The sequence below is a fragment of the Pinus tabuliformis genome, chromosome 2_2, assembly GCF_031772625.1.
Source record: "Pinus tabuliformis cultivar Carrire ecotype Pingquan chromosome 2_2, CPIR1, whole genome shotgun sequence".
Lineage (NCBI taxonomy): Eukaryota > Viridiplantae > Streptophyta > Pinopsida > Pinales > Pinaceae > Pinus > Pinus tabuliformis.
Genome location: NC_142300.1, coordinates 682,465,027 through 682,537,115, shown reverse-complemented (window position 1 = coordinate 682,537,115; position 72,089 = coordinate 682,465,027). Strand labels below are relative to the sequence as shown.

At 37.5% G+C, this 72,089-nt stretch overlaps 1 protein-coding gene across 1 annotated transcript; it reads left to right on the top strand.

Moving 5' to 3' along the window:
* The first annotated feature begins 17,775 nt into the window (after positions 1–17,775).
* LOC149194501 (protein TIFY 10b-like) lies at positions 17,776–51,375 on the top strand. The gene is made up of 6 exons (XM_089407651.1): positions 17,776–17,897; positions 50,015–50,241; positions 50,355–50,451; positions 50,590–50,746; positions 50,892–50,949; positions 51,106–51,375. The coding sequence occupies exons 2-6, from the start codon at positions 50,015–50,017 to the stop codon at positions 51,215–51,217; spliced, it is 651 nt and encodes a 216-aa protein (XP_089263777.1). The 5' UTR covers positions 17,776–17,897; the 3' UTR covers positions 51,218–51,375.
* The last annotated feature ends 20,714 nt before the right edge of the window (positions 51,376–72,089 follow it).

The following is a 72,089-nucleotide window of genomic DNA, read 5'->3' as shown; positions in this document are numbered from 1 at the left end:
TATATATATATATATATATATATATATATATATATATATATAGGGTTATAATGTTTTAGTTCTATAACCTACAGGCTTGTATGTGTTAGAGTTAGTATTTGTATTTCTAATAGGCAACAGGGGGCATAAAAGACTACAACTACATATTAGTAACAATAATATCATCAGAAGTAGTCAATAGACATGCAAGGTAAACCCTAAATAGGGAAAATCCTCAGAATACATCTTGGGTTGTAAAGAAAAGAAAAGTTTGAACGCATGAAAATGCTATGTTAAATTTGATTCTTGCCTCAGAAGGAAGGAAAGGAAATATCAAAAGAATACTTGTGTATTAATGTTAGTTATATATATATATATAAATGAGTGAGGTTAGTTGCCTCAAGATCCCTTTAGACAATGGTTTGTCTACTTGTCCTCATAGTAATAGTCCTAAACTCAAAAGGTAATTAGGACACATAAAGAGTTGGTAGATACCGTGATAAGTTCCACCAAGAATTATCGTCTAAATAATTTGTAAACAAACAAAACATAGCATGCTTATGTATTGGCTTATATACATATTTGTAAATATATAACCAGAAATAACACAGAGGTGGAGAATATTTAGTGTAGCAAAAGAGACGAAAATTGATTAAACTATCTATTATGGAATATATAAGTATCACTTTGTCTTCTCCTTTGATAGGAAGATTTATTTTGAATAATCCAATTTTTTTTATTAAATAAAGGAAATTGTACAAAATATATCAAATAAATCATTCACCTAGACTTCATAGAGTATAAAAAACCACTATAATAACTACGAAATATGTATCTATATTCAAGAAGCAAGGAAACTAAAAAACAAATTAAGGGTTTCATAAATTGTAAACAATGGTATATTTTTAAAAGAAAATATTATGTTTATAATTTTCCAAAAAACATTAATAATTATTAATGTGGCCAGGTATTTAAGTTCGAGGCCATTTCATTGAAAATTACAAGAAATTTCCATACTAACTTTGCAAAGGATGCAAAAATAAAACCTTGGGTATTGTAAAAGAACTACACGTTTTTTCCTTTGAATAAGGCTAAGGCTACTTCTATATTAATAGAAAAATATTTTACGCCGAGACCATGACCTCGTAAATCTAGCCCAAAATTCTGACATGATTAAAAGAAAAGCAAATCTGTGTGCCAAAATCCAGTAGAGGATTGCCCTCAAGAATTGTAGAGAGCCTGTTCATGAGTAAAGAAAAAATACAGAAAGCTCCATAGTTGTACATGGAATTGAGAATTGAACCTGAGGTACGATAACCAAAACTTGGAATTGGGAATTAAACAGGAGCTATATGACAACCCAGAAAGTGAAAGTAGACTTGGTAGCTGTGACCAGCTACATGAAAACCCATAGTTGAAAACAGAGGTAACTGTGACTGCGACCGAAATTGGAAATTGAAGGTTGGTAGAATGCCCCTTGCGTATGAAAAACTAGCAGTATGATCTAATGCATTTTTCAACATAATTAGGACAGTGATGAGTGAACCTTCTCGAGCTGGCAAAGATCCAATAGAACCAAAAGGAACCAACCTACTTAAGCATCATGAGAGGAATCAGGCAGCTCCTCAGTGATGCGGCATCCATATTTGTAACCATCGTCGTCATCAGAGGAACCCACTGGATTCTTCATGCTTTGAGAAGCCTTGCCTTTACCAGAGCCCAAAGCTTTGCTTTGATCAAGGTTTGATTGGATGAGGCCTGGTTTGTCCTCCGCCGGCGTGTCCGAAGTCGCACTGAGGGAGCCAGCCCCTTGACTTGAATTGAACTCGATAAGCTCAATGGTGATGTGGCCATGAAGGTAGAAGAGCCATGACTGCAGGGGGAATGTAACCAAGTAGCATTGGTCATGGAATGGAAGGAGCTCGGAGCTGGTATCTGTAAACCTCTTCCCCTACCCTGTCCACTCTGAGTAGCAAGGTATCTATCTGAGCGAAGGTCTGGGTAGGAGGTTGAAGAGTCTGTCATAGAGGAGGCGGCCTAGCGCCCAATTTTCCCGCGAGAGCTGCCCCTTCTGCAACTCATTCGTTGTCACAGTTTTGGCATAGTTGGAGGGGTGGGATGATCTTGGCTTCTTGGAAGACGAAGGAAGCAATGAAGGGAAAAAACTAACTTGGCTTTAGTGCTCAGGGCAGCAAGCCGGTGGCAAGCATAAGAGTAGGGGAAAAAGAGGATGGCTTGAGGGCAAATCCAGAAGCTCCTCCAGAGAGGCAGAGCCTAGTTTTATCCTGAGAGAGGCCGAAAACAAGCTGTTGCAATTGCAATGGAGGAGGAGCCAGAGCAAAGAGGATAAACACTATTATGGCAGGTTGATAGCACCACGATCAAGAAATTAACCAGCGTAAATGGATGTATTGGCATCATTAAAGTCGCATTAGGCTAGAGCAGAGGAGGAGTTTTGACCAGAGCCGCGAGAGGATGTGTGGTGGTGCGGATCAACCACGTGCCCATCCAAACCATTGGCCACGTGCCTATGTTGTTGTCAGACACCCAGAACTGGGAGTAAAAGAACTACACTTATTATTGATAGAAATTTTAGATATCAAGAATGAACTACCAGAAAATAATAGGCATGCAAAATAGGAAAAAAATATACATCCATAAACAGACTAAAAATCTCAAGAAGAATAGAGAGTTTCAGTGAAGAGTGTCTTTATTTCTAGTTAAATACCCTAAGCATCAAAGAACCTTGAAAGGGTTTTGGGTAGCATGGTCAAGTAACTTGGAAGAGAATAGAAAATATGTGACAACCTAGAAAAGTTGCAAACAGTGAAGAAAATCCATATAAATCTTACATAGGAGACAACCAAACCAAGGATACCTGGACATGAGAGCATATAACTAGGAAAGAGGAGGAGGAAAATTATAATTCTCTAAAGAAAGATCTAGAGCATAGCCTCTAAAAAAAGAAAAAAGAAAGATTTAAATGAAGATATTTCCTTTCATTGAGAAGGACAGGGCGTCGCAACCCTACTCCTGAAGTCATGAATTTATTATGGTTAGAAAATAAAATTATTTAAGAATTAATCGTAGTGTTAGAACAAACTATTGGAAATGTAACTAGTTTCGTTCTTCATAATTGTTATTGTACTCATTTGAACATGTATATCTTATTTAACAAATAAAAGAAGAAAGAAAATTGATTATATTAAAGCATGGATTTCATACTTCGTATTGATGGTACTCTGGGCAAAATCATGTTCTTCATGCTTCTAGGGTCTGTTAAGTCATAGTATTTATTGTCATGAGTCAAGAGAGTCAACATTGTGATTATAAGACCCTTCCGGTAAAAATGTGACTTGTAAAAGAATTTATTTTGAGTCTAGAATGTCCTCAAAACCTCCAAAGTTCAAGTGGACCTTGGTAGCAACAAGTCATCCTAAAGGATGTAATTCGACCCCTTGGAAAGAATATAAATAGAAGTAGATTCAACCTTATTTTGCACTCTCACATAGAAGTTTGATCTCTCAAGAAAAGTTTGACCTAGCGTTGAAAAGACTAATAAGGCTAGCAAAAAGATCAAGGAAGGAATAAAAAGTCTTGGACAGTTTCTTTTGGGTTCTATCTCTCTCACACATGCAAAGAGTTATGGTTTTTACAACTTCAAGGAAGCCCAAAATTGTAGGTTCAAATTGCAGGAGATCCTATTACAAATCAAGTTGCTAGAAGGTCACATATGCTAATTTGAACTTGTTAACATTGGAGGACATTATCTTTCTCAAAGGAGGATCTCTTGAAGAACGATCTTGTGTCACAATTTAGGTTTCTACAATAGCTACAAGGTCAAAGTTGTAGGACGAAATTGTAGTGTTGAAGTTGAAGCTAGAAGTTAGTTGAAATAGGATTATTCCTTGTGTAAACTGATCTAGAAGGAAGGTCTGACTTTCTTCCTAGAGGAGGACTTGGTCTAGGATTTGGGTCCTGATTGTCTCATTTGAATCAAATTATTTAAGAAGAGAAGAGATTTTTGGGTTTCCCCTTGAATGGGTTTTGCCTTGGCTTGGAGCATAATTTTTGTGTCCATTGTATTTATTGTTTTTCTCTTGATAATTGTTTGATGAACAATATATAATAAGGAAAACATAAGAAGATAAGAAGATAAATGAATTTCACAAGAAATTATTAAGGTTAAAGAAAATCTAAATTAATAGTTGCCATATTACATTTTCCAACATGGTATTAGAGATAAAGTGGACAAGAGAAGGCAATTGAGAAGATCATATTTTGGACATAAGGAATAGTCTGCCAAGGTAAATCACTTGCAAAAGGATCAATCCTACATCAAGATTTCATCAAATAATATTACAAGAATATTTTTTATCTCTCTTGAAAGGAGATCTATTTAAATGCTCATTGGAAGACATCCTAGAAGGAAACATCAAGGAATCTTGAAGTTATTGTTTAAGGTATCCTAGAAGACATATTTCTAGGACCTCATTAAAGTCTCTTTGAAGATATTTAAAGCCTCAAGATAGTTGGAGACATCATCAAGGAAGGGAAGACTCTTAGTTGACAAATAAGTATCATGTTGTTATTTTATATCTAGATCTATAGGTCATATCGTTTCTTTATGCATGGAGATCAATAATATTATTGGATCAACAAATTTCCTAGCATATAAGAAAATGATTGATCTCACACTTACAGAACATGATTTAATCAAATATGTCTTTAGTGATATTGTTGAACCTAAAAAATAAAAGACTGAAGAGCTAGAAAAATATAAGAATTGAGAAGTGAGGGAACAAATGATCATTCTTGAATCCATTAAGGATCATCTTGTTCCATTTTTTATTAATTTGAAGACTTCTAAGGCGATGTATGATAATATTGTAAATTTTTCCTTATCTATAGGTCATATCGTTTCTTTATGCATGGAGATCAATAATATTATTGGATCAACAAATTTCCTAGCATATAAGAAAATGATTGATCTCACACTTACAGAACATGATTTAATCAAATATGTCTTTAGTGATATTGTTGAACCTAGAAAATAAAAGACTGAAGAGCTAGAAAAATATAAGAATTGAGAAGTGAGGGAACAAATGATCATTCTTGAATCCATTAAGGATCATCTTGTTCCATTTTTTACTAATTTGAAGACTTCTAAGGTGATGTATGATAATATTGTAAATTTTTCCTCTATAAGTACATTCAGTCAAAATATTTCCTTGAGAAACCAGCTATGCAGAATAAGAAAATCGAAGGATGAATACATCGCTTCCCACCTGATGAAGATTTTAAAAATAAGATATTAGTTGCATGGGCTTGGGGAGACAATTTCAGACTCTTAAATGGCCATATGTGTACTAAATGATTCGCCACTAGAATGGAGCAGTTTTGCAACTAGCATGCACTCTAAGAAATATACTACTCCTTCTGATGAGTTGTGGTCTCAATGCATCTTGGAAGAGACTAGGATCAAGGAAAAGGATGGCACTAAATCGAATGAACAATATCAATCCTTCATTGTAAGAATCAAGAAGTTGAATAAGAGAATGTTTGGAAAGTCCGAGAAGAGGTATGATATGTGCAAGGTTCAATGCTTTAGACGAAATGAATATGGACACTTTAAAATGGATTGTACAAGCACGTAGAACAATAAAAGAAAGGAAATAAGTGAAGCTCACAAAGTTGAAGAGAAGGGAGAACCTGAGAAGAAGTCATAGAGAGAAGATATCAGATATATTTACTATTGAATAAGGCATCCTTGTTTTCCAGTTCTTTATGAAGTTTTCTTTTCTTTAATTTAGAATAACATGGATTGTTGTTTACTATAGAATATTTTTTTTGTAATAACATGTAATCATAGATAGTAGCATGTGATAGCAGAAGAGTTAGTATCAACTTGATTGAGTTTCTCTCTATGAATCATCTAGTCCTTAAAATTGAGAATATTGGAAAAATTTTCATATTATTCATCTATACATTATCTAACATTATGTTAGAAGTAGTCAGTTTTATAAGATGGATTATCAAAATCCTATGAGAACCATCCATTTTAAAAGGTTTGTTGAAAAATAATTATGACAAGGTTATTATATATTCCATATAGTATGGAAAGAATACTTGTGTATTAATGTTAGTTATGTATATATATATATATATATATATATATATATATATATATATATATATATTAAAAAATGAGTGAGGTTAGTTGCCTCAAGATCCCTTTAGACAATGGTTTGTCTACTTGTCCTCATAGTAATAGTCCTAAACTCAAAAGGTAATTAGGACACATAAAGAGTTGGTAGATCCCGTGATAAGTTCCACCAAGAATTATCGTCTAAATAATTTGTAAACAAACAAAACATAGCATGCTTATGTATTGGCTTATATACATATTTGTAAATATATAACCATAAATAACACAGAGGTGGAGAATATTTAGTGTAGCAAAAGAGACGAAAATTGATTAAACTATCTATTATGGAATATATAAGTATCACTTTGTCAAAGGGATTAAACTATCTATTATGGAATATATAAGTATCACTTTGTCTTCTCCTTTGATAGGAACATTTATTTTGAATAATCCAAATTTTTTTATTAAATAAAGGAAATTGTACAAAGTATATCAAATAAATCATTCACCTAGACTTCATAGAGTATAAAAAACCACTATAATAACTACGAAATATGTATCTATATTCAAGAAGCAAGGAAACTAAAAAACAAATTAAGGGTTTCATAAATTGTAAACAATGGTATATTTTTAAAAGAAAATATTATGTTTATAATTTTCCAAAAAACATTAATAATTATTAATGTGGCCAGGTATTTAAGGTCGAGGCCATTTCATTGAAAATTACAAGAAATTTCCATACTAACTTTGCAAAGGATGCAAAAATAAAACCTTGGGTATTGTAAAAGAACTACACGTTTTTTCTTCTGAATAAGGCTAAGGCTACTTCTATATTAATAGAAAAATATTTTACACCGAGACCATGACCTCGTAGATCTAGCCCAAAATTCTAACATGATTAAAAGAAAAGCAAATCTGTGTGCCAAAATCCAGTAGAGTATTGCCCTCAAGAATTGTAGAGAGCCTATTCATGAGTAAAGCAAAAATACAGAAAGCTCCATAGTTGTACATGGAATTGAGAATTGAACCTGAGTTGTACGATAACCAAAACTTGGAATTGGGAATTAAACCAGAGCTATATGACAACCCAGACAGTGAAAGTAGACTTGGTAGCTGTGACCAGCTACATGACAACCCATAGTTGAAAACAGAGGTAACTGTGACTGCGACCGAAATTGGAAATTGAGGGTTGGTAGAATGCCCCTTGCGTATGAAAAACTAGCAGTATGATTAAATGCATTTTTCAACATAATTAGGACAATGATGAGTGAACCTTCTCAAGCTAGAAAAGATCCAATAGAACCAAAAGGAACCAACCTGCTTAAGCATCAGGAGAGGAATCAGGCAGCTCCTCAGTGATGTGGCATCCATATTTGTAACCATCGTCATCATCAGAGGAGCCCACTGGATTCTTCATGCTTTGAGAAGCCTTGCCTTTTGTACAATAAAATAAATCATTCACCTAGACTTCATAGAGTATAAAAAACCACTATAATAACTACGAAATATGTATCTATATTCAAGAAGCAAGGAAACTAAAAAACAAATTAAGGGTTTCATAAATTGTAAACAATGGTATATTTTTAAAAGAAAATATTATGTTTATAATTTTCCAAAAAAAATTAATAATTATTAATGTGGCCAAGTATTTAAGGTCGAGGCCATTTCATTGAAAATTACAAGAAATTTCCATACTAACTTTGCAAAGGATGCAAAAATAAAACCTTGGGTATTGTAAAAGAACTACACGTTTTTTCTTCTAAATAAGGCTAAGGCTACTTCTATATTAAGAGAAAAATATTTTACACCGAGACCATGACCTCGTAGATCTAGCCCAAAATTCTGACATGATTAAAAGAAAAGCAAATCTGTGTGCCAAAATCCAGTAGAGTATTGCCCTCAAGAATTGTAGAGAGCCTGTTCATGAGTAAAGCAAAAATACAGAAAGCTCCATAGTTGTACATGGAATTGAGAATTGAACCTGAGTTGTACGATAACCAAAACTTGGAATTGGGAATTAAACCAGAGCTATATGACAACCCAGACAGTGAAAGTAGACTTGGTAGCTGTGACCAGCTACATGACAACCCATAGTTGAAAACAGAGGTAACTATGACTGCGACCGAAATTGGAAATTGAAGGTTGGTAGAATGCCCCTTGCGTATGAAAAACTAGCAGTATGATCTAATGCATTTTTCAACATAATTAGGACAGTGATGAGTGAACCTTCTCGAGCTGGCAAAGATCCAATAGAACCAAAAGGAACCAACCTGCTTAAGCATCAGGAGAGGAATCAGGCAGCTCCTCAGTGATGCGGCATCCATATTTGTAACCATCGTCGTCATCAGAGGAGCCCACTGGATTCTTCATGCTTTGAGAAGCCTTGCCTTTACCAGAGCCCAAAGCTTTGCTCTGATCAAGGTTTGCTTGGATGGGGCCTGGTTTGTCCTCCGCCGGCGTGTCCGAAGTCGCACTGAGGGAGCCAGCCCCTTGACTTGAATTGAACTCGATAAGCTCAATGGTGACGTGGCCATGAAGGTAGAAGAGCCATGACTGCAGGGGGAATGTAACCAAGCGGCATTGGTCATGGAATGGAAGGAGCTCGGAGCTGGTATCTGTAAACCTCTGCCCCTACCCCGTCCACTCTGAGTAGCAAGGTATCTATCTGAGCGAAGGTCTGGGTAGGAGGTTGAAGAGTCTGTCATAGAGGAGGCGGCCTAGCGCCCAATTTTCCCGCGAGAGCTGCCCCTTCTGCAACTCATTCGTTGTCACAGTTTTGGCATAGTTGGAGGGGTGGGATGATCTTGGCTTCTTGGAAGACGAAGGAAGCAATGAAGGGAAAAAACTAACTTGGCTTCAGTGCTCAGGGCAGCAAGCCGGTGGCAAGCATAAGAGTAGGGGAAATAGAGGATGGCTTGAGGGCAAAGCCAGAAGCTCCTCCAGAGAGGCAGAGCCTAGTTTTCTCCTGAGAGAGGCCGAAAACAAGTCGTTGCAATTGCAATGGAGGAGGAGCCAGAGCAAAGAGGATAAACACTATTATGGCAAGTTGATAGCACCACGATCAAGAAATTAACCAGCGTAAATGGATGTATTGGCATCATTAAAGTCGCATTAGGCTAGAGCAGAGGAGGAGTTTTGACCAGAGCCGCGAGAGGATGTGTGGTGGTGCGGATCAACCACGTGCCCATCCAAACCACTGGCCACGTGCCTATTTTGTTGTCAGACACCCAGAACCGGGAGTAAAAGAACTACACTTATTATTGATAGAAATTTTAGATATCAAGGATGAACTACCAGAAAATAATAGGCATGCAAAATAGAAAAAAAATATACATCCATAAACAGACTAAAAATCTCAAGAAGAATAGAGAGTTTCAGTGAAGAGTGTCTTTATTTCTAGTTAAATACCCTAAGCATCAAAGAACCTTGCAAGGGTTTTGGGTAGCATGGTCAAGTAACTTGGAAGAGAATAGAAAATATGTGACAACCTAGAAAAGTTGCAAACAGTGAAGAAAATCCATATAAATCTTACATAGGAGACAACCAAACCAAGGATACCTGGACATGAGAGCATATAACTAGGAAAGAGGAGGAAAAAAAGAAAAAAGAAAAATTTAAATGAAGATATTTCCTTTCATTGAGAAGGACAGGGCGTCGCAACCCTACTCCTGAAGTCATGAATTTATTATGGTTAGAAAATAAAAATTATTTAAGAATTAATCGTAGTGTTAGAACAAACTATTGGAAATGTAACTAGTTTCATTCTTCATAATTGTTATTGTACTCATTTGAACATGTATATCTTATTTAACAAATAAAAGAAGAAAGAAAATTGATTATATTAAAGCATGGATTTCATACTTCGTATTGATGGTACTCTGGGCAAAATCATGTTCTTCATGCTTCTAGGGTTTGTTAGGTCATAGTATTTATTGTCATGAGTCAAGAGAGTCAACATTGTGATTATAAGACCCTTCCGGGAAAAATGTGACTTGTAAAAGAATTTATTTTGAGTCTAGAATGTCCTCAAAACCTCCAAAGTTCAAGTGGACCTTGGTAGCAACAAGTCATCCTAAAGGATGGAATTCGACCCCTTGGAAAGAATATAAATAGAAGTAGATTCAACCTTATTTTGCACTCTCACATAGAAGTTTGATCTCTCAAGAAAAGTTTGACCTAGCGTTGAAAAGACTAATAAGGCTAGCAAAAAGATCAAGGAAGGAATAAAAAGTCTTGGACAGTTTCTTTTGGGCTCTATCTCTCTCACACATGCAAAGAGTTATGGTTTTTACAACTTCAAGGAAGCCCAAAATTGTAGGTTCAAATTGCAGGAGATCCTATTACAAATCAAGTTGCTAGAAGGTCACATATGCTAATTTGAACTTGTTAACGTTGGAAGACATTATCTTTCTCAAAGGAGGATCTCTTGAAGAACGATCTTGTGTCACAATTTAGGTTTCTGCAATAGCTACAAGGTCAAAGTTGTAGGACGAAATTGTAGTGTTGAAGTTGAAGCTAGAAGTTAGTTGAAATAGGATTATTCCTTGTGTAAACTGATCTAGAAGGAAGGTCTGACTTTCTTCCTAGAGGAGGACTTGGTCTAGGATTTGGGTCCTGATTGTCTCATTTGAATCAAATTCTTTAAGAAGAGAAGAGATTTTTGGGTTTCCCCTTGAATGGGTTTTGCCTTGGCTTGGAGCATAATTTTTGTGTCCATTGTATTTATTGTTTTTCTCTTGATAATTGTTTGATGAAGAATATATAATAAGGAAAACATAAGAAGATAAATGAATTTCACAATAAATTATTAAGGTTAAAGAAAATCTAAATTAATAGTTGCCATATTACATTTTCCAACATGGTATTAGAGATAAAGTGGACAAGAGAAGGCAGTTGAGAAGATCATATTTTGGACATAAGGAATAGTCTGCCAAGGTAAATCACTTGCAAAAGGATCAATCCTACATCAATATTTCATCAAATAATATTACAAGAATATTTTTTATCTCTCTTGAAAGGAGATCTATTTAAATGCTCATTGGAAGACATCCTAGAAGGAAACATCAAGGAATCTTGAAGTTATTGTTTAAGGTATCCTAGAAGACATATTTCTAGGACCTCATTAAAGTCTCTTTGAAGATATTTAAAGCCTCAAGATAGTTGGAGACATCATCAAGGAAGGGAAGACTCTTAGTTGACAAATAAGTATCATGTTGTTATTTTATATCTAGATCTATAGGTCATATCATTTCTTTATGCATGGAGATCAATAATATTATTGGATCAACAAATTTCCTAGCATATAAGAAAATGATTGATCTCACACTTACAGAACATGATTTAATCAAATATGTCTTTAGTGATATTGTTGAACCTAGAAAATAAAAGACTGAAGAGCTAGAAAAATATAAGAATTGAGAAGTGAGGGAACAAATGATCATTCTTGAATCCATTAAGGATCATCTTGTTCCATTTTTTACTAATTTGAAGACTTCTAAGGTGATGTATGATAATATTGTAAATTTTTCCTCTATAAGTACATTCAGTCAAAATATTTCCTTGAGAAACCAGCTATGCAGAATAAGAAAATCGAAGGATGAATACATCGCTTCCCACCTGATGAAGATTTTAAAAATAAGATAATAGTTGCATGGGCTTGGGGAGACAATTTCAGACTCTTAAATGGCCATATGTGTACTAAATGATTTGCCACTAGAATGGAGCAATTTTGCAACTAGCATGCACTCTAAGAAATATACTACTCCTTCTGATGAGTTGTGGTCTCAATGCATCTTGGAAGAGACTAGGATCAAGGAAAAGGATGGCACTAAATCGAATGAACAATATCAATCCTTCATTGTAAGAATCAAGAAGTTGAATAAGAGAATGTTTGGAAAGTCCGAGAAGAAGTATGATATGTCCAAGGTTCAATGCTTTAGACAAAATGAATATGGACACTTTAAAATGGATTGTACAAGCATGTAGAACAATAAAAGAAAGGAAATAAGTGAAGCTCACAAAGTTGAAGAGAAGGGAGAACCTGAGAAGAAGTCATAGAGAGAAGATATCAAATATATTTACTATTGAAGAAGGCATCCTTGTTTTCCAGTTCTTTATGAAGTTTTCCTTTCTTTAATTTAGAATAACATGGATTGTTGTTTACTATAGAATATTTTTGTTTTTGTAATAGCATGTAATCATAGATAGTAGCATGTGATAGTAGAAGAGTTAGTATCAACTTGATTGAGTTTCTCTCTATGAATCATCTAGTCCTTAAAATTGAGAATATTGGAACATTTTTCATATTATTCATCTATACATTATCTAACATTATGTCAGAAGTAGTCAGTTTTATAAGATGGATTATCAAGATCCTATGAGAACCATCAATTTTAAAAGGTTTTTTGAAAAATAATTATGACAAGGTTATTATATATTCCATATAGTATGGAAACAATACTCTTAAGTGATGGAGGAATGAAATTGGTCAATTTGAAGGCTCATTTAAGGTAAAGTAGCTAGATGATCGGATGAAAGCATAAATATGCATATTTGAAGTAACTCTCTCCTGGGTAAGACTTATATGTACAAAATCTTGTAATATGCTTGAAATGATTATATGATGGTTAAAAGAAGAATTTGACTTACTCTAAAATGAATAAATAATTAAGACTTTCTCACTAGGTTATATAGAATAGTGATCAACATCTAGTATAGTCTCGAGAAGAAAATTATAACTTGGTAATCAAGCTCAAGCCTTGGGCACTCTAATGCTTGAAGGAAGATTCTTGTGGGATAGATCATGAGGATGTTTTTATGAGAAATCCATCATGATGAGGTAAGTCTAATATTAATAGTTTCTTATTAGTTATCTAGTAAACATCTTGTTTTGCTACATACAAGGATATTGTAGGAATATATTAAGAATATTGAGGCAAGCATAAGATATGCTATTGGGAAATTATGAAGTCAAGATGTTTTCATTTTGGGATTAAAAGGTAGCAATTCAAGAAGATAACTTGAAGTTCAAGCTCAAAGAAAGATCACTTTCATGAGGAAGATATGATTAACTTGAATGTTGGTAAGGCTCAATATAATTCCTTCATCTGTGAGAAGAAGAAAGTGATGTGTAAAATTGACATTGTCGCAATATTTAAGGAAGAAGATGGCTCCATGATACCCAAGAAGGAGGAAAACTTGATATAATGAGAAGAAAAGTCAAGAGGGAGCCATGTAGCTATCTCCATAAAGAACAAGTGGCTTGTACTCTTATGGAAACAAGCTAGAGAGCTTGTGGTCGATTTCTCAAATTGAAAAAGAAGTCAATAATCTCCTCTAGAGTTGAGATGGAGTAAAGCAGTCTCCTTAAACATGACCAAATATCTACTCCTTAATCCAGAGGGAACGAGGATATCCTCTTTGGTTGAGAGGGAGTGACGATGGACATCACATGTGCATTATGTTCATGTGTCATGCACTTGACCATAACTAAGAGTGGTAAGTCTAAGTGAAGGACATGCAAAAATAATGTTGGAGGATTGGATAAGCATATGTGGTTTCCTTGAGGATAGACAATCCAAGAAATGAAAGATATTGACACTCTTTGAGGATAAGATGGATATCCAAGACAAGGGTTGTCGAAGAGTATTGGTATTCATTGAAGAATAAGGGTAAAAAGTCCAAGATAAGAATATTACTAAAAGGACATATCAAGTGAACATATGGATGGGGTATGTGCCTCAGAGGTACTAAAATATCTCACATAAAACCTCCTAGCATAATGCTCTAGAATGGAGTTGAGCTTGACTAGTTGGACCTAAAAAGAAGTGATGGTCATAATGTTGATGCTTAAAGTTGGCTTATCAAGCTGACTCTTCTTATGAGAACTCTTCAGTTTGAGAATGATTTTGTACTAGCTGTACAATTATCAATACCTCCCTAGTTAAGAGGGAGTGTTGGAAATGTAACTACTATTGGAAATATACATTTCAATATGTATATATTATGTAAAAAACAAAATAAGAAAGCAAATTTGTTATTTTAAAGCATGGGTCTCATGCTTCTTATTGATGGTCTTCTAGGTAAAAGCATCTTCTTCATGCTTCTAGGTTTTGTTAGGTCATAGGATTTATTGTCAAGAGTCAAGACTATCAACATCGTGATTATGAAACCCTTCCGGAAAAATATACCTTCTAAAATAATTTATTTAGAGTCTAGAAAGTCCTCGAAACCTCTAAAGGTTATTATTAAGATTCTTTATATATTCTTTCTTTAGTTTATCATGAAATTACCAAAAGCAGCAGCACATAAAACAATGGACACAAGATGTAGGCACATGCCAAGGTAAAACACCCCTCAAGGGGAAAACCCAGTCAATGTAATTCTTCCTTTCCATAGTATTCTTTGAGAATGTTCACCCTAAACCAAGACCAAAACTTCCCTCCACACCAAGTTAGCCTCCAAAAGTTTAAAGTGCCTTGAAGGTCCTTGCTTGGAGGGGAATCATCATTCACCTGACTAGTGCCATGAAAATCCTCACTTTGTATGAATACTTCATCATCCTCATTGGTGCCTTGAAAATCTTCGCTTGGAGTAAATTCTCCATCGTCCTCATTAATGCTTTTAAAATCTTTGCTCAAAGGATCTTCATCATCTTCATCAGTGCTTATAAAATCCTCACTTGGAGGAAATTCTTTCTCATCCCGATCATTTCTTTTGACATCCTTACTTGGAGAAAATTCTTCATCATCGTGATCAAGACCATTAAAATCCTCATTTAAAAGCAATTCTTCATTGCCCTCATCAGTGTCTTTAATATCCTTACTCGAAGAAAAATCTTCACTTGAAAGAAATTCTTTATCATCGCCATCATTATCCTTTCTTGGAAGAAATTCTTCATCATCGTGATCAAGGCCATTAAAATCCTCATTTGAGGACAATTCTTCATTGCCCTTGTCAGTGTCTTTAATATCCTTGGTTGAAGAAAAATTTCGACCATTATATTCAGAATCTTTTAAATTGTCATTAAAATTCCCCATTGGAGTCAAATTTTGAGTAATTTCCATATGATTAATGTTATCATTATATAAATAACCTTCATAATATTCCCGCCCTTCATTAGGAGTGCCTTCAGACTCAGTACGTGGAAAATTAGACTTTGATGCTGCACAAATAAAAAATAAAAAAACTCACTATTAAATAGATACATAGCTTTTGCTAAAAACATAGAATTATACAAAATACTCATACTTGAAATGACAGAGACATAATTGGTCAAAATAATTTTTTCCTTAAAAAAATTTAAAACACTTTCAGGTTAAAGCCAAAATAAACCAAAGAATGTGGCAATATCTTAGTTATGTGGGCTAAATTCGACAGCAAAGCAAGGGGAGAAGTTCCAAGTCTCGAGGAGAGGACAAGTAAAGTCGATTAACCCTAATTCTAAAACGCAAAATTACATAACATTTCAATGGAAGAAATTGCATAGCAGAATAAAATAAAAGCTTGTGAGTTGACAACATCGCCACTCTAATACTAACAATTACTTTGCAGGGGGTTTGATGGCCAAGCAATGCAGTAAGTGAAAAGGCAGACAGGAAGGTCGATAGAAGAGATATCAGGCAGTAAGCAGAGATACGGCAGCAAGTTCGATGAAGACAATCGTCCACAATTTCCGTGGGGAATAACCGACTCTTCTTAACGCGAAACCTGAACTCGTCCCCTTCATATATTCTAAGACCCGTTGCCCTTATTTTATCCATTCTCTCCCTCAGAGGCAACCCTTCGGAGGTAGCGATGTTACGAAGTTCAGACTCTTCCTAATGGCAGCAGCATATGCTTGGTCCTCTGAATAATATACTCCCTTTATGGAATTCGTGGGTGGCTCATAGCTGTCATAGGCTTCGCTCTTCATTAGCACATACACGGCGGTCGGTGCAGGTGGTGGAGTAGCAGGAAGAGGTGGCGGAGCAACTGCTTTCCTTTTCTTTGCTGCAGTACAACACTCGTTCAGTTTACCGGAATTAACCCATTTAGCGGCAGCGGATCGCCGTAGAGGCTTTGACGAGGAAGATGACCATGCGTCTGATTTTTTTGGCTCCATTCCAAGTTACTCTGCAAGTAGAACGCTAAACGGAACACGAGGATCGAAGAAATTGACAGGTAAACCTTAAAGAGGAAGAGAAGAGCGAGGAAATTTCACAGTTTGTAATACAATCTTCCATTACACTAGGTAAATATATAGAAGAAGGGAGAAAATTTCACGGACATGATTGAGCTCTTTGTTGGAAATAGTCTGCATGCAATGTATATGAGTTAGTTCTACTATAGTTTATAACAAGTTAACCAGAATTGAGTCCAGTTTATTATAATTTCATAAAGTTAACTTGAGTCGAGTCAAGTCTAGTTAGAGTCTGTCATAAATTCCATATTTAAAATGATTATAATTTGAGTCAAGTCTAATTAGAGTAAGTCATAATTCGATAATTAAAATGATTATAATGTGTGAAAGCAAGTTAACTCGAGTCAAGTGTAGGTAAAGTCTGTCATAATTCTATAATTATCTCAACTATAGTGTGTGAAAGCCAAGAGTGGTTACTATGTATGTATGTGAGAAAAATTTATAAATAAAATATTTATTTTGCGTGTGAATTAGTGTTTTTTTTACTTCTTCTTTCCAACTGAAGTAAAGCTACCTAGATAATTATGTATAAAAAAAATTATAAAGAATTTTTCATGGTAGCAAGGTAGAATTGATAAATGTTAATTGTCTGCCATTAAGTAATATATATAACCAAATAACTCAAGCAAATATCATAAGTAATGATACGTTCAAACTGGGAAAAGTTTTACCTGGTTAAAGAAATAATCACTATGCCAATTTCTAAGACAATTACGTACTTTTTCTACGAAAAGTAACAGCATTTGGAAATAGATAGAAGAACATAAATCGTCCATATTATTATTTTCAATTGTTACAAAATTGCGCATGAACTTCGTTATTTTGACTGCACACGTCATAATTTTCTAACTGCTTGAGAGAGTTTGTCTATTAAATCAATTTCGTAGCAAGTTTAAATTCTAATAAATATTTTGTGATGACCTATAATTATTTACATCAATTTCAAAATCTGATTGTAATCTTTACAGATTATTAATATCATAATTTATATTAAATAGATTTCGTAGCAAGTTTAAATTCTAATAACTATTTTGTGATGACCTTAAATTGTTTACATCAATTTCAAAATCTGGTTGTAACCTTTACAGATTATTAATATCATACTTTATATATAATATTATAAAAGTATTTATGAAGCGCAGATTAATTGTTTTATGTGGATTTTCAAATTTTACTAGAGGTTAAAAATGCGAGTCACTTTTAACACATATAAATGGTTGCATAAAACATATATTCCATATTTTTTAATTAAAAAAATCGATTTTATTCATATTTTAAATTTTGATTTGATTAATATCCCAACCTATCAACAACCTATCTCCATTGCATGACGAAATTATGTTCCATGCTCCACGTTGAAGCTCTGCTACATGTCCATCCACGAAAGACCATGCATGCATGAGCTTGGATGGGAAGACAAATGGCCAGTGTCGTGTTTCATCCATTACGGCTTTCATCTCTTATTTAACTGACCCTTTCTCAGCCGCGCGCGGGTTTTGGCTCTTTGGCCATCCTTCCTCCCCGCGTCCGGTGTGGGGAGGTTCATGCGGTCTTCGGCGCTTTCGCTCATGGTGGAGGCTCTCTGATAAGGTTAGTACATTGTTTCTAAATCTGTAAGTTTCCATTTCCTGAACATGTATCAAGGCTTTTTATGGTTTTTACATCCATGAATGTTCATATATAGAATCGAATGTTTTTTCTCTAGTCAATTAAGTTTGGAGTTTCAAAAACAAGAATGTTTCTTTAGTCTGTGTTATCCCTCGGGACCACTCTCAGGATGTTTAAGGAAATCTTACAAAAACTCAGGAAGTTTATAGTAGTTTATAAACCATGCACAGACATAAGGTTCAGAATAGGAGAATGGTGGTGCGTTGTCGAGGTATACTGTTGTTGTTTTGCCTGTAATGATTCCCCTTCCTATTAGCTTATCCTCAGAAGTCTCGGCTTCGAAATCTCTCAAGTTCTCCTGGTTTGGAACAGTCTCCTCTCCCATTATCGGAAAAAAAAAAATCGGTTGTCGGATTTTTCCTTTTTTCTAAACGAAATTTCAAAATCTCATAGGGATTGGGGATGTCTGTCATTTAGTGACCTGTCACGTACCTGAGTTTTCTACAAATTTCTAGGATTATCCCTCATTTGGTCAAATTGACGGTGTGCTGTCGTCATCAATAGTAAAGTTTCTGAACCTTTTCGAATTTTTTCCTGCGTTCGTAAATGCCTTGATTTCTGGAGGTGTCCTTCCAGGGTCCTCAACGATCTCTCAATCATCCTTCTGGGGTTGTTACACAAAGAAAATCATCCTTCTGCCATTATTATTGAAGAAAGCGTTGGTTCAAGGTTGGGAGAAGCGTGCAAGGATTTAACCTATTCCTCGGAAGACTTTGATAAGCATATGAATTAATTAAATAATGAATAATGGAAATGTGAATATTATGATTGTCCAATATAGAGTAGAGTAGATGATTACTATAAAATTCAATGCTTTAAAATTATATAATGCTAAATGAAAATTTTATTGTTGTCGATTAATGGACATAAGTGTTAATGAATCATAAAATGGAGTTGTTTTTTATTTATTTGTTGTCGATTAATGGACATAAGTGTTAATGAATCATAAAATGGAGTTGTTTTTTATTTATTTGTCTTCTTGCAAGTAAAGAAGATGTGCATAGGTGCTACGACAAAGGTCCTTTTGGATAGTCAAAGTGGAAAGAGGGTACCTAGAATGTTTTGTTGAATTTTCCTAAGTAAAATTTCTATAATAAAATAAATACAATGTAGAATAATTGACCATATATATTCCCCTAAACAAACATAGATCTAGGTGGTAAGACTCGACATTCATAAATAGACATACACAAACTGTGAGGCTCACTAGTATTGTTGAATTTTCCTAAGTAAAATTTCTATAATAAAATAAATACAATGTAGAATAATTGACCATATATATTCCCCTAAACTAACATAGATCTAGGTGGTAAGACTCGACATTCATAAATAGACATACACAAACTGTGAGGCTCACTAGTATTAGGAGATGTGTGTTAAAAGTTGTAGACTAAAAAGAGTTACAAGTATACATAAATAAACCTATATTTAATATTAAGGTTGAGGGTTGGGGTTTATGTTCAAGTTAGATGTGCATATTATAGACATACACTAACTGTGGGGCTCACTAGCATTAGAAGATGTTTGTTAAAAGTTGTAGACTAAAAAGAGTTACAAGTATACATAAATAAACTTATATTTAATATTAAGGTTGAGGGTTGGGGTTTATGTTCATGTTAGATGTGCATATTGGTAGAAAGAAAATAAGTTGTTCACAAGCCAAGCACATACAATCCTGAACAAAAGAGGGTTAGAGTTCAGAAGGTCAAAGGAAATCCCCCATTACACGGGTCCACTATGTCTATATATATATATATATATATATATATAATTGCATACCTAAAAAAAACTGACTAAATATATTTAAGAATTCTTAAAATGTGCAATAGAGAAGTTCCATAGATTAAGAATATAGGAAAACATATATACATTTATTAAGAAGAGAACAATATTTTGAAAGAAAATTATATTAGAAATTATAATGAAGAGAACAATATTTTGAAAGAAAATTATATTAGAAATTATAATGTAGAAACAGTTAATTTAGCATTATCATAATGAAAGATTCTAAAAGGAAGAAATGAAAAACTGCAAGCTTGAGCCCTATCTTTTTATACAGAAAATGTGTGTTTATATTAAGTGACCCAACCTAATAATAAATAAAACATAACCCTCAAACAAGAATTCACATACCAATATATAATATGTATATATTCTACAGGTGTATGAGAAAATGTATTCACGACTAAAGGAACCAGCATAGTATAAACATTCTTTAGTATAGTATAAATAAACTCTCGAAGAGAAGGCAAACCCTCACACTAAATATCAAATTCAATACTCAACAATCACATAATACAATGCTTTTGAATAAAACAATCCTAACGGGGAGAAGTATGTCTACGACCATTCTAGGCAGAGATTGCAAAAACCCTATCTTGTAAATTTAAACGAGCCAAAAGAAAGCCAGATGGCCATATCGGCATGAAGAACCTGGCAATGTTTAATATGGTAAATTGAGCACCTGGCAATGTTTAATAGGTAAAATGAGCACCTTTAACTCTAGAGCAAAACGAGACTCCAAGAAAGACTCAAACAATTTTTTTGTTGCATCTATTATTCACTGAAATTCATGGCGTCGTGAAAGCATACCTAGAGAAAGGATAAGTAGGGTTAAACCTTGCGCAAACCCTCAGTGGAATTCATTAAAAGGGGAAAAAAATATATGCTAAGGGTTAAAAAAAAATGTTTTGCCTGTAGATGTTCAGATGAAGTCGCCATATTTCAAAGACAGTATTGAACTCTTAAATATATCCCTCACGAAGGAAGTGAAAATAAAAATAGAAAACGAGTGTAAGAGACTAACGCTAGAATTTAGGGTTCTAATGCTAGAATTTATATCTCTCAGTGGAATTCATTAGAAGGCGAAAAATATATAATAAGGGCGAAAAATATATAATAAGGGTTAAAAAAATAGATGTTCAGATGAAGTCGCCATATTTCAAAGACATTATTGAACTCTTAAATATATCCCTCACGAAGGAAGTGAAAATAAAAATGGAAAACCAGTGTAAGAGACTAATGCTAGAATTTAGGGTTCTAGAACTCGTACCACAATGAAAAACTCATTAGTTAAATCTCTCGAAAGGCCAGAAGCACTACCAAATCTCCTTGTGAAAGTCTGGTGCTATGGCTAAGAAACCCTCCATGCAGAGTTGTAACACTTACATAAATGATAGAGTACAGTTAACATACATAAGTTTCCACCGTTAAGAAAAAAATTAATACAGACATCACTAAAGGGGAATACATACAAGCATCACTAAACGGGAATACAAAAATTCTGTAACAACTTACCAAAGGTCGAGCCTGTATAATGTCCTAAACACACGCCCAACCATATTGAAATTTTGATATTTTTATTTGAGTAGAGTTAACACGATTATGGTGCTTACTACTTTGAAAATAAGACAAAACACCTTGTTAGAGTAGGGTTTGAAATGAAGTCACATAACCTCCTTCGCTACAAGAGAATAAACATTATGAATCCATGACAATGGGGCTTGGTAGGGTAGCTACGCTAAAGACAGCATTATACAAAATACTCATACTTGAAATGACAAAGACGTAATTTGTCAAAATAATTTTTTTCTTCACAAAATTTAAAACACTTTCAGGTTAAAACCAAAATAAACTAGAGAATTTGGCTATATCTTAGTTATGTGGGCTAAATTCGACAGCAAAGCAAGGGGAGAAGTCCCAAGTCTGGAGGAGAGGACAAGTAAAGTCGATTAACCCTAAATTCTAAAACGCAAAATTACATAACATTCCAATGGAAGAAATTGCACAGCAGAATAAAATAAAAGGTGAGTTGACAACATCGTCACTCTGATACTAACAATTACTTTGCAGGGGGCCCATCGAGCAATTTACCATCGCCCACAATTTCCGTGGGGAACAACCGACTCTTCTTAACGCGGAACCTGAACTCGTCCCCTTCATAAATTCTAAGACCCGTTGCCCTTATTTTATCCATTCTCTCCATCAGAGGCAACCCTTCGGAGGTAGCGATGTTACGAAGTTCAGACTCATACCCTGAAACGATCTTCCTAATGGCAGCAGCATATGCTTGGTCCTCTGAATAATATACTCCCTCTATGGAATTCGTGGGCCGCTCATAGCTGTCAGATTCATCGAAGGCATAGGCTTCGCTCTTCATTAACACATACACGGTGGTCGGTGCAGGTGGTGGAGTAGCAGGAAGAGGTGGCGGAGCGGGTGCTTTCCTCTTCTTTGCTGCAGTACAACACTCGTTCAGTTTACCGGAATTAACCCTTTTAGCGGCAGCGGATCGCCGTAGAGGCTTTGACGAGGAAAAGGACCATGCGTCTGATTTTTTTGGCTCCATTCCAAGTTACTCTGCAAGTAGAACCCTAAACGGAACACGAGGATTGAAGAAATTGACAGGTAAACCTTAAACCGGAAGAGAAGAGCGAGGAAAATTCACAGTTCTTAGTACAACCTTCCACACTACGTATATATAGAAGAATTGAGAAAATTTCACGGACATGATTAAGCTCTTCGTTGGAAATAGTCTGCATGCAATGTATATGTGAGTTAGTTCTACTTTAGTTTATAACAAGTTAACCAGAATTGAGTCCAGTTTATTATAATTTCATAAAGTTAACTTGAGTCGAGTCAAGTCTAGTTAGAGTCTGTCATAAATTCCATAATTAAAATGATTATAATTAAATTAAAATGATTAATAGTAAGTCATAATTCGATAATTAAAATGATTATAATGTGTGAAAGCTTAAAATGATTATAATGTGTGAAAGCAAGTTAACTCGAGTCAATTCTAGTTAAAGTCTGTCATAAATCTATAATTATCTCAATTATAGTGTGTGAAAGCCCAGAGTGGTTACTATGTATGTATGTGAGAAAAATTTATAAATAAAATATTTATTTTCCGTTTTTTTCTTCTTCTTTCCAACTGAAGTAAAGCTACTTAGATAATTATGTATAAAAAAAAATATAAAGAATTTTTCATTCTAGCAAGGTAGAATTGATAAATGTTAATTGTCTGCCATTAAGTAATATATATAACCAAATAACTCAAGCAAATATCATAAGGAATGATACGTTAAAAAACTGGGAAAAGTTTTACCTGGTTAAAGAAATAATCACTATGCCAATTTCTAAGGCAATTACGTACTTTTACTGCGAAAAGTAACAACATTTGGAAATAGATAGAAGAACATAAATCGTCGAGATTATTATTTTAAATTGTTACGAAATTGCGCATGAACTTCGTTATTTTGACTGCATACGTCATCATTTTCTAACTGCTTGAGAGAGTTTGTCTATTAAATAAATTTCGTAGCAAGTTTAAATTCTAATAAATATTTTGCTATGATCTTGAATTGTTTACATCAATTTCAAATTCTGAATGTAATCTTTATAGATTATTAATATCATAATTTATATATGATATTATAAAAGTATCTATGAAGTGCAGATTAATTGTTTTATGTGGATTTTCAAATTTTATTAGAGGTTAAAAATGTGAGTCACTTTTAATGCATATAAACGGTGGCATAAAACAAAATTTCCATAATTTTTAATTTAAAAAACGATTTTATTTATATCTTTAATTTAGATTTGATTAACGATTTTATTTATATCTTTAATTTAGATTTGATTAATATTCCAATCGGAATAGATATGCAACGAAAATTTGTTTATATTAAAATTTTATTTTATCATTGATATAACATTATTAAACATTTTTTTATTAATTTTAATATATAATATTAAAATGCTAAATTTGATTTAAATATATGCGCCACGTAGTAATGTTCACCTTGACCCTTTTTCAAGGTTACCCTCATAAATTCATTTATTAACACAAATGGCACATTCCTTAAAAGATGCCGTACATATTGTATTTGTACTGTTAAATTGAGCAGTTGCTTAGATATAACTGGCACATTATCTGAAAAAGGCACGCGCAAGAAATTAATTTATAATTATTACTTCACTTACTGATCACTCTATGTTGAATGACCACACGTTTTTTTATCAATCGTGTGACGTTTTTACTTTAAATTTATTTAGAAATAATAATTTTTTTATAAATTAGTTTAGGTTTATTTTAATTTCGGATCTGTTAAGGGTGAGGGTATCAAATTTCTGGATATGTAAATCTCTCGAAGAGTGAAAATCTCTCGAAGAGTGAAAAGAGATCCAAAGTTAAGATGTATCTAGGCACATTTTTTATTGTATTTTAACTAAGTCCAAAAGTTTACAAGACATTACAACATTTCTACATACTTCTCTAGGAACTTACTTTTAATTTTTTTATTAATTTTTAATTGAGCCCACATGTAAATGTTTACAAACATTTACACCACTACAACATCTCCCCAAATATCATGGTTAAAAATCTGGTTATATTTTCTGTTTAATATATTAATTAAGTTTTAATATAAAAAAATTAAATTAAATTATAATATTTATAATTTTTCTAATTTTGAAATCAGTGATGGATTTTGGGCATGTCATTATAACTACTATTTATATTTATATGTTATAGATTTCAATGTGATATATATATGATTTTCTTTTATTTAAAAATTTGTTTGTAATTTTATTAATAAAAATAAAATTACAATATAAAAAAATTGAATTTGAAAAATATTTACATCTAACCTATCATGTAACATCTAATGCCTAAATTATTTGTTTTTAGTAAGATCTCATAGGTAAAAAACAAGCTAAAGGCCTAAGATCTAGAATTATATGGTAGGAATGAAAGTCAACCCCTTATGGATCACCGACGGGTAATTCTAGGTAACTTGGTTTTCCTTGAATAAGAGGGATGATAGAAACCAATAATAACTATCACCATTGTTGATTTGACAATTGAATTATGATTATTTTTCCCACTATTAAAAATAAATAAAATCAAAAAATTCAAAATCCTATATCTTAGATTAAAAATAGAATTTAACAATGATATATTAATTTCTCCACAAATATATTGTTAATAATAATATGAAATTTCAAAATATACATTAATAATAAAATAATATTATCTCATTCACAATCATTACTAATCATGCCACTCAATTTAAAATAAAATTGAACACTAAAATATTATGATGTCACCCAGATCACTTGATAATAATAATATGAAATTTCAAAATATACTTTAATAATAAAATAAAATTATCTCGTTCACAATCCTTACTAATCACGCCACTCAATTTAAAATAAAATTGAACACTAAAATATTATGATGTCACGCAGATCACTTGTTTAAGTCTTTTTGGCTAGAATTCTACACTTTTTTGGCAAAATCATTTTTTTTTTTTGGGTCAAAATGAGTTTTTTCAATATAGATTCAACACCTTGAAAAATCCTTGTAGCACTAAGATTGCAAGAATTTACAACTCAAACATGTGATTCCAAGAAATTCCTAACCAACAAATTAAACCATAATATATGTTGAAAAACTCTCCCATAAATAAAAGGGAACCAACAAATTAAACCATAAAATAAGTTGAAAAACTCTCCCATAAATAAAAGTTTCCGTGTACATAAAACTTTGTTTAGACAATCTTCGGCAAAATCACATAACCAATCTTTTGTCGACGCGTTTCGAACCAACCAGTGTGGTTCATCGTCGTGATGATGAACCACACTGGTTGGTTCGAAACGCGTCGACAAAAGATTGGTTATCGTCGTGACGATGAACCACACTGGTTGGTTCGAAACGCGTCGACAAAAGATTGGTTATGTGATTTTGCCGAAAATTGTCTAAACAATGTTATGGATCACAGAAGTCTATATTCTTTAACATTCAAAAACATTTGAAAAAAATATATATATAATCAAAAGCTCTAATACATAACATGTTTAGCTAACTTTCGAACCTCGTGATGCCAACAACAAGCAATATGGGAGCTTCGGCGACAATGGCGGAACCCTAACCCTAGTTTCAGTGCAGGCACGAGTCTAACCATGGCGATGATCGGCCTGAGCGTTGGGTTCACGGATCTCTGACTCGCTGCAACGCGACAACAGGCTCATGGGTTTTTCTTGGCACCTTGTTTTATGCTGCGGTCCCCCACCGGTCACTTTGGTGAACAGGTCTCCTACCTTTCCGCTGGGGGGCGGCCCCCTGGTCGATCTCCTCTGGGACAACTCTGCATCGACAGGCAGTCATGGGCGACGAAGACCTCGTAGATTACGAGGCGGACCCCACACCTCACCAAGACATCTGGGCGCATACGAAGAGGCCTACTATGAAACCTCGGAGTGTTGAACTGGCCTCTGAGACAGCTGCCTCCTCTCTGCAACCACATCTGCCACTCACAGGGAAGAAGAAAACCTCTGATTTCATCCTGGCCGACTCTCCGGCCCTTGAATGCCTGCCCCTTTCCCCTGCTACTCTACATTTATTGGGCTCCTGCCTTCAGTCCTCGCCTTCTTTCGACTCTCCGCTTCTGAACCCCACTCGCCTTGCCTTACCAAAACCCCCACCGCCTCCGCCTCCATCGACTTCACTTTCACCCTCCGTCTCATTTATGCCACAGAACCTACAGGCTTCACCCCGCCCCCGCCTTTCTCTTCTCCCGGGCACTAGCTGTATTGGACCTCGCTCCCCGATACGCTCGGGCTGTTTTCACACTCCTCTGCTCCCGGTTCGATCTGCGGGATCCGCACAGCAAAGTTCATCAGATACGTGTCGTAAACTATTAAAGGACCTCCCCTTTGGCAAGCGCACAGAGAAATTGAAAAAAGGCAGATGCCTTCGAGCTATTGATTCAGACTTCAACATCACCTTTGGGGAAGAAGCACCGTTACCGGATGTGATGGAAAATGCCCGCAAAGTCCTAGTCGGTAGGGTAAGGGGACGTACCTACTCTGTGGAAAGACTCAAGCTCTGGGTGGAGGAGATATGGGGCACTCTGCTCAAAGAACTTCCTGATATCATGGTCCTCACGCGGGGTTGGTTCGCATTGCACTTCCATAGGCTTGAATATACACAATGTATTATCTCCCAATATTGGCATATCGAGTTAGCACCAGTCATGCTCAAGCGATGGGATCCTTTGTTCGACCCGGAACATGAACAATTGGGGGCTGGACCCATCTGGGTTCGTCTTCCTGGTCTGTCCATGCAATTTTGGAACCCATATGTTTTCAAGCGAATTGGGGACACTCTAGGCACTTACCTGGAGCATGACAGATCCTACGAGAAAACGGGAATCAGGACAATGGCCCGTATACTTGTTCATCTTGACACCAGGTCGGGATTGGAGGAGAAAATCACCCTGCATCACAGGCATGTCTCGCGCAAGCAACTGCTGGATTACGAAGGTGTACCATTCAGATGTCGAAGATGCCATAAAATTGGTCATCTCTATAAGGATTGCCCACTGAATTCGGGGGTGACTTCCGAGGATACCAAAGGCCCTAGACAACAGCCTACTGTGGATCAAAATATAGGAGTTAATATTCCTACGGAAGGGGAGCAGACTCAACATGAGACTCCATCTAAGCTGGCTAGTGAAGGCGCCAAAAAGAACACCAGAAGAAGGGCTTCATCTACACCTGGGCCGCCTCGTACCCGCTCCAAGACTGCGGAGACTGCTTCTGTTCATACGGGTAATGTTTCTATTCCCAATTATTCTCTCAATATTTCTGATGCTATGCAATCTGTTACACACTCTTCTTTGCGGTCCCCTAATTCTGAACAAATACCCCTTCCCTCCATCCCCTGCACCATTGCTCCTCCTCCTCCCACCTTCTCCACGACACCTTCCTCTCACATATTGGATCTGGGTCTCCCTGAATCCTCCACCTCTCCGGTTGGATCCGGATCACACCCTTATCATCTCAGATCCCGGGATCGACCCAGATTACTGGGTCTGGGATCATCCCCCGGTCGTTACCGCAAGCCGAAGAGGGGTAGACCATCTAAAATCAATTCGGCCATACAAAATGTTGTTGTTGATGTCGCCCAGGGGCGACAGTATACCATTGAACGGGCACTTAGAGCTATTGAACCCCTGACCTGCGGTTCCCCATTATCTGGCTCTCATACAATTGCAGGGGACTAGCCAACCCCAAAAAACGTCTGGCTCTGAAAAGACTTATGTATGAATCAAGATGCGACATAATATCCCTTCAGGAAACCTTATGCACATCTGAGGTGGCGGTGCGCAGTTTACAAGCTCTCCTCCCTAGCTGGATTTTACATGGATTGGATGCATGTGGTCGATTTGGTGGTTTAGTCATTGGTATTAATCCCAGAAAATGCAGACCTCTCTCCATATGGGGGGGCAGAGGCTTCCTCGGCATGGAAATTTTCATGGGAAATTTGGGCATCCCTATCAGGATTATTAACATATATGGTCCCAACCAGAATAGGCTTTCTTTTTGGCAAAACTTTCTAAATGTCAATCATATTACACAGAATACAGTGTTGGGGGGAAATTTCAAATTCTCCTTAGGGGTTGGAGAATCCTGGGGACACCATGCACAGAGTGATCCTATTGCGAATCAAATGAATATGTTAATTGATGCACATAGACTAGTGGATATACCTATGAACAAGAATCTCCCAAAGTGGCACAATTAGCGAACTGGTGAGCCAGCTCTGGGGCGGCGATTAGACAGATTTATGATGCATGAGGAGTTGATTCAATTGTTTCCCCTGTATAGGCAATGGGTCAGCATTGGGGGGCTATCAGATCATCATCCGATTCTTCTTCAGGTCAGTGATAAAAAATTAAAGCCACGCTCCCCTTTTAAATTCTTTGCTGGGTTCCTCAAAGAGCCGGATTACATCAAGATGGTCACGGATTTCTGGGCATCACAACCTCCCGTGAGAGAGCTAAGGAAAGCGATGGATTTCTGTGATAGACTAAAGAAGCTCAAGGAATTGACTGAGATCTGGGCAAGGAGAAAGAGGATTAGTGATGAACAGCTGCTAAAGGACACTGAAGAACAGATAGCTCTATTGACAGATGAGAAGGGTATTGGTTACCTCACTGATGACTCGAAATCATTACTGAATCAGTTTCTTGGGCAAAAAACAAGGATACTACAGGAAGAGGAGGAGATGTGGAGGCTAAAAAGCAGAGCCATTTGGCTCAAAGCTGGAGACAATAATACTAAATACTTCCATAATCTCGCTAATGGCAGGAAGGCATCAAAAACTATTTGGAAACTGCCATGTGAACCAGATGGTTGGGCTACCACGCTCAGCAACTTGCTAAATTAGGGGTTCTACACTTTAAGCACCAATTCACTGCACCGAATGTCATCAACCTACCAGACATCATCAATCTTGCAGGTCACTTTCCTCGCTTTGTGGGACAAGAGGACAATGAAGATATCATTCAACCGGTCACAAAACAGGAGCTGGAAAGTACTCTCAAATGGTTTAAAAAAGACAAAAGTCTGGGGCCGGACTGCTGGCCAGTGGAGTTCTATCTTTCTTTCTTTGATATACTGGGCGAGGACTTATTGGAAGTCATTGAGGAAAGCCGAATCACTGGGCACATACACCCACCTATGAACCAGACTTTCATTGCCTTGATACCCAAAACTGATGACCAGTTATCCTTCAATGACTTTCGTCCTATATCATTATGTAATTGCCTCTACAAAATTATTGCCAAAATCATTGCCAACCGCATTAAACCCATTCTGTCCTCACACATATCTGCAGAACAGTTTGCCTTCCTCCAAAATCGCCACATCCAAGAGGCTATTGGTACCGCCCAGGAAGCCTTACATTCCATAAAGCTAAAGAACCTCAAAGGCATATCTCTAAAGATCGACCTTGCAAAGGCTTTTGACAAGGTAAACTGGCTCTATTTGAAAATGATTCTCACCCATTTGGGTTTCCCCCACATGCTCATTAACTAGATAATGGGTTGTATATCTACTGTCTCCTTTGCTATCCTTATTAATGGTTCGGCCTCTGCTCGCTTCAACATCAACAGAGGTATCAGGCAAGGCTGCCCTCTTTCCCCACTACTCTTCCTTATTGTCATGGAAGGGCTCAGTCGGCTTATAGCTACAGCAAAAAGGAATGGAGACTTCAGCGGACTCAAGATTACTGAACAGTACTATCTTACTCATCTACTGTTTGTTGACAACATCTTAATCTTCTTGAATGGAAGTGTTCGGGATTCCATTTCTCTAAATTACATTCTTCAACTCTTCTGTAAAGCCACGGGCATGGAGATTAACAAGGAGAAATCTACCAGGTCCACGATGGGGTGCACATATCAGGAAGCTCAGCTGGCGACCCAGCATTTCCCCTTTTTGGAAAATAACTTGCTGGAGGGCATCAAATATCTTGGCTTCAGACTAAGGCCGGATGGGTACAAAATTGAGCACTGGTCTTGGCTTATCAACAAAATCGAAAAAAGGATAAATTGTTGGCATCATCGTCTTCTGTCTAAAGCAGGTAGACTACTGCTGATCAAATCTGTTCTTGAGGCTACCCCAGTTTACTGGATGTCCCTCACATGGATCCCAAAGAACATTCTTCAAAAAATTCAACAAATTTGCAATAGTTTCCTGTGGAATGGCAATAAAAAGGGGAAGATCTTTGCCTGGACAAGATGGTCATTGGTCACTACACCAAAGAGATGGGGAGGGTGGGGACTGAAATCTCTATCGGAATTTGCACAAGCGTTGACAGCCAAGCAGGGCTCGTCACTTCTCAAACTGAACAGTTTATGGGCAGAAGTTATACACCAAAAGTACATTTGGCCCTCTAACATCATTGAATGGATCCGCAGACCCCATTGGAACAGACAAGGCATATTTGTGATCTGGAAGGCCACTCTAAATGCTATGCCCCTCATTAGAGACAATCTGTTATGGCGAATTGGTAATGGTACACAAGTCCGCATTGGCTTAGATCCTTGGCCTGGCTCGGGGAATGCGCACCTACTGCCGGAAGATTTGGTTCGTTATCTCAACAACAGGGGCATAAAATATCTTGCACAGATTGGAGATCAGCAACATTCTTCCATCTTTTCACAGGCATGGATAACTGACCGTCAGTGGCAACTGATAGATGAATGGAATGCTAATTGGAAAGGCTACATACAGGCACTAACCAAATCGCACATCAAGATACATGAGGAAGAGGATGAGTTAATCTGGGCGCCCGCCAAATCTGGTAATTATGCTCCGAAGATTGGCTACTACAAGTTGATCGAGGCAAAGAAACCCGACATGGATAAAAACTGGTGGTCAGTCATCTGGCATCTACAAGCTCAACCAAGAGCTCGACTTCTCATGTGGAATATTCTTGCAGACAAATTACCAACTGGCTCCATCCTCAGGAAAAGATCTTTTGCTGGACCGACATGGTGCGTCCTATGCAGAAAAGAGGAAGAAACAACTCCAAACCTATTTCTTACCTGTGAGGTCACAAAGGATTTATGGAACCAGGTCACACAGGCCCTCAATATAAATACTGCTTAGCAGGGGGCATATATACCTACGGCCTGGGAACAATGGTGGTCTGCTGTGGCTACAGAAAAGTCTAGGAACTTACCGCTTCTGGTGTCCTGGTACATCTGGAACAGACGTAATGCCATAATCTTTGAGGACTGCATGGTCAATTGGCACCTACTCCCTCCATCCATATGCGTGGCATACACGGAGATCCCATTTGAAAATAAACATAACACTCCCAAGAACATTATGCCTGAAATTATTAACAAGGATCTGTCGTGGGCATACTTTGATGGGGCTGCACCGAGGCAAGGCTGTGGGGGGGGGGCATTCTATTTCATCTATCTGATACACACTATTTTCACCTGAGGATGGGACTTGGTCTGGGCACCAACAACCATGCTGAATTAATTACTCTGAGACATCTCCTCTATTTTGCTTTATCCAAAAACTGTCGGCAACTACAAATTTTTGGGGACTCAAAGATTGTGATTGATTGGGCAAATAACAAATCTATCTGTCATGCATATTCTTTGAAGCATATCTTGGAAGGAATTGTTTTTCTTAAAACACATTTTGACCAGATCACTATTTCTCGTATCTACAGGGAAAGAAATTCAACTGCTGACCGGCTCTCGAAAGAAGCGGCGGATCGACCTCTAGGAGATTGGCTGATCGAGGAATACAATCCAGATGGGATGCACAGATTTTTTCATCGACCATATATTGACGGCCTCCTACAGGGGGGCAATGCCCCCATCTAAATTTTTTGCTATGTTATGATACTCATTGTATATATCAGCTACAGTACAGATCATCCTTTTTGCTATGCTATGATACTCATTGTATATAACAGCCACAATACAGATCTTGCTTCTGTATAGCAGATACACTCTACAGCTCTGTTTATTTTGGTTATTTTTGAGACATTACACATTCTCTATGGGATACAGATCCATCGTATCTCTGTGGGTCTCTATTTGATGTAAATTTTGTTTTTTTTTCTGAGCAGTGGTGAAAACCACACTACAGCATATGCCAATGGCATCAACAGCATTTAATTTCTTATTAATAGAAATTATGAATTCTCTTTCTTCGGGAAAAAAAAAAAAAAAAACATGTTTAGACAACACAAAAAAAATAATGCCACTATAATTTGGAAAAAATAACATAAATCAAATCACTATTATTTATACAATACCGATTCAAACCTTGGAGCGTCACCATCAACCGCTCTCCATAAGTCTACCCAACTATTTCAACCAACATCTCTTTGAAAAATAAGTATATATATTTTTTTTGTAAGCTAACATAGGACCTTTCGTGTTCTATTAATTCAGGTTAAAACACTGTACATGCATACAGTGGCCTCAACCCGCTCCAAAGGGAAACCGGGTCTGTTGGCCACCTTAGGTTTTTACATGCCATCCAAAAACAACAAATACTAAGCTCCATGCTAAGTATATTAAACAGCCAAAGAGACTAATCTTGTTTCCTATTTGCATAATGAACTATAACAAAATGAAAGCATGCTCTCAGCAACCTAACTAAGAGAACCTTATACATAACCGGAGGTATCAGTCTGCCATAGTACCCTGCTGATTGTCTTCTTCCTTTGTTCCAGGAGCTATCTTCTTTAACTACTGCTGAATCTCATCGAGCTTTCCATCCTGCATGAGAAGAGTTATCTAAAGGTTCTTCATCTCTTTTTTCAAATTTGGAATACCCTGGGCCATTTCTGCCATCTCCATAGCTACATGTTCCATTGCTTTTGCTAGCAACCTCTTCATTACCCAGTAAACATGAAGGGCCTACTTATATAGGGACATGCGGTCTCTGGTGTTTCCTGGGTCCGAAACAGATATTCCCAATCTTCCATTTCATATTTCGACTCCTCCTACGTGGCCGCAACCTCCAACTCCTGAATTATCCTCCAAATGTTAGCATTAGTTTCCTCACTATACGCTCTCTCCGCATTCTGGACCTGATGCTTCAGCGTCTTTCTGCCACGACGCTTTCCAACCGGAGATGAGGAGCTCCGCTCCTGGCTACCATCTTGGCACCCTCTCACCCTGCCTCTGCGGCCCCTTCCTCGGCCTGAGCTACCAGCTTTATTGTCTTCCTTTACTTTGCTTCCCTGACCAGCTATGACAGAGGGGCCACCCAGGCATCCTTCATCTCCATGCCCCTTAGCTTTCTTCTCCAGGTTTTTTGCCTCTTCTGGTAGCCTATCCTCAGGAGGCCTCCCCTTCCCCATACCACTTTTCCGCGTCTGCACATGATACCCCTGTTCTGGATTTTTCAGCTCTGCCCCTCCTATCTTCCTCTCCATGCCCGACTGATTCTGTTCCATAACTTCGCGGGGGTCAGCTATGCTTCTTTCCTGCCCCGTCCAGCTTCCTACCCTGCTCATATCAGTTGTTGTCTTTCTCATTCTTCTCTCTGTTGCCTTTCGTTTGGTTTTTCCAAGGATGGGTGGCTGATCCTTCTACTTTCGCCTGCCTGCTTTTTTCCTTGAACTTCCGTTCGAATCCTTACTCCTATCCAAGCTATCTCCGAGGTCTAACAGATTTCCTTCCCACACGCCTTTTCCCGTATCCACTTACCTTATCTTGCCGCCCGCCTCTGTTCTTTTGTACCTTCTCCCTCTGTCGCTTGCATTCTCCATGATCTCCCACTCCTCCTCTGCTTAATTCTGCGCCAGCTAACCTGTGTCCCATCGTTGGAGCACCGCCTCTTTCCCCACCTCTGCCTTTCATTGCTCTTTCCAAGGAGCTGTGGAGACGGAGCAATGAAAGGCAGAAAAATAAGTATATTTATTACTTATACTCCATCACAATTCCAACCATTCATAAAATTAAGGTTTTTATGTTACTTGTGTTGATATAAATTGGGGTTGTTAAGTAAATAGCAATATGGTTTTTAAGTCAATAATGAAAATTGGAGTTTTAAAACTAGGTTTTGTAATAACTGATTCTTAATATTTAAGAAATATCGATTTTTCAAAATTAAATTAATTAAAATAATTTATTATTTCTTAAACTTAATTTAATTGTTAAATATTTATGTTCATTTTCCAAAAAAAATTATCAATTTGAGGATTTTTAAATATTCATTTTTTTTTCTTAACATCTATTCTGATCAAATTTGAGGATGTTTCCTAGTTAATTTGACCCAAAATTTGGAAAATATTTTCTAAAATCATAAATAGGCTAGCAAGTGTTTCGGTGAATGTAATTTTTTCACCTTTCCTTTTTAATGAATATTATGTTTTGCAGTTGCCTATAATGCGACTTTTTGGAAGCTTCTCTCGTCAAAATCCGGCAGCAATTTATTGGAATCACAAGTTTGATAGCTAGTTTCTGCACAATCAAAGCGTCCTACAGCAATTTATTGGAATCACAAGTTTGATAGCTAGTTTCTGCACAATCAAAGTGTCCTAGGGGTTTTTCAAGGATGCTGAATCCAAATACGTAGTTAAAAGACCATTTTAAATAATAAAAATCAAGATTTAACCTCAATTTGTTTTGTCGGATTCCGTCACCGGAATCTCCAAAAATTGCATTATAAACAACTCCTTATATTTTCCTTCATAATTTTAACTACTTTTAATTATCATTAAATAATTTCCAATAATAAAACTACTGATTCTCTATATTTAACATAGATACCACTCGATATTATAAAGCATTGAATAATAATGTAGTTGGCTATCTCTATTTTTCTACTCCCACAACACCTTCATTACTATTGGCAATGTAATCTTAGTGTCTACAAAGGATCGTAGATAACCAGCAAGAAAGTTGAAGTGCTATGGGGATAACAACACCTTCATTACTATTGGCAATGTAATCTTAGTGTTTCTACAAAGGATCGTAGATAACCAGCAAGAAAGTTGAAGTGCTATGGGGATAACAAATGGTCATTATGGGTGGGATGGTACAGGAATCCTCCCACGAAGTTTGAATGCCAATATAAATATCATCTGAACAAATTCATTCAAAATACGATGGATTTTTTTTATGGTTGACCTTAACTTCCTCGTGTGGAATAAGACCATCGTCCACACGACCAATTGCAAGGTTGAGAATTTGATGAGATTTTTTTGAAGTGTGATGGTGGTCATTTTGAATTTTGTCTTAGAACATTTTGTATTGAATTTTTTATATATGATATAAATATATTTTAATAATTTGTGATTTATATTATTTTTTTAATATGAATTGGCATATAAGGTTTTATTTAAAAATAATTAAAAAATTAAGCTTTAACTATAAATAAATTTTAATTTCTATATTATTTTTACGTCAATTAAATTTTAATTTCTATAAATTTTAATTTCTATATTATTTTTACGTCAATTAAATTTTAATTAAATTTTAATTTCTATATTATTTTTACGTCAATTAAATTTTAATTTCTATATTATTGTTACATCAATTTTATAGAAAGAAAAAAATAATTGAAAGTAAAAAACAATAATCAATTTTTCAATATGAAAGAGATTTATAATTCGTTTACTATTTAACATGAAGTTGAGAGATATGCAAATAAAGTATTGATAATATATTGTGTAATTCATTTCATGTCTAAATAAAGTATTGATAATATATTGTGTAATTCATTTCATGTCTAATCTAGATGAAATATTTAAAACAAAAATAGATTAAGAACAAAAAAAATTTGTTAGCCATAAATAAAAAATTTCCATATCTATTTTCAATAACATATTTTTATATCATATATATAGAGATGTTATGCAGTTGACATATAATGTTTTGAAAAATATTAACAACAAAAATAATTCAATGTGTGTGTATAGATAAATAGATAGATAGATAAGCATCTGTGTTTCACATTTGTTATATATATACGTCTTCTTAATGTGGAGAATATAAATCATAAATAGAACATTCAGATTTTAATTATGTATATATTTTATAAAACAATTGAAAATAAAAAAGAAAATCTTATTGTTAAAACATTTTATCAGTGTTTTGCTTAAAATTAACGTAAATTCATAACTAAATATACTAAAAACTTAAAAAAATCAAATCACTCAATATTTAAACTTATTTCTCAAAAATTTCACTAAAAATTTATATTCTAAATTAAAATAAATCTATACTTATTTATAAAATTTTAAATCATTAACCAATTATTAAAAACAATTTAAATGATAATAAAAATTATGATTTCAATGCCTACATAAAATGATGTAAAATAATAACTTTCCCTCTCAAAACTCAGTATTGTTGTTAACACCTTAGCCATAGTTTTAACTATCTAAGCGGCGTTGACGAAGAGTGTTTAAACCAATTGAAATGTTAAAAAAAACCATAAAAGATCTTGAATTGCTTATATTGTTTTCGAGTTACTTTTGGATAGTTTTTATATTGCTTTCATTTACTGGGATGTAAAATAATAACTTTCCCTCTTTAAACTCAGTATTGCTGTTAACACCTTCGCCATAGTTTTAACTATCTAAGCGGCGTTGACGAAGAGTGTTTAAACCAATTGAAATGTTAAAAAAAACCATAAAAGATCTTGAATTGCTTATATTGTTTTCGAGTTACTTTTGGATAGTTTTTATATTGCTTTCATTTACTGGGATGAAGAAATCCATGTCTTTAAATATGTACATAGTCTAGTTCACATAGAATATATTTATATGTGAAAGTTTAGAGATATTATGTTTACAAACTTTAACATATTCGGCAAGGTTGAATACCTGGTTTAAATTGTTAAAAAATATATAAAATTATATTTCAATGAACTATTAAGATACCTTTATGCTAATGTTTAAGAGTATATAATCCAACATCATTTTTTATGTGTTTAAAATATTCACTTGAATGGTCTATACCTTAAGCATAATTATCTTTATTGCTTTGATGATTTACATTAGTATTTCCCGAAAAAAAATTAAAGAAAAATCTTCATCTTTGTGAATGCCTTTAAAACCCTTAGAGGAAATGTTTCAACATCCTCATCAACATGTTTTAAGTCTTCACTTGGATCAAAATTATTGTCATTTCTTTTAAGTCTTCACTTGGATCAAAATCATTGTCATTTTTTTTAGTGTCTCGAAATTTTTTCCTTAGAGGAAAAATTTCATTCGTCATGATAATTTCCTTTAGAATCCTCATTTGGAGGAACTTTTCAATCATCCTCATCAGTGTCATTAAAATCTTTGCTTCTGGGAAATTCTTTATCAGCTTGAGTGAGTGTCTTTAAAATCCTCGCTAGGAGGAAATTATTCAACATCCTCATTAGTGCTATTAAAATCCTTGCTTGAAGGAAAATCATTATCATTGTTATCCATGTCAATAAATTCCTAAGACAAAATTCTTTGTCATCCTAATAAATGCATTTAAAATCCTCACTTGGAGGAAATTCTTCAACATCCTTTCTAGTGCTTTTAAAATTTTCACTTGGAGGGAACTCATCATCATCCTCATCCATTCTCTTAGAATCCTCGCTAGGAGGGAAATCATGACCTCACTTGGAGGGAAGTCATCCTCCTCTTCGTCAATGGCTTTAAAATCCTCACTTAAATTAAAATCATCATCATCCTCATTGTAACACCCCATGGACAATTATTTATAACTTTTTCATTTAATTGTGGTAAAAAAACTAAGAGCCTAAGTATATGACTTTTGACGCAAATATTTACTTTAATTAATGGAAGAGAAATTATTTTGGTTGTGTTAGCATTATTTGTAATGTGCTAAGGGTTATCATGTGGAGCTTAACTCCTAACTATCACAGAAATATTTAGAATTAATTATGTCCAAGAAGAGGAAAGGAATGAAGAAAAAATTATCCTTTTTCCACTATTCAACATATCCTTTTTCCACTATTCAACATAATTTGGAAAAGATGGACCAACAGAAGAAGCCATGACTGGAATAAATTTCATGGGGTGGAGTTTGAATAAAGCATTACGGGAGAGAAAGGAAGTTTTTCTAAAGCATAACCAGTGGGAGAGAAAGACTAGATTGAACCCAAAAAATGAGTAGGATGTTACTTTAAGGGCTTAGGAGAAGAGATTTTTGGAAAGTTCCTTAATTTTTTCTCAGACAAAGAGGAGAAGAGCTCAAGGGTAGCTAGCTAGAAAGGTAGCTGACAGATGGGAGGATCGTGGCATCCCTCATTACATTCCTAGGAAGAGCTTGTTCTTTGTTATTTTCAATTATTGTTGAATAATTAATCCACGAAAAACTTTGAAAATGAAAGGAGAATCAAACTTATATTGAAAAAGTACGTTAAGAATATATATATATATCTATATATATATATATATATATATATATATATATATATATATATATATATATATATATTGGGTTATAATGTTCTAGTTCTATAACCTACAGGCTTGTATGTGTTAGAGTTAGTATTTGTATTTCTAACAGACAACAGGGGACATAAAAGACTACAACTACATATTAGTAACAATAATATCATCAGAAGTATTCAATAGACATGCAAGGTAAACCCTAAATAGGGAAAATCCTCGGGATACATCTTGGGTTGTAAAGAAAAGAAAAGTTTGAACGCAGGAAAATGCTATGTTAAATTCGATTCTTGCCTTAGAAGGAAGGAAAGGAAATATCGAAAGAATACTTGTGTATTAATGTTAGTTATATATATATATATATATATATATATATATATATATATATAAAATAAAAAATGAGCGAGGTTAGTTGCCTCAAGATCCCTTTAGACAATGGTTTGTCTACTTGTCCTCATAGTAATAGTCCTAAACTCAAAAGGTAATTAGGACACATAAAGAGTTGGTAGATCCCGTGATAAGTTCCACCAAGAATTATCGTCTAAATAATTTGTAAACAAACAAAACATAGCATGCTTATGTATTGGCTTATATACATATTTGTAAATATATAACCAGAAATAACACAGAGGTGGAGAATATTTATTGTAGCAAAAGAGACGAAAATTGATTAAACTATCTATTATGGAATATATAAGTATCACTTTGTCTTCTCCTTTGATAGGAACATTTATTTTGAATAATCCAAATTTTTTTATTAAATAAAGGAAATTGTACAAAGTATATCAAATAAATCATTCACCTAGACTTCATAGAGTATAAAAAACCACTATAATAACTACGAAATATGTATCTATATTCAAGAAGCAAGGAAACTAAAAAACAAATTAAGGGTTTCATAAATTGTAAACAATGGTATATTTTTAAAAGAAAATATTATGTTTATAATTTGCCAAAAAACATTAATAATTATTAATGTGGCCAGGTATTTAAGGTCGAGGCCATTTCATTGAAAATTACAAGAAATTTCCATACTAACTTTGCAAAGGATGCAAAAATAAAACCTTGGGTATTGTAAAAGAACTACACTTTTTTTCTTCTGAATAAGGCTACTTCTATATTAATACAAAAATATTTTACACCGAGACCATGACCTCGTAGATCTAGCCCAAAATTCTGGCATGATTAAAAGCAAAGCAAATCTGTGTGCCAAAATCCAGTAGAGTATTGCCCTCAAGAATTGTAGAGAGCCTGTTCATGAGTAAAGCAAAAATACAGAAAGCTCCATAGTTGTACATGGAATTGAGAATTGAACCTGAGCTATACGATAACCAAAACTTGGAATTGGGAATTAAACCGGAGCTATATGACAACCCAGACAGTGAAAGTAGACTTGGTAGCTGTGACCAGCTACATGACAACCCATAGTTGAAAACAGAGGTAACTGTGACTGCGACAGAAATTGGAAATTGAAGGTCGGTAGAATGCCCCTTGCGTATGAAAAACCGGCAGTATGATCTAATGCATTTTTCAACATAATTAGGACAGTGATGAGTGAACCTTCTCGATCTGGCAAAAATCCAATAGAACCAAAAGGAACCAACCTGCTTAAGCATCAGGAGAGGAATCAGGCAGCTCCTCAGTGATGAGGCATCCATATTTGTAACCATCGTCGTCATCAGAGGAGCCCAGTGGATTCTTCATGCTTTGAGAAGCCTTGCCTTTACCAGAACCCGAAGCTTTGCTCTGATCAAGGTTTTCTTGGATGGGGCCTGGTTTGTCCTCCGCCGGCGTGTCCGAAGTCGCACTGAGGGAGCCAGCCCCTTGACTTGAATTGAACTCGATAAGCTCAATGGTGACGTGGCCATGAAGGTAGAAGAGCCATGACTGCAGGGGGAATGTAACCAAGCGGCATTGGTCATGGAATGGAAGGAGCTCGGAGCTGGTATCTGTAAACCTCTGCCCCTACCCCGTCCTCTCTGAGTAGCAGGGTATCTATCTGAGCGAAGGTCTGGGCAGGAGGTTGAAGAGTCTGTCATAGAGGAGGCGGCCTAGTGCCCAATTTGCCCGTGAGAGCTGCCCCTTCTGCAACTCATTCATTGTCACAGTTTTGGCATAGTTGGAGGGGTGGGATGATCTTGGCTTCTTGTAAGACAAAGGAAGCAATGAAGGGAAAAACCTAACTTGGCTTCAGTGCTCAGGGCAGCAAGCGGGTGGCAAGCATAAGAGTAGGGGAAACAGAGGATGGCTTGAGGGCAAAGCCAGAAGCTCCTCCAGAGAGGCAGAGCCTAGTTTTCTCCTGAGAGAGGCCGAAAACAAGCCGCTGCAATTGCAATGGAGGAGGAGCCAGAGCGAAGAGGATAAACACTATTATGGCAGGTTGATAGCACCACGATCAAGAAATTAACCAGCGTAAATGGATGTATTGGCATCATTAAAGTCGCATTAGGCTAGAGCAGAGGAGGAGTTTTGACCAGAGCCGCGAGAGGATGTGTGGTGGTGCGAGAGGATGTGTGGTGGTGCAGATCAACCACGTGCCCATCCAAACCACTGGCCACGTGCCTATGTTGTTGTCAGACACCCAGAACCGGGAGTAAAAGAACTACACTTATTATTGATAGAAATTTTAGATATCAAGGATGAACTACCAGAAAATAATAGGCATGCAAAATAGAAAAAAAATATACATCCATAAACGGACTAAAAATCTCAAGAAGAATAGAGAGTTTCAGTGAAGAGTGTCTTTATTTATAGTTAAACACCCTAAGCATCAAAGAACCTTGCAAGGGTTTTGGGTAGCATGGTCAAGTAACTTGGAAGAGAATAGAAAATATGTGACAACCTAGAAAAGTTGCAAACAGTGAGGAAAATCCATATAAATCTTACATAGGAGACAACCAAACCAAGGATACCTGGACTTGAGAGCATATAACTGGGAAAGAGGAGGAGGAAAATTATAATTCTCTGAAGAAAGATCTAGAGCATAGCCTCTAAAAAAAGAAAAAAGAAAAATTTAAATGAAGATATTGCCTTTCATTGAGAAGGACAGGGCGTCGCAACCCTACTCCTGAAGTCATGAATTTATAATGGTTAGAAAATAAAAATTATTTAAGAATTAATCGTAGTGTTAGAACAAACTATTGGAAATGTAACTAGTTTCGTTCTTCATAATTGTTATTGTACTCATTTGAACATGTATATCTTATTTAACAAATAAAAGAAGAAAGAAAATTGATTATATTAAAGCATGGATTTCATACTTCGTATTGATGGTACTCTGGGTAAAATCATGTTCTTCATGCTTCTAGGGTCTGTTAGGTCATAGTATTTATTGTCATGAGTCAAGAGAGTCAACATTGTGATTATAAGACCCTTCCGAGAAAAATGTGACTTGTAAAAGAATTTATTTTGAGTCTAGAATGTCCCCAAAACCTCCAAAGTTCAAGTGGACCTTGGTAGCAACAAGTCATCCTAAAGGATGGAATTCGACCCCTTGGAAAGAATATAAATAGAAGTAGATTCAACCTTATTTTGCACTCTCACATAGAAGTTTGATCTCTCAAGAAAAGTTTGACCTAGCGTTGAAAAGACTAATAAGGCTAGCAAAAGGATCAAGGAAGGAATAAAAAGTCTTGGACAGTTTCTTTTGGGTTCTATCTCTCTCACACATGCAAAGAGTTATGGTTTTTACAACTTCAAGGAAGCCCAAAATTGTAGGTTCAAATTGCAGGAGATCCTATTACAAATCAAGTTGCTAGAAGGTCACATATGCTAATTTGAACTTGTTAACCCTGGAAGACATTATCTTTCTCAAAGGAGGATCTCTTGAAGAACGATCTTGTGTCACAATTTACGTTTCTACAATAGCTACAAGGTCAAAGTTGTAGGACGAAATTGTAGTGTTGAAGTTGAAGCTAGAAGTTAGTTGAAATAGGATTATTCCTTGTGTGATCTTATCTAGAAGGAAGTTCTGACTTTCTTCCTAGAGGAGGACTTGGTCTAGGATTTGGGTCCTGATTGTCTCATTTGAATCAAATTCTTTAAGAAGAGAAGAGATTTTTGGGTTTCCCCTTGAATGGGTTTTGCCTTGGCTTGGAGCATAATTTTTGTGTCCATTGTATTTATTGTTTTTCTCTTGATAATTGTTTGATGAAGAATATATAATAAGGAAAACATAAGAAGATAAATGAATTTCACAAGAAATTATTAAGGTTAAAGAAAATCTAAATTAATAGCTGCCATATTTCATTTTCCAACATGGTATTAGGGATAAAGTGGACAAGAGAAGGCAGTTGAGAAGATCATATTTTGGACACAAGGAATAGTCTGCCAAGGTAAATCACTTGCAAAAGGATCAATCCTACATCAAGATTTCATCAAATAATATTACAAGAATATTTTTTATCTCTATTGAAAGGAGATCTATTTAAATGCTCATTGGAAGACATCCTAGAAGGAAACATCAAGGAATCTTGAAGTTATTGTTTAAGGTATCCTAGAAGACATATTTCTAGGACCTCATTAAAGTCTCTTTGAAGATATTTAAAGCCTCAAGATAGTTGGAGACATCATCAAGCAAGGGAAGACTCTTAGTTGACAAATAAGTATCATGTTGTTATTTTGTATCTAGATCTATAGGTCATATCATTTCTTTATGCATGGAGATCAATAATATTATTGGATCAAAAAATTTCCTAGCATATAAGAAAATGATTGATCTAACACTTACAGAACATGATTTAATCATATATGTCTTTAGTGATATTGTTGAACCTAGAAAATAAAAGACGGAAGAGCTAGAAAAATATAAGAATTGAGAAGTGAGGGAACAAATGATCATTCTTGAATCCATTAAGGATCATCTTGCTCCATTTTTTACTAATTTGAAGACTTCTAAGGTGATGTATGATAATATTGTAAATTTTTCCTCTATAAGTACATTCAGTCAAAATATTTCCTACCAGCTATGCAGAATAAGAAAATCGAAGGATGAATACATCGCTTCCCACCTGATGAAGATTTTAAAAATAAGATATTAGTTGCATGGGCTTGGGGAGACAATTTCAGACTCTTAAATGGCCATGTGTGTACTAAATGATTCGCCACTAGAATGGAGCAGTTTTGCAACTAGCATGCACTCTAAGAAATATACTACTACTTCTGATGAGTTGTGGACTCAATGCATCTTGGAAGAGACTAGGATCAAGGAAAAGGATGGCACTAAATCGAATGAACAATATCAATCCTTCATTGTAAGAATCAAGAAGTTGAATAAGAGAATGTTTGGAAAGTCCGAGAAGAAGTATGATATGTCCAAGGTTCAATGCTTTAGACGAAATGAATATGGACACTTTAAAATGGATTGTACAAGCACGTAGAACAATAAAAGAAAGGAAATAAGTGAATCTCAAAAAGTTGAAGAGAAGGGAGAACCTGAGAAGAAGTCATAGAGAGAAGATATCAAATATATTTACTATTGAAGAAGGCATCCTTGTTTTCCAGTTCTTTATGAAGTTTTCCTTTCTTTAATTTAGAATAACATGGATTTTTGTTTACTATAGAATATTTTTGTTTTTGTAATAACATGTAATCATAGATAGTAGCATGTGATAGTAGAAGAGTTAGTATCAACTTGATTGAATTTCTCTCTATCAATCATCTAGTCCTTAAAATTGAGAATATTGGAACATTTTTCATATTATTCATCTATACATTATCTAACATTATGTCAGAAGTAGTCAGTTTTATAAGACGGATTATCAAGATCCTATGAGAACCATCAATTTTAAAAGGTTTTTTGAAAAATAATTATGACAAGATTATTATATATTCCATATAGTATGGAAACAATACTCTTAAGTGATGGAGGAAATAAATTGGTCAATTTGAAGGCTCATTTAAGGTAAAGTAGCTAGATGATCGGATGAAAGCATAAATATGAATATTTAAAGTAACTCTCTCCTGGGTAAGACTTGTATGTACAAAATCTTGTAATATGCTTGAAATGATTATATGATGGTTAAAAGAAGAATTTGACTTACTCTAAAATGAATAAATAATTAAGACTTTCTCACTAGGTTATATAGAATAGTGATCAACATCTAGTATAGTCTCGAGAAGAAAATTATAACTTGGTAATCAAGCTCGAGCCTTGGGCACTCTAATGCTTGAAGGAAGATTCTTCTGGGATAGATCATGAGGATGTTTTTATGAGAAATCCATCATGATGAGGTAAGTCTAATATTAATAGTTTCTTATTAGCTATCTAGTAAACATCTTGTTTTGCTACATACAAGGATATTGTAGGAATATATTAAGAATATTGAGGCAAGCATAAGATATGCTATTGGGAAATTATGAAGTCAAGATGTTTTCATTTTGGGATTAAAAGGTAGCAATTCAAGAAGATAACTTGAAGTTCAAGCTCAAAGAAAGATCACTTTCATGAGGAAGATATGATTCACTTGAATGTTGGTAAGGCTCAATATAATTCCTTCATCTGTGAGAAGAAGAAAGTGATGTGTAAAATTGACATTGTCGCAATATTTAAGGAAGAAGATGGCTCCATGATACCCAATAAGGAGGAAAACTTGATATAATGAGAAGAAAACTCAAGAGGGAGCCATGTAGCTATCTCCATAAAGAACAAGTGGCTTATACTCTTATGGAAACAAGCTAGAGAGCTTGTGGTCGATTTCTCAAATTGAAAAAGAAGTCAATAATCTCCCCTAGAGTTGAGATGGAGTAAAGCAGTCTCCTTAGACATGACCAAATATCTACTCCTTAATTCAGAGGGAACGAGGATATCCTCTTTCGTTGAGAGGGAGTGACGATGGACATCACATGTGCATTATGTTCATGTGTCATGCACTTGACCATAACTAAGAGTCGTAAGTCTAAGTGAAGGACATGTAAAAATAATGTTGGAGGATTGGATAAGCATATGTGGTTTCCTTGAGGATAGACAATCCAAGAAATGAAAGATATTGACACTCTTTGAGGATAAGATGGATATCCAAGACAAGGGTTGTCGAAGAGTATTGGTATTCATTGAAGAATAAGGGTAAAAAATCCAAGATAAGAATATTACTAAAAGGACATATCAAGTGAACATATGGATGGGGTATGTGCCTCAGAGGTACTAAAATATCTCACAAAAAGCCTCCTAGCATAATGCTCTAGAATGGAGTTGAGCTTGACTAGTTGGACCTAAAAAGAAGTGATGGTCATAATGTTGATGCTTAAAGTTGGCTTATCAAGCTGACTCTTCTTATGAGAACTCTTCACTTTAAGAATGATTTTGTACTAGCTCTATAATTATCAATACCTCCCTAGTTAAGAGGGAGTGTTGGAAATGTAACTACTATTCGAAATATATATTTCAATATGTATATATTATGTAACAAACAAAATAAGAAAGCAAATTTGTTATTTTAAAGCATGGGTCTCATGCTTCTTATTGATGGTCTTCTAGGTAAAAGCATCTTCTTCATGCTTCTAGGTTTTGTTAGGTCATAGGATTTATTGTCAAGAGTCAAGACTGTCAACATCGTGATTATGAAACCCTTCCAGGAAAATATACCTTCTAAAATAATTTATTTAGAGTCTAGAAAGTCCTCGAAACCTCTAAAGGTTATTATTAAGATTCTTTATATATTCTTTCTTTAGTTTATCATGAAATTACCAAAAGCAACAGCACATAAAACAATGGACACAAGATGTAGGCACATGCCAAGGTAAAACCCCCCTCAAGGGGAAAACCCAGTCAATGTAATTCTTCCTTTCCATAGTATTCTTTGAGAATGTTCACCCTAGACCAAGACCAAAACTTCCCTCCACACCAAGTTAGCCTCCAAAAGTTTAAAGTGCCTTGAAGGTCCTTGCTTGGAGGGGAATCATCATTCACCTGACTAGTGCCATGAAAATCCTCACTTTGTATGAATACTTCATCATCCTCATTGGTGCCTTGAAAATCTTCGCTTGGAGTAAATTCTCCATCGTCCTCATTAATGCTTTTAAAATCTTTGCTCAAAGGATCTTCATCATCTTCATCAGTGCTTATAAAATCCTCACTTGGAGGAAATTCTTTCTCATCCCGATCATTTCTTTTGACATCCTTACTTGGAGAAAATTCTTCATCATCGTGATCAAGGCCATTAAAATCCTCATTTAAAGGCAATTCTTCATTGCCCTCATCAGTGTCTTTAATATCCTTACTCGAAGAAAAATCTTCACTTGAAAGAAATTCTTTATCATCGCCATCATTATCCTTTCTTGGAGGAAATTCTTCATCATGGTGATCAAGGCCATTAAAATCCTCATTTGAGGACAATTCTTCATTGCCCTCGTCAGTGTCTTTAATATCCTTGGTTGAAGAAAAATCTCGACCGTTATATTCAGAATCTTTTAAATTGTCATTAAAATTCCCCATTGGAGTCAAATTTTGAGTAATTTCCATATGATTAATGTTATCATTAGATAAATAACCTTCATAATATTCCCACCCTTCATTAGGAGTGCCTTCAGACTCAAGTACATGGAAAATTAGACTTTGATGTTGCACAAATAAAAAATAAAAAAACTCAGTATTAAATAGATACATAGCTTTTGCTAAAAACATAGAATTATACAAAATACTCATACTTGAAATGACGGAGACATAATTGGTCAAAATAATTTTTTCCTTAACAAAATTTAAAACACTTTCAGGTTAAAACCAAAATAAACCAGAGAATGTGGCAATATCTTAGTTATGTGGGTTAAATTCGACAGCAAAGCAAGGGGAGAAGTTTCAAGTCTCGAGGAGAGAACAAGTAAAGTCGATTAACCCTAATTCTAAAACGCAAAATTACATAACATTTCAATGGAAGAAATTGCATAGCAGAATAAAATAAAAGCTTGTGAGTTGACAACATCGTCACTCTGATACTAACAATTACTTTGCAGGGGGTTTATAGGATTCAGGCCATCGAGCAATTTACCATCGTCCACAATTTCCGTGGGGAACAACCGACTCTTCTTAACGCGGAACCTGAACTCGTCCCCTTCATAAATTCTAAGACCCGTTGCCCTTATTTTATCCATTCTCTCCATCAGAGGCAACCCTTCGGAGGTAGCGATGTTACGAAGTTCAGACTCATACCCTGAAATGATCTTCCTAATGGCAGCAGCATATGCTTGGTCCTCTGAATAATATACTCCCTCTATGGAATTCGTGGGCGGCTCATAGCTGTCAGATTCATCGAAGGCATAGGCTTCGCTCTTCATTAACACATACACGGTGGTCGGTGCAGGTGGTGGAGTAGCAGGAAGAGGTGGCGGAGCGGCTGCTTTCCTTTTCTTTGCTGCAGTACAACACTCGTTCAGTTTACCGAAATTAACCCTCTTAGCGGCAGCGGATCGCCGTAGAGGCTTTGACGAGGAAAAGGACCATGCGTCTGATTTTTTTGGCTCCATTCCAAGTTACTCTGCAAGTAGAACCCTAAACGGAACACGAGGATTGAATAAATTGACAGGTAAACCTTAAACAGGAAGAGAAGAGCGAGGAAAATTCACAGTTTGTAGTACAACCTTCCATTACCCTAGGTATATATAGAAGAAATGAGAAAATTTCACGGACATGATTAAGCTCTTCATTGGAAATAGTCTGCATGCAATGTATATGTGAGTTAGTTCTACTTTAGTTTATAACAAGTTAACCAGAATTGAGTCCAGTTTATTATAATTTCATAAAGTTAACTTGAGTCGAGTCAAGTCTAGTTAGAGTCTGTCATAAATTCCATAATTAAAATGATTATAATTAAATTAAAATGATTATAATTTGAGTCAAGTCTAATTAGAGTAAGTCATAATTCGATAATTAAAATGATTATAATGTGTGAAAGCAAGTTAACTCGAGTCAAGTCTAGTTAAAGTCTGTCATAATTCTATAATTATCTCAATTATAGTGTGTGAAAGCCAAGAGTGCTTACGATGTATGGATGTGAGAAAAATTTATAAATAAAATATTTATGTTGTGTGTCAATTAGTGTTTTTCTTCTTCTTCTTTTCAACTGAAGTAAAGTTACCCAGATAATTATGTATAAAAAAAAATTATAAAGAATTTTTCACGGTAGCAAGGTAGAATTGATAAATGTTAATTGTCTGCCATTAAGTAATATATATATATAACCAAATAACTGAAGCAAATATCATAAGTAATGATACGTTCAAACTGGGAAAAGTTTTACCTGGTTAAAGAAATAATCACTATGCCAATTTCTAAGACAATTACGTACTTTTTCTACGAAAAGTAACAGCATTTGGAAATAGATAGAAGAACATAGATCGTCCATATTATTATTTTCAATTGTTACAAAATTGCGCATGAACTTCGTTATTTTGACTGCATACATCATAATTTTCTAACTGCTTGAGAGAGTTTGTCTATTAATATCATAATTTATATTAAATAGATTTCGTAGCAAGTTTAAATTCTAATAACTATTTTGTGGTGACCTTAAATTGTTTACATCAATTTCAAAATCTGGTTGTAACCTTTACAGATTATTAATATCATACTTTATATATAATATTATAAAAGTATTTATGAAGCGCAGATTAATTGTTTTATTTGGATTTTCAAATTTTACTGGAGGTTAAAAATGTGAGTCACTTTTAACACATATAAACGGTTGCATAAAACATATATTCCATATTTTTTAATTAAAAAAATCGATTTTATTCATATTTTTACGCCGTAAGGCGTTTCCCTCTGAGACTAACTCCCCTGCTGTCTACCTGTCTTCATTTTACACCATTCGATCTTTCGTTAGACGATTGAATTATAATCCTCCGTTGATTTACATATGACTAAACGCGACACGCAGATCCTCCGTTGATTTACATATGACTAGACGCGACACGCGGACGGTTGTAACGGGCGGTTCTCGTTTCTTGATAGAATGTGATGGAGCACTAACTGGCAGTTCTCCTTTCTGATTTCAAGATGGATCTGTTGCAAGATTATCAGCAGCCGAAACCCTCAAACTTAGCATTCCATGTGATGGAGCACTAACTGGCGGTTCTCCTTTCTGATTTCAAGATGGATCGGTTGCAAGATTATCAGCAGCCGAAACCCTCAAACTTAGCACTCCTACTCGAAAAATTGAAATGTGTGGGATGGACAGACTGCCACAAGGGTGTTCATGTGATGGAGCACTAACTTATGAAACTATTTTTGTTTTAGCAGAATTTTTTGGCTGATTTCTTATTTATTTTGATGAATGTAACAGTGCAAGATCTGTCATGGATAAAACTGCAGATGATGCAAAAGGTGCTTTCGTCAATCAAGCTTTCAGATGACAAGCAAGGCGATTTGGCTCATGTCAATCATCGGGCCAAGGGATTTAGTGGACGCTCTGAGGCATCTAGTCATGCGGAATTGATGGAATTATTTCCCGTATGCACCTGTTTCAGTTCAAACAGTAGAGTTGCAGAAAGAAACATTATTATGCCCTTTGCAATCAGCCAAACTGATCCGGTTTCGAGGTATTTTCATCTCCAGACATTTGTAATTTGACATATTTACTAATTCTTGATCACTGAGCGAGCTTAAATGTATGATAAGGCTAACTTTGTGTTTTGCGCACTATTTGAAGCAGATCAGTTCCAGCAAAAACCCCCGAGCAGCAGTCCACAGGTCAATTTGTTATTTTTTATAACGGAATGGTGAATGTTTACAATGTGCCGGCTGAGAAGGTATTATATTGATCTCAGCAACAAATTTAATACATTCACAACAAATTTCGTATATATTTTTGACAAGACATTTAAATCTTTAGTCCTTTTCGCTTTCTTTAATTTATTCTCAGGCTTATTTCGTCATTTTCGTGGCAGGAAGAAGCCATTATTAGGCTTGCGGTTTCTATAAGGTGGAGGAAGACAAGAAGACCTCAGATTAATATCCGCAAAATCCAACAGATATTGAAACCGCTGCATCATAAGCCTGCATCGAACGCTGACAACGAAGATCAGCCTGAAAGACTTTCAGTAGGTGAGACGCCGATCGTGAAATATTTTATATTGACAAATGTGGTTATAACTTCACACTATTCGACAGAAAGTAAAAAGTATAGAAAGGTTTTCAAGATTGAAAATTGTGTTTTTAACATTATTTTTTTAACTTTTTTCGCGCGCAGGCCTGGAAATTGTCCCGAAATTATCTGTGCAACGCTTCCTCCAAAAGCGAACGGAGAGGTAAATAAACTCTATATCATTTTTTAAAATGATGTATATTCAGAAGATTGAATAGCAAATCCAGCATTTAAATCAATTACGATAATTATATTTAGTGTAAATTTAGATGACTAAGTAAGCAAATGTGTATTAAAAGGATGAATTTTTTTGGTACAGAATTAACATTGTGTCTCCTTACACCACGATGAAGCCGGTGACATTTCCTTGGAAAGGCAGGAAAGATTCAGACGACCAGATCATCTTCTCGTTGCCTTGCTCATCACAATGATTTTAAGATGTGGGTGGATGGTATTGACCATTAATGGCATCAGGCGGCATTTTCTAATCTTAACCAAATCGTTTTCATCGACATTAAATTGAGCGAACGAACGCGTTTTCTCTCGAGTACCACCGTGAGCAGAAGCAAGCACCGCCTGCATTTTCACATCGTTCCGGTTGTTAGCCTGGAGCTGCTGAGCAATTTCTTTTTTCTTCCATTTATTGTAAATAGATTATTCATAATTTTATTATAAAAAAAATGAAATGTATCTCTCGACGGATCTTATATGGGACATGAAGAGTAGAAAGTTGGTAATGTACATCATGTACGTTGGCAATATGTTTACAAGTCCACGAGTATTTAGTTATTTTCTAACTATATAAATTTCATGGGAATCTCGGTAATGAAATTTGTTAGGTAATATAGATTGATTTGGTGATTTTTAATAACGTAAAGTTGTCATCTAGTATAACTGCACTCACATTTTTATTTGGTTTATAATTATGCAACATTAACATATAAGCCCACCTACTTTTTCAATTCGTTTATAATTATGTAATCCGAGTATTTCCTTAAGTATTTATTTTTCAATAAAATAGAGTTACCGTGGACAAAGCTCCATGCTACGTTTATGAGCTTCCTATATAAATAAAATAATATCAATTCATGGAATTACTGAGGTGAAATGAGTGAGGTGAAGGGATTTTAGATGGTTGGCTATTATTTTTGAAATAGTTTAATAAATGACATTACAAAGGGATACAGGCCATAAGCTACATAGTTATGTGACTTGCGGATAAGAGTGAGGAAGGTTGCATTGAGAGTAGGAAGGGCAAATCTCATCTTTCTGAATTCTTCGGCAACTTTAAAATTTATAGGCCTAGGAATGGTCAATAGACTTGAAAGAAGTTTGTGGTAAAGCCATTAGGCTTGGGGGCTTTACTTTTAGGAATACTCATGACCACCTCTTCCAGATCTTTAAGGGTGATTTCTATCATGAGGGCGACATTATGGTCATGGGAAACTAGACAATGGATGTGGGAACTATTTTTCTAATGGAAGTTAGCCTATTGGTCGAGGGTTCTTTCAAGAGATTATTGTAGAAATTCCTGAGCTCCCCTTCCAGGTGCTTGCGTATGTGAGTTTTTTTCTAGAGTTTTCTAGAAGGGAAAATATTTGGTTGTGGTGGTGATGCTAGAGCATAAATATGTGGAAGAATCTAGTAATTTTCTCTTCCTCTTTTAACAAATTGATTTATGATTTATGTTTCTAGAGTTGTTCTTCATGTTTCCTTCTTTCTTATTATTGCACCAAGATAGATCCTTTCTGTTGAGCTAAGGCTTCAGATTGACACTCTAGGATAATTTGTTACTGTATATATCCCATTTGGACTTTTAATTAGTTTTTTTCTTGGAGAATATTTGTAGACTCTTCCTTGGAGCCATCTTTTGATTTGAGCCTTGAGGGCTTTTAGTGTTTTCTAGAATATGGGCATTGGGGAATGGATTCGGAGTTCCATTTCCTTCCACCATTCCTTGGATTTATCCACAGAGGAAGGATCCTACAGCCATAAGCCTTCAAATATAAATGGCCTGTTATTGGGGCCTATTTGATGTCAAGCTCAAGGAAAATGGGTCATTAAACTGACCCCATGCTCGGTAAAATAGAAGCTCCCAAGAAAATATCTTTAGCAAGAAAAGATTTAGAGATTAAAAAGAGATTAGACAAACAAGAAATTTGATGTTTACCTCCTTTGTTGTTGTTCCAGTTGTGGATTCAATTGCGGATAGTGATTTCCACCATGTTCATCGAGTTAATAATGTTGTGGAAGAGGTGTGAGTTAGTGTCAAGATAGAAAATGCCACCCTTCTTTTCCTCAAGTGATTTTATCAGATCGAAATCACCTCTCACCAGGAAAATATCATGATGGAAGAGTTTACTTAGATGCAGAAAATAAAATAATCTACATGTATTCGACTCTTTGATTAATTACAGGAGTATCAGAGCCTTGAGAAAAGGTAGGCTGCAGCGGAAATTTTGGTGATTTATAGGAACAATTCAGTTTGCTCGCTATGTCTCCAAGTGCATCTGTAGCTTTCGAGTTTGTACGCGTTTAGAAAGACTCTGAATCAAACGGACCAAGCGTAAATTACAGTACTAGTTTGGAATTCGGACCTGGAAAACAACAAGCCAAGCCGAGATGTATGCTTTATTTTCCAAACGCCTTGAATTTATCTCGCAACTTTATTTTCGAATCGACTGGTGAAATATGCAGTCTTTCCTTAAATTTGTCTTCTGTTCTTGTTTTAGCAAAATGTTTTCGTTGATTTTGTATGTATTTTGATGAATGCAATAGTGCAAGATCTGTCACGGATAAAACAACAGATGATGCAAAAGGTGCTTTCATCAATCGGACTTTCAGAGGAGAAGCAAGGTGATTTGGCTCATGTTAATCACGAGGCCAAGGGCTTTACTGAACTCTCTAAGGCATCCAGTCACACGAAAATGATGGAATTATTTCCCATAAGCAATGGTTTTGGTTCAAACACCAGAGTTACAAAGAGAAATATTACCAGGCCTTTTGCACTCAGCCAAGCTGATCTGGTTTCCAGGTATTTTCATGTCGAGATATTTGTATTTTGATATATTTTCTAATTCTTGATAGCTGAGCAAGCTTAAATGTATGATAAGGCTAACTTTGTGATAGCTGAGCGAGCTTAAATCTATTTGGGATTGCTTTTGAGAACATGTCTGGTGGGATTAAATATCTTGGTTTCCACATTAAGCCTTGTAATTAGAGGGTCCTAGACTGGCAGTGGCTTATTGACAGGTTTTATAGGAAAATATAGGGTTGGGAATTCCGTTGCCTTTCAATGGGCGGCCGATTCATCCTCACTCAGGCCGTGATTACCCAAATGGGTGTGTGTTGGGAACATTTATTCCATCTACCAATATCATCCTCACTCAAGCTGTGATTACCTAGATGGGTGTGTACTGGGCACATTTATTCCATCTACCAATATCCATCATCAAGAAACTGAACAGGATTATTGCTCACTTTATCTGGTCTGGTATGCAGCAGCGACAAAAATTCCACCTCACTAAACTTGACCATATCTCCATGCCGAAGCGGCAAGGCGGTTGGAGTATTTTGCATTAAAAAATATTTGGACATGCTCTCTTGCTCAAATCATTATGGCGCGGGATCTTCGGTGATGGCATCTAGAATCAAATTATCAAACATAAATATCTGAAAGACGTAGATTTTTAGGTTTGGTTGTGCAGGGGGCAAATCGGCTGCAACTTCGGTTCGGCGGTGTGGCGCAGTTTCATGAAGATATATCACCTATTTTTCCCTATGCTTTCATGGAGACAAGGCATGGGTCATGACATCGCTCTTGGAATGGACTATATCTGGGGACTAGAGGATATCGATGCTCTCTCGGACCCTCTCGTTTTCGGTCTAAATGTAGTGGGCATTTACTTATGGAATCAAGTCATCTCGACTTGGCAACATAATTGCCCCATCTGGAAGCCCTCTGCAGCACTGGGTCTGCAGGGATAGGCAACTGCGGATTGGAATTCGATTTGTCTGCAACTCCAACGGTATAGCATCCATAGAGACTCGGCTAGAGACTCGATCATATGGCGCGGAAAGATGAAGGTTGACAATATAATGGTGGCGGATACATACAATCGACTATGTTGTTTAGAAACCAACCAGGCTGAGGTATGTTGGTTTTCTACATTCTGGAGCTCCCATATTCCTACCAAAAAATCTCTTTTTCTCTGGTTAGTTTGGAGGAACAAAAACTTGACTTGGGAAAATCTACAAAAAAGGTGCTAGTCTGGACCTGGGTTTTGCGTTTTATGTAGAAAAGCGGAAGTGGACAATTTGCATCTGTTCATAAGCTACCCCAGGGTTACAAAAATTTGGAATACCTTGGATGTCTCATTTGGGTTACAGCTCCCACTGTTGTCTGATATTCCAGAGTGTCTTGAATGGTGGAGTTCGTAGCATGGCACTAGGGGCTTCATTCCACCCATTGTTCTTTAGGAGATATGGAGGTGGAGGAACAATATTATTTTCAATGAGTATCGTGAAAGCTGAGCAGTGGTGATGGAAAAAATTCAAAGCACAATCTCGGCTAAAATACATGCTGGTACATCCAATAAACTGCGCAAAAACCCCAAATCTGGCCACAGATCTCCTTCCCTATGAGCTTTTTTGATGGAGCATCATAGTGTAGCAGTTGTGGATGTGGATTCATTATCCGACATTTGCCAGAGTTAACAGATCTGGTACACTGGTTTAAGGGAAAGTACCCCTAGGGTCCTTTGGGCTAAGACTCTACCAGACTGAAAATTGCTATTTTAAAGAAACACACACACAGCCATCATCTTTACTTTTAAGCAAATCCTAAGGTTTAGGGCACATACCTATGGTCCTACGCTTGAGAAGACCGTTAGGGTGCAAACCCTCCTTGGAGTTCCCTTCTTCTTTCTTTGACCTGCAAGACAAACAAACCAAAGAACACAACAGTACCAGTACAAATACTTATGTATAAATCATCTTCATGCTATAAAGTTAGTTATAAAAATCTTTAAGTAACCACTTTTGCAAGAATTCAATACAAGAATTTCATAAGCATAAAGAAAGATTATTCGGGAACAAAGACGTGTTTCTTTATAAATAAAGGCAAATAAAGTACAAATATCGGAAAGATATCACCTGAACACCTTCAGCAGGCTCCAAGCATGCTTCCTCCCGGATTCGTTCCAGCCTCAAGCCTCCGTCAAGAGCTCCTTCCAAGTCCTACTCCAAAGATGGTATCAAGGATGAATGATCACCAATATACATGGAAACAAGGGTTTCCTATGCAAGATGGGGGAAGTGCAGAAAGCACTAGGGACTTCAGACCTGATCTAAGGGAAAAATCTCAGCATTATAATCTTGCTCTCTCCTCTCTCTCCTTGGCCTTCCCATTGATGTCTTTTTATACCCTCTCCAAAGTAGTTGTTTAGTTAGGAGTTGGTTGGGAACAGTTGGGCCACGGGCACTAACCGGTGATCCAGCAGGTAAACCCGCGATCACAGCCCGAAAAAGAGGAAAATATATATTTTTTAAATGTTTTAATAGATACACGCGGGTTGGGTATGACAAACCCGCGTGTACACGCGTGTAACTCAGGGCAAAGTCGCGTATAGGGAATAAAACATTGTTTTTTAAACTTTTGGACCAGGTCTGGAAGGAAGGGTTGCCCTAGGCCATGAGTGCAGCATCACAAATCATAAGAGTGGGATTTGGAGCTATAACAGATGCCCCCTAATATATGAGGTCAGAAGGGGAACATGATGGCCGAAATGTATTAAGTAAGCACAAGGAAAGGAAACTCTGCCGAAAAACTGAGGAGGACTTCACCAGAATTCAGCCTGCCAAGCCACCGAAAAGATGTCAGAAAGAAACAACGTCTGAGGCGGGCATACCCATGCTCAGGAAAAGTAAAGCATGTCCGCATATCAAGTACAAGCGGATCCACTAAGTATACAAGTATAAATGACTGGAAAATACATAATGGATCATCTGATCAGAATGAGTAAGTACATGTCTGAATATCACATATAAGACTGTCAATGATGCTGAAAGATGCAACGGATCACTGATATCAAAGACTGATCCCAAAAACGGTACCAACTGAACATGATGGAATAGGATGGTACTACACTGTAAACTCAGGTGCCAGCATATAAGATGTCGCCGTGACTGACTGCAACATATAAAGTATAGTGGTATCAACTAGCAGCAACAGGAGCAACTGTCAAGTGAACCAATGAATGCTGATACAACCTGAGGTCTTCACCGACCGCCGTGGTACATTTCTACACCATGGGAATAAATGATCTGAAGTCGACCACGTGAGAAATCGTTTGATTACCGGTCATTGATGTATACCGTTAACAAACGCGAGACTACTCACCGATAATGATAATGAGCGTCAAGGTACCCAGTACAATCTAACAAGTGCGAATGAATGAGCTGAAGTCGAACACCTGTAAGAATCTATCAATCAGGAGACAATGATGGTTTCCCACTGTCGATAGCGAGGAATCTGCCACTAATGACTGCAAACCCCAAGGTACTGCCAAATGGACTCTAGATCCTTGCCCCAGAGCAATGAGTCGTAGTCGATAGGGAAAGATCCGCTAGAAGGAAGGCATTAAGGCATCCTCCATCAATCTAGCGCGAGTGTAACCCGTAGGCCAATAATGTGGAAGGAATCGGACGAAAAAGATGTAGTAACCCAACCGAAGTACGTTTCCGGCGTACACAAGATGTGGCTAGTGCACGGCAGAAACCCTCTGAACCAACCAATAATGAAAGCCGACACAGAGGCGAGGTATCCACCAATAGGGTCAAATGGAAACCAAGGTACTGCACGAATCCCAATGTGTGATAATGTATGCTGATGTCGAACACAAGGGAAACCACTCAGTCAAAGACCCATGATACTGATCGATGCTGAGCACAAGGTGACCTATCAATAATGAAAATAGGGCCAGGGTGCAGCTCTAGGCCTGTCCTCAGAGCAATGTGTCGTCGTCGATAAGGACAAGACCCGCCAGCAAGAAGTCAATGGGGACCTTCTCAAACCGGCACGAGTAAAGGACCAATATAACTGATGTGATGATAGACATGACACTGACAACCAGGGATGGCCGACTGAAAAATGAGTCAAGAGACACCGCAGAAAGGCCGACTCAGGCTAACTTCCCTTGAACAAAAGCACGACTCAATATGACTATGTGGCAGCATAAAATGAATCTGTATAAGTCCGTCATGCAGGAGGCATGAACGAACCCTCCATATGACTGGAAGAGGTAACCAATCGGGGGAGAACTGACTCAATAACGAGGTTATGGCGTACCTAAGTCAAACTAAATCCCACCCATGCGGAGGAGACTTTGCTTTGAGTGCTTTGTTCAAGGGCGACACGACTGACTCTAGCTGCCAACAATAAATGGAAATAACGTCCCTGTTCCCGCTCTTTTTGGAATATTTAATTTTTTTGTCTTTTTCTGATAAGCCGGAAAAAGAATAAAAGAATGCTATGGTACAGTGGAAAGAACGAGTGTCGGTGAAACAGATGATCTAGTTCCTGGGAAAAGGAACATTCCTATGCTCAATGCAGGGAGGTGAAAAACTGGTCAATGACACTCAGAGGTATGTTCCTTCCACGGATCAAGGTATGTCGAGCTGCAGAAGTCAAAGGTATGCAAGGGTGATTTTGCAAACGGCATGGTCAAAAGTTGGCTTAAACACGAGTCCAAGTGAAGCCGGCTATGGGCCAAAAGATGCAAATAGTCAACATGCAATGCAAAAGTACAACTCAACACAGATAGGAGCCTCTAGGGTATATGGCCAGAACAAAGCGAGGAAGCAAGGCGGAATGAGTCTTCAACGCATAAGTCATGGCGGGACTACAGAGGACTCCCGAGCCTACTCAAAACGGAGCAGCATGGGCAAGCAATGTCAGTGAGGTGCTAACTAGGATGCCCATGTAAAAGGATGGCTCTACCATCATGTCATGATTTAAAAAATCAGCGAGTGAAAATGGCTTGCGAACCATAACATGATGGGGTCGACCCTACAGCAGATGTATCGGTCAAATGGAGGCTAGTATGCATAATGCAACGGAAAAATGGTGTCCCTAACCTATATGCCAGTGAGAACACGATACCTGCCATGACGGGTCAGCAGTCATGGAACCGTCTCGAACCGTCGAAAAATGCCAAAAATGTCCTGAAAAACAACTCAATCTCGACATTGCAAGCTCCCAAGTTAAAGGTGACATGAAACCAAACAAAATAAAATTTTGAAAAAATTTTCCATTTCCAAAACTTATAAAAAGAAATTTTGGACTTACCATTTTCACCGTTTGACTTTGGAGAGCAATTTGTGGAGCAAAAGGAGCAAACTTCCCGTGACCAATTCAACCGTTCAAACTTGCCGAAAACTTCCAGGTAAGCACTAAACTTAGCTTGCAATCAATTGTGATAGTTTTTAGGAATTTTTATTGGTGTTTCACCGTTCAATCTTTGCAAAAAATTTCTCTGCGGCGTACACGCGGGTTGGTTATATATAAGTCGCGTATACGAGGGCCCTACACGCGACTGTGTACAGGGTAACCCGCGTGTGCGCAGCGAAAAAATTTTATACAAAAAACTAATGAATGAAAATGAAATTTTCTTCCAGGATGACCATCACATGGCGTGAAAGAGAGCACTCAGCTGTGGATAATGAAGTTATGAACAGTGATGAGGCATTAGGTGCCTTACGGGGATGTGGATTGCTAAAATTCTTCAAGTTGCCGAATATGAAAGCAAATGTGCGTCTGCTCGAGAGACTCATTGATTACTGGGATGTCGATGAAGAAGCTTTCATGATTGATCAAATGCCACTCAGGATAGAAGTGGAAGATATATATTTCATCACGGGCCTTTCCCGAAGGGGAGAGGTAGTACACTCCCGGGGCAGGACCCGAAATAGTCTCAGTGTAGACGATTATGTTCATATTTACTGTCCAGGTCATCGGAAGGTTGGGAGCCAGATCGCTATCCCAACCGTGGAGAGTTTGTCCCTGCGGATAATCTTGTTCACTATAGCTCGAGTGAATGGATCATCCTCGCTACATCAGGCATCACGGGTAAACATGAGCGTAGCAGTGGACTGTCTGACCACGGTGTTTGACTGGTGTACTCCTCTACTTTCCAACATGAAGGAACAGCTTACTTCTATCAGGAGAGGAAAGACCAAGAATTTTGGGTATGGGACCATTTTATGCACTTTCTTCTTCGAGAAGGTTCCCGCACTCCGCCCCAGGGTAGCAGTTCCCATCAGTAGTCCACGTGATCCACGTATGGGCCGGTGGGCTGACCTGATGAAACGTCTGGGGGGTGGGGAAGTGCCCAGGAATGCATTTGACGACGACTTTTTTGCTTGGTGGGAGCAACAGATCATCGCCATAGATGACTACCCCTATGCTGGACTGGATTTCCGCGGAGATCCTGACCTAGTGTTGCCACCAGATGCAGCATGGGGCGAGATCGGTAAGATATTTTGATTTTTTATGATTTTTATGATTTTTATGATTTTTTTCAAGTATAAAGATGAACTTTGAAAAACACAATTTTTGACGAGATTCAAATGACTAATATGATGATCATGTTCCAGACATTGGGCCTGTACGACCAGATGGATTCCCGCGACATGGACGGCGTGGCCGAGGAGCCGAAGAGACGGCTGCGGATGCGGAAAGGACCCTCAACAACGTCCAGCGACACTTGGCGAGACTGAGCTGCCAAGTACCCATGGCCGAGGTGGAGGACCTTCCTCCAGATATGCAGCGTCATGTGGTTGGAATGCCACGTGACTGGGTTCGCATCTTCCGGCGCGTGGCCAATGCTATAGTTCATTACTTAGACGCTCATCCAGAGCCGAGGCGCTAGATATGCCTGACATGATTATGGGCATTTGAGTCCCAATTTTGTATATTTTTGGACACACATATGTACACTCGAGACGCTTTTTGCGATATATATATATATATACAGTTGACTTTTTGATGCATGATTTTATGATGATGAATGATTGATATGCCAGTCTAATGCTTGATTAGCGATAGAATCAGCTAACCAATTTTGAGATCTTGGAATGTGCAAATAATTAATATAAATAAATGATCTTTGCAACAACCTCACCCTTAAATATTGGCGATATAATAATGGATCTCTAACCCGATAAATGTTATTTAACTGAGACACTATCAATTGCGAATCAAGATATACTACCAACGAGTTGATCTCATAAGAGATTGCCTCGGATAACAAATTAATAACAGCTGTATATTCGGCCATATTGTTTGAAGCAGGACCGATACACACGCCTCTCGATGTCAACAACTGACCAGTTGGGTAATAAAGTACCCAAGCTGCGGATGCAAGATTCCGAGTGTGCCGACTAGCACCATCGGCGAATCCAAAATAAACCAAATCATCCATCAACACCTGCCAAAGCAGACCAAAAAGTGCTGATATCAGAAAACGCTCGATAATATATGTACAAATACACATAAAATACAAAGAAGCTATTGCCTGGTAAAACTAAGCAAAATACTTCTTTAAATAGAGCCCGTTACGGGGCTCCGCCAGCTTGTTTCCTTCGAAATCAATTAACTCATACGATCCTTTTTCTAAGACCCGCTTGATAATGAAAGGACCGTACCACATAGGCTTGAATTTGCCTGCCCCCAAGGCGTCCTTATCTTGGTCGTAAACCAAGACAAGGTCACCTTCTGAAAAGACACGAGGACGGACAGACTTATCATACTGAGTTTTGATCCTTTTCTTATGTGCCTCATTCATCGTGGCAGCATCTCGACGCTGCTCATCGAGATGTTCCAGGTGAATTAGGCGCTCCTCGAGACTTGAAGTCTCAGGAAGAAGCTCGACAGCCAATTTTAGAGATGGAATTTCACATTCGACCGGAAAGATAGATTCCATCCCGTAAACTAACTGAAAAGGAGTAAAACCAGTAGCCGTTTTGACGGAGGTTCGGTATGCCCAAAGAGCCGGATACAACATAATGTGCCAATTGGACCGATTTTTATCGATTGTCCGTTGGAGTATCGTCTTAAGAGTTTTATTGACCGCCTCGACCTGTCCATTGGCCTGAGGATAATAAGGGGACGAATGCTCCTGACGGAAACCTAATTTGAAAGCCAATTCGGACATTAGTTGATTTTGGAAATGACTGCCATGGTCAGTGACAATCTCTCTTGGGATGCCAAATCTTGAGATAACTTGATTGAAAAGAAACAAAGCTGCCGTGTCACTGTCGTTCTTGTAAGTAGGCATGGCCTCCGCCCACTTCGTGAAGTAGTCTATGGCCACGATAATGTACTTGTGATTCGCCGCTGAAGGCGGATTACAAGTCGTAAAATCTATACCCCACTTAGTAAAGGGACCGACGGTGACAACGGGAAAGAGGGGAGCTGGATGTGCGCGCATCTTGCGAGTAAAAACTTGACACGGGTGGCAGCGTTTTACCGCTTCCACACAGTCCTTAAAGAGTGAAGGCCAAAAATAGCCGGCACGTAAGATGCGCTGGGCTGTAGCAAGCCCGGATAGATGACCACCACAAGCCCCGCTGTGGCAATCATTAAGAACAGACTCTGCTTCCTCTAAGGTTAAACAACGTCGAAGAATTGAGTCAACCCCTCGACGGTATAATGTGTCACCAATGATAACATAGTTTTTAGCCAGGTGACGTAACTTACGACGTTCATCCTTGGAGAAAGTAGAGGGAAACTTCGAAGTCTGGAGATAAACAATGAGATCTCCATACCAAGGGTCTTGTGAAGAGATGAGGAATATATACTCGTCGGGTAAACTCTCCTCATAAACAATATCCTCTCCACAAGGAAGCTCGGAAATTAGCTCCGCGAAAACCATAGATTTCTTAGACTTGGCGGACAAGAACTCGAGATCGAATTCTTGTAAAATAACTATCCATCTATTATACTTGCCCCCAATCACTCGCCTACTGAGGACAAATTGGAATGGATTGACCGCCGCTATGACAAAAGTTTTGCGAAGCAAAATATAATGACGGAGCCTCTGGACAGCATGGACAGCTTCTAAGGCTAACTTCTCGACCGGAGAATAGCGAAGTTCAGGGCCTATCAAGCCTCGGCTCAAATAATAAACCACGTGCTCGACGAGAGCATCGTCTTCCTGAACTAGAACCATACCCATGGTAGATTCTGCTGCAGCGAGATATAAAAGGAAGTCTCTACCATAATCCGGTGGACTCAAAAGCGGGGCAGAGACTAAGGCCTTTTTCAAAGCATCAAACGACCGCTGCGCAAAGTCGTCCCATACAAATGGAACTCCTTTCCGTAACAAACGCATGAACCCTTTAGTGATCTCGGCGTAGTTTGCTATAAACCGTCTCAAGAAATTGGCCTTCCCTTGAAGACTTTGAAGTTGACGGATTGATGACGGGGGAGGCAACTGAACGATTGCCTCTACCTTGAAGGGATCGACACGGATCCCTTTATCGGACACAATAAACCCTAACAACCGACCGGATGTAACCGCGAAAACGCACTTATTGGGATTCAACCGGATTTTATAGAAACGACATCGCTCAAAAACTAATTGAAGATGACTAGGATGATCGGTCCTCTTTCGAGAACGAGCAGCAAGATCATCTAAGTATGCTTCGATGATATGTTTGATGTCGTGGAAAGCGTAAGACATGGCCCGCTGAAAGGTGGCTCCAGCATTTTTAAGACCAAAAGGCATCTTTCGATATGCAAAGGTACCCCAGGGACATATGAAGGCAGTCTTATGTTGATCCTCAGGACGAATAGAGATTTGATTATAACCTGAGAAGCCATCCATAAAGGAGAAAATCTCATTACCCGCACACTCGTCTATAATCTGATCAATAAATGGCGTGGGGTAATTGTCTTTTGGACAAGCCTTGTTTAAATCCCTAAAATCGATGCATACACGAATTGTTCCTTGCTTTTTGTCTACAGGGACTGGATTTGAAACCCAATCCGTAAGAGGAACAGGGTATACGAAACCTGCCCTTAGCAGCTTCTCCACCTCAGCTTTGATAGCTGCTGCTTTCCTAGGGTTAACCGGCCGAAGCCTTTGACGAATCGGTTTTGCGTTTTCATACGTTTTGATCTCATGTTGGACGATAGAAGGATCAATGCCAGGCATTTCCTCATAAGACCAAGCAAATACATCACGATATTCTTTGAATAGGTCGGTATAAATTTGAATTTCTTCAGGGGAACACTCCATTTCGATGAAGATATTCTCGACTATGTTAGGATTCTTAGAGATATTTATAGGTATCGTCTTTGAAATTACCGACATGTTCCCTTCAGCACGTGAGTGTGTTGGAGCCAAAGGGTTCGATACCGTACAAACATCACTACCAATGAGCTCGGAGAATCTAGATTCCACTTCCTGCAATGGAGGAAGAAAATATGAACGATGGTGTAAGTCTTCCCAAGGTCGGTCTATACCCATCATCACCTCGAGGATTGCTTCTTCAGAAGGTAGAACCGAATCTAAGCAGTCCATAGCAGAGTTAGAATCGAAACTCCAAGCGGGGGCCACATGACCATCTAGTTCCTCTTCGGAAAAAGGAGTAGAATGGTTATCTGCAGAGTCTACGATAGACTGATATCTAAGCTCAGCTGCAGATATAGGAAATGCCATTCCATTGACTTGTCCTTCCACTAATGTGGTCGTAGGTGAAGGCAAGGTCCAAGGGTCTGAAAAATAATGAGTTCGAAAGAACTTTTCTCGAGAGGACTCCTTGGATGATGAAATAGCATTGATTCTTGCAAAAGGAGAGGGAAGATCAAACGTACCCATCAATGAGGAATACATCCCTACTCCTAAATTCTCAGTCGGCGGGCGAGGGTTATCCACTAAAGGAACCGTAGAGTCGGAAGTTGCTTGAGGATCGATTGGAGCATAGTCCAATTGATCAACCTTAACGATTTTCCCCTCATGAGGAAAGCAAATGACACGAAACAAAGTCGATACAACGGCTTCCATCTCGTACACCCAGTTCCTTCCTAATAGGAGATTATAATCTAGGTTAGCATCTACGACTTCTACTTCGATATTAACAACTTTTCCTCCAACACATATAGGAAAAGTCGGGATAATCCCATGCGGCTTGTGAGAATGGCCATCAAATGCAGTTAAGACAGTTGGTGATGGAACAGCCGCAGGTGAGCCAATAGCCTTCCAACATGACATGGACATGACACACGTGGAAGCTCCCTCGTCTATAACGGTGCGAAAAATATTGATTTTCCGGTATGTTGACTTTACCTGGAAAGCCATATGATGAGGGAGTCTCTTTTTGACACTTGACATGTCGAAAGAGAGCACTAATGAGTTACCTGTGTCGACTGCTCCAATGGCGGAGAGTAAAGCACTTCTTTGAGACGGACATGATTGGAGAACCTCCAAAGCAGACATAGCACACGGGCTTTGAGCCAAATCCTCCACAATGGAGTAATTTTGGGCAGCCCTAGCGTTAGGGTTAATCGTCGTGCGTTTGGCGGAACCTTTCGGTATCCTAGGTATAGTCTCAACAAGCGGTCGTTCAATATGAAGGTCATTACCTCCGGGAGCCGTTTTATCCTTGGATGTTTCAGCTTCACCATAATCACGTGACCGAGTGGTCACGTTAACGTTTGAACCCATCATAAAAACATTTGATGATTTTTCCCCTTCCTGATTGCCCCCTGAGGAGGTACCAGGATTCGAAGTCGCGCCAGCAAGAAGTTGCTGCCCTTGGGGAAATGGGTTAGTTAACACAGCTTGTGAACTGGAAGTCCCTTGCTGTCCTAACAAGCGCTGAGCGTCTTCAATTCGAGGGCAAAGATGAGTTAGATGGTCCCCACTGCATAACTTGCAAGGGAACTTAACTTTCTTTCTCGTTTCACCTTTGCCACCACCAGCATTGCTGCCAGATTTATTTGCATCGGGCTTCCTATCTGGGTTCTTCTTCTTATCACGTCCTTTCTTTTTCCCATTGGAATTTTGATTTCCTTTGGGATTATCGGATTGGACGGCGTTAATGGAAGAATTTTGGGAAGCCTGAGGATTAGACATTGTGACTTGGTTGTTAGGAGCAGTTTGTAATGACAACTGCTGCAATTGGTTCAACAAGTTCACGGTAGTCGAGTCTACTGACCCCACGATGCCATCCGCATGCGGACCTGGCTTCGGCTTAGCTAAATCAACCTTAGATCCAGGAGCATCTGGCAAGTATTTTTGGAGGATCCCAGACTGAGAGTAAATCAGTTCTAACTGCTGGGCCCTGAAAATGGCTTGCTCCTCAGAATAGACCCCAGACATGGAGACATCCTTGGAGATCTCGGGTTGCAAAGACTTCAAAAACCACTCTAGACGGTACTCCGGAGGGATCTCGGCTTTAATGAGCCTTTTTCTCCGTCTCCATTCCTGTATGTGATCAGAAATGTGAGTTGCCTTATCTTGGCGAAAGGTAGCCAGAAGTTCAGTTCCGGCATCATAGCGGACAGGCAACTGGAAGTGATTCAAGAAGATATTAGCTAAGTCTGCGAACGATGTAAAGCTGCCCCCTGGCAACTCTATGTACCACTTAGCCGCGTTACCAGTCAAGGTGCGCTGAAAGAGTCTCAACCTAACCGAATCTTCGATGAGGGAGTTAGATGAGCACCATAAATGGAACGTGGTTACATGATCGCCCGGATCTTCACCACTCTTCCCTTCGAATTTTGGAATGTCCGAGGGAAGTTTGGTTGGGACCGGAGGCCAGGCCGGATTGTAACTGATAGGGTCGTTCGTTAGCTTAGTGAGATCTGGCAAGTTTAACGTTGCCAGAAACAGAAGCCTAGGAGGACCTAGGGGATTCCACCCAGACTGGGCAGAACTCCCAAAGTTCTGAAAAGATTGTCCTGGAATTTGAGAGGCACCAGGCTGCCCCAAGTGACCAATAGAACCGGCTGAACCAACAGGAAAACCTTGTGGTCCAGCAAAATTCGGAGTTTGACCAACTCCTGCCGTATAACCTCCATAATTTGCAAAGTTCCCTCCTAACGAATGGTAAGGGGTTGATAACCCCTGATATGGGTTCCAAGCCGAAGCGAGGGGAGGGATACTTTGAAACATGCTAACTGTGGAATACGGCCTACCTCCTTGTTGGCCAATAAATGGATTCGCAGTTCCTGCATTACTAGTCCCAGGGTTATTCCAACCTTGGAAAGGATTTCTGCTCTGCCCTATTGAAGAGAAAGGCATGGATCCTACCGTTGGGTTGGAATGTGGGATATGACCACTCCCAAAAGGGAAACCCTGGAATGAAGCCGATCCGCCCATCATGGACGTAGCGGCACTGAATGGAACTGAAGGAATACCCTGTGATTGGGTGCCAAAAAGGAAGGAACCAGTACTGAAAGCATTGGTTTGGGCATTTCCACTCGTAGACGGAATGGAGGTGGACCCTACCAAAGATGTGCTAGCAAACGATCCGAACAAAGAAGCAGAGGGGATGGAAATAGTTCCTCCCCCTTGCACCGATATTGGAGTTTGCATAGTCGCAGCACTTGTAGAAGCCATGCTTCCAGTAGTGACTATAAAAGGTAAGCGCTGAGCGTAACCTGGACTTGCAGGTCTATTCGACGGAGTCCCAACGTATTGCAATACGTCCGGATAACTAGATGGTAGTGGAGAATTTGGAATCACTAATGATTCTGAAAGTTCTTCTACCTCTACGTCGTTCTCCGTTTGAAAGCGAACTCGAGAAAGGATTGGAGTATCCCTCTCTTGCTCAGAAGTACCAGGCCTTGCTTGGCCGCTAATATCCCCGAGAGGAGGATCAATCCTCGATGCGTCAACCGGCGTGGGACGGACCCCACCGGTAATATCTCCTCTGCGCCTTCTAGGAGAAGGCTCTAAACTAGGTGGCGAGAGACCACGAAGTCTTCGAGACCGTCTTGGAGACCGGTCAGCCACTTTGAATTTTTTGTTATGATCTAGCTAAAGACTCAAAAAATTACAAGCTAAGCCGACTAGGAGCATAGAGCACACACTACAAAGTTCCTAAAGACACAGCCAGTCAAACAACTTTCAAGTATTTCCGCTCCGGGTGATTGAGACCGGACACCAAAATACGAGAAAGTGAATCAAAGGGCCTTCCGAAGATAGTCTGGGATGATGAGGGCCCAGTCCTATCAGCGAAGGTATCAGAGGAAGTTACGCTGACCTCCTAACAACAGCCTGTGCCGGTGCAAGCCCCCAAGCTTCGCAAGGGTGCCCTCCGGAAGTACCGTCGAGAGTGATACAACGTCGACCTCAGGTGCCACGGGATTCCCCTCCGCAGCCACCTATGCAGATCCCTATGAGAGGCAACTAAGGGTACCAACTCGTCGCAGAAGCCAGGCGGAACAGTCTTGAGGTAAGTTCGGACAAGTAGGAGAGGGGGTATCTCTCTTCCCTGTCTTCACAGACCCTCGTGCTTAACTCCCAGATCCGGAGTCTTCCTGGTCTCCCTAACGCTATTGGATTTACTCTCTTTAATCAGACTCTTATGTTTGACGTTTAATGTGGCCTTGGAGAGTTAACTCTCCTCTCGCCTAATCCAAGGCCCTAAAATCCTAAACTTGTTGGTGTAATAACTAAAACAAAAAGTTCTAGTGGATTTTAAATTAAGCGCTTGATTTTATTTGGCTGTTCTTTAAGTCATTGGGTTATGGAGATGAAACTTGTGGTGTTTTTATGGACGCAAAAAGAAATTAATAAAACCTATCTATATGCACATGCACTTTTGTTTTCGATGAATAGCAACTTCTAAGAGGTTCAGAGACACTTGTAATATAAGCAAAATTTCTTTTTCTTTTCAGATTCCACACTCACAAAATCTAACAAAACTAAATATGCCTAAAAAAGAGATGCAAATCTTACTCTAATGCAAGAACTAAATGTGATGCACGATTCAAAGACTACTCTAAAAACAAAGAAGGAAAGTTGCTGCTTTACCAAATTTTGTCTTGCCACTGAAAGGTTTAGATAGAAGATGATTTGTGCCCAATCATTTCGTCCAAACGATTAAAAACAAGTTTTAAGATAAAAAACAAAGCACTTTCACTTCGCAAAAGAAAAGGAAATCCAATGAGAAGCAAGTTAAGAAAGCGAAACTAAAAACTTTCAAAAGATTTTCTTTCAACCGAAACAAAAAAAAGTCTTTTTCAAGGTAGAGCTCTCAAAAACTGATAGCAATGATCGATAAACAAGCAACCAAAACACTTTTGTGAATCAACACCTTTCAACTCAACAAAAACAAATTGTGTTCAAAATCGCTTTCGTCAATCAAAAACAGCAATGAAAGTCCAAAATATTGAAAGACAAGATTCAAGAAAAATGGCAACAAACAAATTTCTCGAAAAGAAGGAGCAAATGGTCATAAAAAAAGATTCCGTTAAGCAAACACAAATGTCATGAAAACAAGAAAGACACAAAGATTGAAAACAATCTTTACACTCTGTTGAAACAGAGCAATCAAGATACTTTGACAGAAATCTCGTGTGTCAAAAATCAACGACGCTTGCAATCAACGAAAAAACAAGACTAGCACTCCTTATAGTTGGAGAGATTTCAAAACAAGATGCCCCCTGTCCAACAGGGAACTGTTACCGGACAAATAACTGCTTGACACTGACCCAAACCACCAGAAAAACATCCAGCAAAAGAAAAAATTATAAATCTTGAAAATAATGTGATATACGCACCTGCAATTATTTGCAGAATGCGTGTATACGCGACTGAAACTAAGGAAACCTGCGTATACGCGGGTTTTCTTAGTGCAACTAGCGTATATACGCTTCTGTAATCCAGAAAAAAGGCGTATTTGAAGTCTTTCAAAAAAAATAAAAAAAACACAGACTGAAAACTGGAAAAGCTTGGATTCAAGAAAATATCAGACAGTCAGAACCAATAACCAGAGGGGCTGAGCCTCGATTGGCTTGAGGACTACCCAAACTAGGAACAACAAGAATGTTGTCCCCAGCGGAGTCGCCAATTCTGGTTTAAGGGAAAGTACCCCTAGGGTCCTTTGGGCTAAGACTCTACCAGACTGAAAATTGCTATTTTAAAGAAACACACACACAGCCATCATCTTTACTTTTAAGCAAATCCTAAGGTTTAGGGCACATACCTATGGTCCTACGCTCGAGAAGACCGTTAGGGTGCAAACCCTCCTTGGAGTTCCCTTCTTCTTTCTTTGACCTGCAAGACAAACAAACCAAAGAACACAACAGTACCAGTACAAATACTTATGTATAAATCATCTTCATGCTATAAAGTTAGTTATAAAAATCTTTAAGTAACCACTTTTGCAAGAATTCAATACAAGAATTTCATAAGCATAAAGAAAGATTATTCGGGAACAAAGACGTGTTTCTTTATAAATAAAGGCAAATAAAGTACAAATATCGGAAAGATATCACCTGAACACCTTCAGCAGGCTCCAAGCATGCTTCCTCCCGGATTCGTTCCAGCCTCAAGCCTCCGTCAAGAGCTCCTTCCAAGTCCTACTCCAAAGATGGTATCAAGGATGAATGATCACCAATATACATGGAAACAAGGGTTTCCTATGCAAGATGGGGGAAGTGCAGAAAGCACTAGGGACTTCAGACCTGATCTAAGGGAAAAATCTCAGCATTATAATCTTGCTCTCTCCTCTCTCTCCTTGGCCTTCCCATTGATGTCTTTTTATACCCTCTCCAAAGTAGTTGTTTAGTTAGGAGTTGGTTGGGAACAGTTGGGCCACGGGCACTAACCGGTGATCCAGCAGGTAAACCCGCGATCACAGCCCGAAAAAGAGGAAAATATATATTTTTTAAATGTTTTAATAGATACACGCGGGTTGGGTATGACAAACCCGCGTGTACACGCGTGTAACTCAGGGCAAAGTCGCGTATAGGGAATAAAACATTGTTTTTTAAACTTTTGGACCAGGTCTGGAAGGAAGGGTTGCCCTAGGCCATGAGTGCAGCATCACAAATCATAAGAGTGGGATTTGGAGCTATAACATACACTAGGGGGCAGGAAAGGGCTCCAACACGAAGGCTGAGGCCATGGTATTATGGGGACTCCTCTAGTTCATACATTATCCGAATATTCCTACTATCCACATTTATGGGGACTCAAAGGTCATCACTGATTATGTCTGTGGGAATGCCAACATCAACAAATCCTCTCTTCAGTGTTGGCTACAACAGATTTCTACTCTCTGGAACCCTCTCCAATACTCCACCATACAGCAAGGACTTCAATAAAGATTGAATTTCTTTCCTACTTCTTGGGAAATCAAGTTTTAGAATTGAATTGACTCTATTAGGAACAATCTTAATTCCTTCTTCAGAAATAATATGACCAAGTAGCTTGCATGATGTTAAAGCAAAGACACTTTTAGTGGGATTAAGAGAAATACCAAACTTTCTACATTTCAGCAGAATTTTTTCAAGGTGCTTCAAATGATCTTCTTCTCTCTTTGAAAAAACTGTGATGTCATCAAGATAAACCACCACTGATTTGTCCTTTTCTTCAACAAAGGCAATATCCATTGCTCTTCAGAAAGTGGCCCCTTCATTCATGAGACCCAAAGGCATTTTGGCATGCATGAATGTTCCTCGTGGCGTTGTGAAGGTTGTCTTCTCTTGATCATCTAGATGCACAAGAATATGATTGTGCCCTGAGAAACCATCAAGCATAGATATCCTTTGTGAACCAACAATATTTTGCAGAATTAAATCCATCTTGGGAAGAGGATAGTTATCTTTCAATGAAGCCTTATTCAAATTTCTAAAGTCTATACAAATCCTGATCTCTCCATTCTTCTTTCTAACTGGAACTAAATTTGCAAGACAATTTGAGAACCTGATTGGAACAATGATTTTAGCATGAAAGAGTTTCTTAATTTCCCTTTTAATCAATGGCATGAGAAGAGGATTAATTATTCTTAACTTATGCTTGAAAGGTTTCTCATTCTCTTTAATAGGAATCGTATGCTAAATAATAGAAGAATCATATTGTTTTAAATCATCATAGCTCCATGCAAAAACATCAAAAAACATTTTCATCATCTCAACATATTTAGTTTTCATCTCAGCTGAAAGAAACTTTGAGATCTTAACCATCTTAGGCACAACTAAATTCCCTAAATTTCAACTCTCTTTTCCTCCTCATCAGCCTTTAATTTTGGATCTTTGAACACATCATTTTGATCAAACAGCTT

Coding starts and splice junctions, on each gene's coding strand:
- LOC149194501 (XM_089407651.1), top strand. CDS start 50,015: ATGATGCAAAAGGTGCTTTCGTCAATCAAGCTTTCAGATGACAAGCAA. Junction 50,747..50,891: donor GCCTGAAAGACTTTCAGTAG/GTGAGACGCCGA, acceptor TTTCGCGCGCAG/GCCTGGAAATTGTCCCGAAA. Junction 50,950..51,105: donor CTCCAAAAGCGAACGGAGAG/GTAAATAAACTC, acceptor TTTTTGGTACAG/AATTAACATTGTGTCTCCTT.